General features: G+C 36.8%; 3 protein-coding genes and 1 long non-coding RNA gene across 5 annotated transcripts; 1 reads left to right on the plus strand and 3 right to left on the minus strand.

Moving 5' to 3' along the window:
* Positions 1-25,326: 25,326 nt before the first annotated feature.
* On the minus strand, positions 25,327-28,835 carry LOC148771677 (uncharacterized). The gene is made up of 2 exons (XR_016030271.1): positions 28,376-28,835; positions 25,327-25,585 (listed from the first exon to the last, which is right to left on the minus strand). It is a non-coding gene; the product is annotated as an uncharacterized LOC148771677 (long non-coding RNA).
* A 12,607-nt stretch (positions 28,836-41,442) lies between these two features.
* On the minus strand, positions 41,443-49,271 carry LOC105966869 (uncharacterized). The gene is made up of 16 exons (XM_012991444.2): positions 49,002-49,271; positions 48,816-48,871; positions 48,607-48,728; positions 48,448-48,513; positions 48,212-48,331; positions 47,991-48,116; positions 45,499-45,640; positions 45,226-45,402; positions 44,981-45,136; positions 44,765-44,871; positions 44,580-44,670; positions 43,081-43,222; positions 42,843-42,999; positions 42,143-42,259; positions 41,857-41,983; positions 41,443-41,756 (listed from the first exon to the last, which is right to left on the minus strand). The coding sequence occupies exons 2-16, from the start codon at positions 48,855-48,857 to the stop codon at positions 41,514-41,516; spliced, it is 1,935 nt and encodes a 644-aa protein (XP_012846898.1). The 5' UTR covers positions 48,858-48,871; positions 49,002-49,271; the 3' UTR covers positions 41,443-41,513.
* A 490-nt stretch (positions 49,272-49,761) lies between these two features.
* On the minus strand, positions 49,762-53,543 carry LOC105966871 (TRAF-type zinc finger-like protein). 2 transcript variants are annotated; one of them, XM_088815473.1, is made up of 7 exons: positions 53,438-53,543; positions 53,264-53,332; positions 52,998-53,081; positions 52,049-52,184; positions 50,934-51,071; positions 50,269-50,393; positions 49,762-50,172 (listed from the first exon to the last, which is right to left on the minus strand). In XM_088815473.1, exons 3-7 carry the CDS (start codon positions 53,042-53,044, stop codon positions 49,998-50,000), a joined length of 621 nt encoding a protein of 206 aa, XP_088671599.1. In that variant the 5' UTR covers positions 53,045-53,081; positions 53,264-53,332; positions 53,438-53,543; the 3' UTR covers positions 49,762-49,997. The 2 variants fall into 2 exon arrangements, with proteins under 2 accessions (XP_088671599.1, XP_012846900.2); XM_012991446.2 differs by having other exon boundaries at positions 53,264-53,342; positions 53,438-53,527.
* A 1,700-nt stretch (positions 53,544-55,243) lies between these two features.
* On the plus strand, positions 55,244-56,577 carry LOC148771678 (uncharacterized). The gene is made up of 4 exons (XM_088815174.1): positions 55,244-55,851; positions 55,931-56,010; positions 56,180-56,310; positions 56,518-56,577. Exons 1-4 carry the CDS (start codon positions 55,244-55,246, stop codon positions 56,575-56,577), a joined length of 879 nt encoding a protein of 292 aa, XP_088671300.1.
* Positions 56,578-72,089: the final 15,512 nt, after the last annotated feature.

Here is a 72,089-nt window from a genome sequence, read left to right on the forward strand (position 1 = left end):
AAACCCGGACGGCCGTCCCGGAAACAGTGAGGAACCGGTACTTCTCCGACGGCCGTCCGAGAAATACGTATAAACACGGGACGGCCGTCTCGTGAGCAGTGGTGAGGCAGAACGCTCGGACGGCCGTCCGAGAAATAGGCTTAAACTCGAGACGGCCGTCCGAGGCTATAATTGGGCGTTATAAATTTCTGAAAATCAGATTTTCTCCCCCATTATTTCCTATACCTTTCTCTTTCATTCTCTCAACCTCCCACACACAATTTTCGAATTTTTGAACTTCTCTTCCAAAAATTCTTCAATTTCACACACATAATTCACTCACGCACTCACAAATTATTATTTTGTGTTGGTATTGACAGGGAGGCTAGAGAATCGAACCAACTTCTTCAAAATCTAATCTTTCAAGGCACGCCCACAAGGTGTTCGACAAATTGCCTCAACCAAATTTGGTACCGCATCCATTCCAAAACTTCTCCCAACTATGTCGTCCAACAAACGAGGTCGCACGGATGAAGCTTCATCCTCCAAAGGCAAAGGCAAAGGCAAGAAAGGTGCCACCAAAACGACGATTCCTTTTCCCAAAAAAGAAGCTTTTAGTGTGGAAGGCGCCGCGGCTCTATTCGATAAACAAGGCAAACAGACCGTCATCACGGAACGGGCCTTGACAATCACGTTGTCACACTTAGCCAATCTTAACCAAGAAATCATAAGACGAGGATGGCAAAGGGTTTGTGAACCGGAGCCAATTTACCAATGTTTTGAAAACCGGATCGGACATCGACCCGGTCAAGCTACCGGGTCACGGTTAGACCGATCCAACCGGGGTCCAACCGGGTTTCATACAATTTTTTTTTATATAATTATTTTATTTATTTAATACCTCAAACATAATATATTATATTATTTTATTATTTGTATATTCCACTCACATCAGTTTATAAAACAAAGAATAAAAAATAATTAATTTTCTTCCACTCCTCTCTCTCTCCTCTCTTTCTCTCTCTCCCTTCTTTCTTCTTTCTTCTTTCTTCCTCCTCTGGTTTTCACGCACAGTCCCCAATCCCCATCCCCTTCTCTTCTTCCTTCCTTCTTTCCTTCTCTTCCTCCTTGTTTATTCTTCTTTCCACCCAAACATTACTTTATTTTCTCCCTTTTTTTCATTTTTTTTTTCATTTTCACTTTCATCTTTTTCGTTTTTTTTTCTTTGGTGGATAGCCATGGCAGCTATCACTTCGATTGGGTCACATACTACCAAGATCCGTTCACCAGCAACCTTTTCCGACAAGATTTAGTAACCCACGATGTAGATTCGAATCCGACGATGCCATTTTTTTTAGCCAAAAACCGGTTTTCGGGTTGGTTTCCGGGTTAACCGGTTGAACCGGATTTTTGGTGATTGACCTGGTTTTTTGAGTTTTTTGGGTTTTAACATCTAACCGGACCGGACATGGCGGCGGTTCGCGGTTGAACCGGTCGGACCGGCCGGTCCGGTCCGGTTTTCAAAACATTGCAATTTACAACATATCGATCGTACGAGAGTTTTATGCAAACACGTTGGTACTCAAGCATCCACGAGAATTCACAACTGTGGTACGAAAAATTTATGTCAGTTGGAAGACGGATGATATTAATCAATTTTACGGGCTCCCGTGGTTGGGTCAAAATTGGCGAGAGATGAGCAACGAAGTCACCAAAGAGCAAATTGGTGAAGTGTTGATTGATGGGAATCCAAGATGGATTGAATACCCGGACAAGGGGACGTACAAACTCAGTTGGAAATGCATCAATTATGAAGGAAAGGCGTGGTTGACGTTTATTTGCGCCAACATAATCCTGACTACATCGTTTAGTCGGATCAACCACGAACGGTGTGCGCTCGCTTATTACATTATCACGGGGAAGCCGGTCGACATCGGATCAATTATGTCCGATCAAATTTGGCTTTCCATGCGCGACAATACAAAGGGCATCTTCTTCCCTAGCCTCTTCACGGGATTGTGCAAAAGAGAGAAGGTCCCCAAATTTCCAAATGATATCGAGCTCAACATCCGGAAGACGATTGCCGATTTTGCGGCTTCGCTATTTAAAGAAGCCACCTATGACGAGCCGCAAGCCGCTCTTCAAGCCCGAGACGAGCCCGAAGCCTCAAGCTCCCGTTCTGATCGACGATTCCGAAAGAAGATGGAGCGAGAGATGATAATTACTAGGAACCGATTGACAACCGTTGAGCATAAAGTCAATACGGTGGAGGCACTTCAACGGTGGTCAAGCAAGATGCTACAAGCTATTGTCCAACACTTGGGATGCGGGACGCCCGATTGCATTGAGTCGGCACCTTTACCGGCCCCAATTCTTGAGCCCGTACCCGAGCTTTCCGATGAGGATGAGCATGAGAGAGCGAGGGAGGAGCACCCCGATCACATCGACTCCGACTAAATCAGGTGTTTTCTATCCTTAAACTTTGTGCTAAATTCGTTGAGGGCAACGAAAATTTTATGTTTGGGGGTGAAAAACATGTTATTTTTATGCTTATTTGTTTTAGTTTGCATGCATTAGGTTTTATTCGTTTTTATTGTTTTTCTCGTTTTTATTGTTTTTCTCGTTTTTCCGGAATATAAAAAAAAAAAAAAAAAATTGCTTGAGTCGAATGCATCGATGATTTATGATGATGAGAGATGATCAATGTTTGATGATGAGATTGCTTGTTTTTGTGTGATAAGGATTTTATTTTTGTTTAGCTTTCGATTCAACGGGACTTAGAAGCGAATTATTGCTAGGAATCATATTTTGTGCATTGCGTGGGTTGAATGTTTTGTATTTAAAGTTTGGAATTAGTTTGTGCTAGATCATGCTATGTTCGGTTTTAAGATTCACCTTAAGAAATTTATGATACGGAATATTGAGTAGTGAGTGATTTGGGATATGATTTGGGCCTTCTTTGAACCGTTTGAGCCTTTCAAGCCGACCTTTTTATCGAAATTATCCTTAGAACCTTGATTTGAGACTCGGAGAAAAGGTGTTCTTTCTTTTAGCCAATGTGTAAGGTAGAATAGGTGGAGATTCTTGAAAAATTACCCCTTGGAGTTCGGTCGAAATTTTTCATAAGGTCCTTCTTCTTCTTCGAAAAAAAAAAAAAAGAAAAGAAGACAAATATCTATGCTTCTATATATATATAATAAAAAATAAAAAAAAAAAAAAAAAAAAAAAAAAAAAGAAGAAGAAGAAGAGACTAGAAGGGAGAAATAAGGACTAGTTGTTGAATTATTTTTGAAAACTCGATCCATTGCCTCAAAAGCAAAAGTGGAGACTTTTGAACTTTTGAAAATCGAGTTTATTAAAGTCCGTAGAGGTGAATTCATTGTTTCAAACGCATATCTTTCAAATTTTGGCGTAATCACCTAAATTCAAGAAGAATAGCCACATATACCCATATTTCCTACCTCGAACCAAAGAGCCTAACATTTAAAAGACACAAAGCCCCAATGATCCCAATAGCTTAATGTTCGATATTAGTAGAGTAGAATAATTTGGTGAGTATTTGGAGTCAAGCATATGCATGTAAGTATAAATTATTTATATCTTTAATTTGCAAATATTGGATGCTTGAAGCAATTGTATGAATTGTGGTTTTTGGTAATGGTGAGTGACTAAGTGTTGTTGAATTTTGAGCTTGCGAATGCCTAAGAATTGTCATTATAATTACAAGTTCTGAAAACGTGAAGTTGATCATTGATCTTTGTGATGAGATGTAATAGTTGTGTTATTTGCTTATTGATAGATTTTGCTTGAGGACAAGCAAAAGTTCAAGTTTGGGGGTGTGTTAAGTGTATATTTTTACACTTTATCGTACCTTTATATTTGAGCTTTTGGTGTGTTTTAACAATAATTGGTGCTTAAAAAGTTGATTTATTGTATTTTAGGTACAAATTGAAGAATTGGAAAAGTATGGGGACAAAACTGCAATTTTGGCAAAAATATGGGCCAAAAGTGAAAAAATCAAAATTTTGAAGATTTAAAGCTCGGACCCCGTCCGAGATTAGTGCAAATTGTGGGACCCCCGTCCGAGACTCCGAAGTTGCGCAGTAAAGGGATTTTAATGGCACAAGGAAACTGCCTTCTTCCCCAAGTTCTTCACCCTATATAAGACCAAGCCAAGCACACAATTGAGGATCTTTTTTACGCAATTTTAAGAGCAACAAAGCAATAACGAAGACGAAGAATTCGAAGACTCTAAGAATAGATTTATCGTTTATGACTTATTTTATTTGTGTTTTTCCTTTAATCATGAGTAGCTAATTTGCTTATTTCTAGGATTTTATTTGGAACCCTATGGGGGATTTATGAACCCTTTTCTATGATTTTATGCAAGTTTTAATTCCGGATTATTTCTTCTTCTTGTTTTTTTAAGTTCATGAAACTGGCCACTTTATGCGCTTTTATGTTATTGTTAATCGCATGAATCGGAAGATCGGGTTAATAATTAGAACTGTGGTGGAAGAGCCTTTGTCGTATTAACATAGGAATATAGTTAATCTCTTAGGTAGCCATTATTGAGATTTGTGCTTAATGTTGTGTTCTAGAATTAATTGAATAGGAATATAGTAATTGAATCTAGAGTATTGGAATCGTAATATAGGCGGAAGCGGGTTATGATTATTTTAGCATCTCAGGTTAATAATCCGGTTTAATTGCTTGCATAATTGAAGGAATTGGGGGAGTAATAATCACATAGGGGGAAGAATAAAATCCTAGGCTTGCTTATCTTGATTGAATCTTCGTTTTAAATTGCTTTCTTGTTTTTGGTTGTTTTTAATTTAGTTTAATTTACTTAATTATCTCTAAAATTCGACTGTGTAGGGTGGGCTTGATAATAATTGGTAGAATTTAGCGTCTAGGATTAGATAATTAAATATTCCCTGCGGGTTCGATATCCGGACTTTTAGTCCACTATATTACTTGCGTGTAGGTTTTCGGCCAACAGTAGTCAAGAAGGAAATTCTCAAGTGGCTTGACGCATGTATTATTTATCCAATTTCTTATAGCGCATGGGTGAGCCCCGTTCAATGTGTTCCTAAGAAAGGAGGTATGACAGTTATCCGTAATGCAAATAATGAATTAATTCCAGAACAACGACGGGTTGGCGAATTTGCATGGATTATAGGAAATTAAATAAAGCCACTAAAAAGGATCACTTTCCTTTACCTTTTATTCATCAAATGCTTGATAGATTGGCAGGTAAAGAATTTTATTGTTTTTTAGATGGATATTCGGGATATAATCAAATAGCTGTTGCACCGGATGATCAACACAAAACCACATTTACATGCCCTTATGGTACTTTTGCATTTAGACGCATGCCTTTTGGTTTATGTAATGCACCTGCTACTTTTCAGCGGTGCATGATGGCTATTTTCACCGATATGGTAGAGAACGGTTTAGAAGTATTTATGGATGAGTTCTCTATTTTCGGTGAAACTTTTGACACTTGTCTTTGCATGTTGGCTAAGGTTTTGCGCAGGTGTGAAGAAACCAACTTGGTGCTAAATTGGGAGAAGTGCCACTTCATGGTGTATGAAGGAATTGTGCTTGGGCATAAAATCTTGCGAGAAGGCTTCGAAGTGGACAAACCAAAGATTTCCACAATTGAAAATCTTCCGCCACCTATTTCGGTCAAAGGAATTAGGAGTTTTCTTGGACATGCGGGCTTTTATCGGCGTTTTATCAAAGATTTTTCAAAAGTTGCCAAGCCCCTTTGTAACCTACTCGAGAAGGAGACAAAATTCAATTTTGATGGTGAGTGTCTTCAAGCTTTCAACGAACTTAAACAAAGGTTAGTATCCGCTCCTATTATTTGCGTACCGAATTGGGACGAACCGGTTGAGCTTATGTGCGATGCTAGTGATTTTGCGGTTGGCGCCGTTTTAAGTCAAATGAAAGAGAAAAAATTTCGATCAATTTATTATGCTAGTAAAACTCTTAATGTGCACAATTAAATTACACCACTACGGAAAAAGAGTTATTAGCTGTTGTTTTTGCTTTTGAAAAAATTCGCTCTTACTTGTTAGGACCCAAAGTTGTTGTTTTTACTGATCACGCTGCCCTCAAATACTTGTTTACTAAAAAGGATGCAAAACCTAGACTCATTAGGTGGATTTTAATGTTGCAAGAATTTGACATCGAAATTCGTGATCGAAAGGTTAGTAAAAATCAAAGAGCCGATCATCTATCTTGACTTGAGAAAGATGTAGACGAAAGCGATAGAATTTGCATTAACTAAAATTTTCCTGATGAACAGTTGCTTGCTTTTGATAATAAGGTACGTTGGTTTGCCGATTATGTAAATTATTTGGTTAGTCAAGCGTTTCCACCGAATCTTAAATATCATCAAAAGAGGAAATTTTTGCGTGATGTTAAATTTTATTTTTGGGAAAAGTCGTTTCTTTTTAGACAATGCAGTGATTTGTTGGTACGGAGATATGTCCCGGAACATGAGCAACAAGACATACTCTTTCATTGCCATGGTTCGGATTATGGAGGACATTATGGGGGCGAAAGAACAGCACGTAAGGTTCTTCAATTAGGTTTTTTTTGGCCCACCCTTTTTTAAAGATTCGTATAAATTCGCTATTACTTGTGATCGGTGCCCACGCACGGGCAATATTTCGGCTCGCCATGAACTCCCATTGAACACGATGATCGAAGTCGAGCCTTTTGATGTTTGGGGTATTGACTTTATGGACCTTTTGTCCCTTCATTCAATAACCAATACATCTTAGTGGCCGTCGATTACGTTACTAAGTGGGTGGAGGCAATAGCCACCCATACTAATGGTGCATCTGTAGTGTGTGCTTTAATTTCTTGAAGAAACAGATTTCACTAGGGTTGGAGCACCACAGGAAATTATTAGTGATGGTGGATCGCATTTCGTCAATAAGCAATTTGACAACTTGATGGGCATGTATGGCGTAAAGCACAAGGTTGCACTCGCGTATCATCCACAAACGAATGGGCAAGCCGAAGTTACAAACCGCGAAATCAAGAATATCTTGGAAAAAGTGGTAGCCCCAACAAGAAAGGATTGGTCGCAAAAACTTGATGATGCACTATGGGCATATCGCACAGCTTTTAAAACGCCATTGGGAATGACCCCTTGCCGTGCGGTGTTCAAAATTCTGAAGATTTAAAGCTCGGACCCCGTCCGAGTTTTAGTTCAAATTGTGGGACTCCCGTCCTAGACTCCGAAGATGCGCACTAAAGGGATTTTAATTGCACAAGGAAATTGCCTTCTTCCCCAAGTTCTTCACCCTATATAAGACCAACCCAAGCACACAATTGGGGATCTTTTTTACGCAATTTTGGAGAGAAAACGAAGACGAAGAATTCGAAGACTCTAAGCATAGATTTATCGTTCATGACTTATTTTATTTGTGTTTTTCCTTTAATCATGAGTAGCTAATTTTCTTATTTCTAGGATTTTATTTGGAACCCGATGTTGAATTTATGAACCCAAGTCTATGATTTTATGCAAGTTTTAATTTCGGATTATTTCTTCTACTTGTTTTACTAAGTTCATGAAACTGGCCACTTTATGTGCTTTTATGTTATTGTTAATCGCATGAATCGGAACATCGAGTTAATAATTAGAACTGTGGTAGAAGAGCCTTTGTGGTATTAACATAGGAATATAGCTAATCTCTTAGGTAGCCATTATTGAGATTTGTGCTTAATGTTGTGTTCTAAAATTAATTGCATAGGAATATAGTAATTGAATCTAGAGTATTAGAATCGTAATACACGCGGAAGCGGGTTATGATTATTTTAGCATCTCAGGTTAATAATCCGGGTTAATTGCTTGCATAATTGAAGGAATTGGGGGATAATAATCACATAGGGGGAAGAATAAAATCCTAGGCTTGCTTATCTTGATTGAATCTTCGTTTTATATTGCTTTCTTGTTTTTGCTTGCTTTTTAATTTAGTTTAATTTAGTTAATTCTCTCTAAAATTCGACTGTGTAGGGTGGGCTTGATAATAATTGGTAGAATTTAGCGTCTAGGATTAGATAATTAAATATTCCCTGTGGGTTCGATATCCGGACTTTTAGTCCACTATATTACTTGTACGATACGTGCACTTGCGTGTAGGTTTTCGACCAACAGTAAAGCACGCCACTTACCGTTGGAATTGGAGCATTGTTCTTATTGGGCGCTAAAAAAGATGAATTTCGATTACAAAGAATGCAAGGAAAGAAGGTTATTGCAAATCAACGAGTTGGATGAGTTACGAGAGCAAGCGTACGAGAGCAATCGGTTATACAGAGACAAAGTCTAAAGGTGGCACGACAACAACATCTTGCACCGCCAATTTCAAAAAGGGCAAGAAGTTCTCTTGTTCAATTCACGGCTTCAGTTATTTCCGGGAAAGCTTAAATCAAGATGGTCGGGGCCGTTCATAGTCCAACAAGTCTTTCCACATGGAGCTATAGAAATCAAGGACCGTGAATCGGAACGAGTATTCAAAGTAAATGGGAATCAACTCAAACACTATTCGGGAGATGGTGGCGAACGCCAAGTGGCCTTGATCACCTTTGCTTGAAGAGCAAGAAGCAACGTCCGGCTGAAGACTTTAAACTTAGCGCTTCTCGGGAGGCAACCCGAGCTTTATTGTTTTCCATAGTTTTCTTTATTTTTTTTCGTTTCGTTTTTATTGTCCTAGGCATGTATTCTAATTAATTTATTTGAATTTTACTTTTCAGAGTCGAAAACATGATCGGGGGTCCAGACGGCCGTCCGCCCGAAAAATAAAAAAATAAATTTTTGCATCGTGCATTTGAGTCGGCCTTCCGAAAAAAGGGCATAAAATCGGGACGGCCGTCCCAAAAACAGTAAAGGGACGGTAATTCATGGACGGCCGCCCGAAAATAATGCACAAAACCGGGACGGTCGTCCCCAAACCAGTGACAAAAGACTCATTCTCGGACAGCCGTCCGAAAAATAGAACAAAACGTGGGACGGCCGTCCGAACTCACAATGGGGCGCTTTAAATTTTCAAAAATCATATTTTCTCTCCCATTATTTCTTAAACCCTCCTATTTCCTTCTCTCTAACTCCCACACACAAATTTTCGATTTTTTTCGAATTTCTCTTCCAAAATTCACAAATTTCACACACAAAATTCGACCACACTTTCTTGAACTCTTTTCTTTTGCTGGTATTGACAGGGAGGCTAGAGAATCGAATTAAATCCTCCAAAATCTACTCATTCAAGGCACGCCCACAAGGTGTTCGACAATTTGCTCCAACCAAATTTGGAGTTCGATTCTCAACAAATTCTCACCGAATCTATTCCAACCTCTCTCCCAACGATGTCGTCCAACAAACGAGGCCGTACGAGCGAAGCATCATCTTCCAAAGGGCAGGCAAAGGGCAAGAAAGGAGCCACCAAAACGACAATCCCCCACCCCGCAAAGGACGCCTTTACTGTAGAAGGCGCCGCGGCTCTGTTCGATAAACAAGCACATAAAACCGTCAACACGGAACGAGCTTTGTCAATCACCTTACCACACCTCGCCGATCTTAATCAAGAAATTCTACGACGAGGATGGCAAAAGTTGAGTGAAATGGAGCCGATTTACAACATATCGATCGTATGAGAGTTTTATGCGAACACGTTGGCACTCAAGCATCCACGAGAATCCACAAGTGTGGTACAAAAAAATTATGTTAATTGGGCGACGGATGATATAAATCAATATTACGGGCTCCCGTATTTGGGTCAAAGTTGGCGAGAGATGAGCAAAGAAGTCACCAAAGAGCAAATTGGTGAAGTGTTGAGTGATGGACATCCAAGATGGATTGAATACCCGAACAAGGGGAAGTATGAGCTCAGCTGGAAAAGCATCAATTATGAAGGCAAGGCATGGTTGACGTTTATTTGCGCCAACATAATCTCGACTACCTTGTTTAGTCGGATCAACCACGAACGGTGTGCGGTCGCCTATTACAATATCACGAGGAAGCCGATCGACATCGGGTCAATTATGTACGATTAACTTTAGCTTTTCATGCGCGACAATACAAAGGGAATCTTCTTCCCTAGTCTCATCACGGGGTTGTGCAAGAGAAAGCGAGTCCCCAAGCTACCGAACGATATCGAGCTCACCATCCGAAAGCCGATTGCCGATTTTTCGGCATCACAATTCAAAGAAGCAAACCATAGAGAGCCGCAAGCCGCTCCTCCAGCCCGAGACGACCCTGAAGCCTCAAGATCCCGTGCCGATCGACGATTCCGAAAGAAGATGGAGCGAGAGATGATAATTACGAGGAACCGATTGACTACCATCGAGCATAAAGTCAATACGGTGGAGGCACTTCAACGTTGGTCGAGCAAAATGCTACAAGCTATTGTCCAACACTTGGGATGCGGGACGCCTGATTGCATCGAGTCGACACCTTTACCGGCACCCATTCTTGAACCCGTACCCGAGCTTTCCGATGAGGATGAGCGTGAGAGAGCTAGGGAGGAACACCCCGATCACATCGACTCCGACTAAATCAGGGGTTTTCTAACCTTAAACTTTGTGCTAATTTCGTTGAGGGCAACGAAAAGTTTAAGTTTAGGGGTGAAAAACTTTTTTTTGTGCTCATTTGTTTTAGTTTGCATGCATTAGGTTTTATTCGTTTTTATTTGCCTGAGTCGAATGCATCGATGATTTATGATGATGAGAGATGATCAATGTTTGATGATGAGATTGCTTGTTTTGTGGGATAAGGATTAGATGTTTGTTTAGCTTTCGATTCAACGGAACTTAGAAGCGAATTATTGCTAGGAATCACACTTTGTGCATTGCTTTGGTTGAATGTTTGGTATTTTAAATTTGGAATTAATTTGTGCTAGATCATGCTATGTTCGGTTTAATAACACCTTAGGAAATTTATGATACGAAGTATTGAGTAGTGAGTGATTTGGGATATGATTTGGGCCTTCTTTGAACCGTTTGAGCCTTTCAAGCCGACCTTTTTTATCGAAATTATCCTTAGAACCTTGATTTGAGCCTCGGAGAAAAGGTGTTCTTTCTTTTAGCCAATGTGTAAGGTAGAATAGGTAGAGATTCTTGAAAAATTACCCCTTGGAGTTCGGTCGAAAATTTTTATAAGGTCGTCCTTCTTCTTCAAAAGAAAAAAAAAAGAAAAGAAAAGAGAAGAAGAAGAAACTAATAGGAAGAAGTAAGGACTAGTTGTTGAATTGTTTTAAAAGCTCGATTCGTTGCCTCAAAAGCAAAAGTGGAGACTTTTGTACTTTTGAGAATCGATTTTATTAAAGTCCTTAGAGGTGAAATCATTGTTTCAAACGCCAATGTTTCAAATTTTGGCGTAGTCACCTCAATTCAAGAATAATAGCCACATATACCCATATTTCCTACCTCGAACCAAAGAGCCTAACAATTGGAAGCCACAAAGCCCCAATGACCCCAATAGCTTAATGTTCGATATTAGTAGAGTAGAATAATTTGGTGAGTATTTGGAGTCAAATATATGCATGTAAGTATAAATTCTTTCTATCTTTAATTTGCAAATATTGGATGCTTGAAGAAATTGTATGAAGTGCAGTTTTTGGTAATGGTGAGTGACTAAGTGTTGTTGAATTTTGAGCTTGCGAATGCCTAAGAATTGTCATTATAATTACAAGTTTTGAAAACGTGAAGTTGATCATTGATCTATGTAATGAGATGTAGTAGTTGAGTTATTTGCTTATTGGTAGATTTTGCTTGAGGACAATCAAAAGTTCAAGTTTGGGGGTGTGTTAAGTGTATATTTTTACACTTCATCATACCTTTTTATTTGAGCTTTTGGTGTGTTTTCACGATAATTGGTGCTTAAAAAGTTGATTTATTGTATTTTAGGTACAAATTGAAGAATTGGAAAAGTATGGGGTAAAAACTGCAATTTTGGAGAAAATATGGGCCAAAAGTGAAAAAACCAAAATATGAAGATTTAAAGCTCGGACGGCCGTCCGAGTTTTAGTTCAAATTGTGGGACGGCCGTCCGAGACCCCGAGGCAGCGCAGTAAAGGGATTTTAATTGCACAAGGAAACTGCCTTCTTTCCCGAAGTTTTTCACCCTATATAAGACCAAGCCAAGCACACAATTGGGGATTTTTTTTTACGCAATTTCAAGAGCAACAAAGCAATAACAAGACGAAGAATTCGTAGACTCCAAGCATAGACTTGTCGTTTATGATTAATTTTATTTGCGTTTTTCCTTTAATCATGAGTAGCTAATTTTCTTATTTCTAGGATTTTATTTTGAACCCTATGTGGGATTTATGAACCATTTTCTATGATTTTATGCAAGTTTTAATTCCGGATTATTTCTTCTACTTGTTTTATTAACTGCATGAACTTGATCAACTTATGTGCTTTTATGTTATTGTTAATCGCATGAATCGGAAGATCGGGTTAATAATTAGAACTGTGGTAGAAGAGCCTTTGTGGTATTAACATAGGAATATAGTTAATCTCTTAGGTAGCCATTATTGAGATTTGTGCTTCATGTTGTGTTCTAGAATTAATTGCATAGGAATATAGAAATTGAATCTAGAGTATTAGAATCGTAATACACGCGAAAGCGGGTTATGATTATTTTAGCATCTCAGGTTAATAATCCGGGTTAATTGCTTGCATAATTAAAGGAATTGGGGAAGTAATAATCACGTAGGGGGACTAATAAAATCCTAGGCCTCTTTACTCTGATTAAACCTTCGTTTTTAATTGCTTTCATGTTCTTGTCTTTTTAATTTGCATTTTAATTTAGTTTAATTTAGTTAATTCTCTCAAAATTCGACTGTGTAGGGTGGACTTGATAATAATTGTTAGGATTTAGCGTCTAGGAATAAATAATTAAATATTCTCTGAGGGATCGATATCCGGACTTAATTGTCCACTTTATTACTTGTACGATACGTGCACTTGCGTGTAGGTATTCCAACCAACAATCAGCCTGGCCGCTGTCGGATACTGCTTCTCGGTACATGGACTGGTACGTGCCTCGCACGCATCAGTACGTCACCAACAGGATCCAGCGCCACAGGGACCACCACCCTTCGTACGTCCGCCTCCTACTCAGACGGACTTCTATGATATTGTGTGTATCATCCACCCGTACATGCACGAGATACCCGAACATCGACATGTGCAGTTACAACCCCGTGTGGAGCTGCACACCCGTTTTCTCGGTTTACCACCATCTTAGACTGGAGATTCCGACGACGACGACATTATGGAGATGCCACAACCGCGTCGCCGACTTGGTGGGATGAGTGGTAGCCCGAGGAGGTCTAGAGGTAGACAGTAGACCATCGATCCGTTACTTTGACATTTTATCTGTTATTTGGACTCGCTATTATTTACTTTTACTATTTTCAGTTAATTTTTGGGTACCGGTTCGCTACTTTTAGACTATTATTTTCTGAAAATCTTATGTTTTGGTACACTTTTATTTTTTGTTTGACTATTATTTATGTTTTGGTTTGATTTTTAATTATGTTATTTATTTAAGTTGCGAAAAATAAAATGAAATACTACAAGGTTCAAATACATACCAACTAAAATAAAATACAAATAAAGTTAAAAATCCTATCCAAACCTAGATAAACGACGCCACATATATAGGCGTTCTTCGAACATTTCCGACAAGTGGGCAAGATTTGCGGGTCTAATAGGTTGCCACTGTGGAGTGATGGGTGGTAGAGGACAAATAACCGGTAACTGGATAAGAGCAAAATGGTTTCCTAACAATACCATATGGATCATATGAGACAATTCACCCGGACCTACTAGAGGTAAATAGGTCGTAGTTCCGCTGACAGAGTATAAGACCAAAGCCGCATTGTATTTTGTCGCTATCGACATTCCCATATCCGGAAATGACAACCATTTGTCTTGACCACACAGTCCTTCTTGCCAATTACATCTTGCAATCCATCGGATGACTTCATCTTGACCATTTTGCGATGTGTACGTACCAAAACGCTCGTACATATCATCAATTAAATCTCTCCTCACACGACTCCATCTGTGCAGATCTCAGAACACTGCTTCTGCATCACATCTGTACCCACAATTTCCATCTACAACAACATTAATATACGACACAATAGATCCTGCCACAAAACATGGGATGTACGATCTGAAATTGAGCTCCTCGCTCGATTCCTTTCGAGTCCTCGGCATAGGATTCTTACTGGCAGTAGATTCATCACTTAATCTACCACTGCCCCGAACACGCCCCCGTCCGCGATCGGGAGAGGGATCGGTTACTTTCGATGGTGGGGTTCCGGTAGACATACTTTTTCGACCCTTAGGACCTACAAACGATTTACACTTTTCTTCATCAGTAGACGACTTCGGCGGGAATGGTAGGTACTCCCAACCGAATTTATCTCTCTTCGTCGGTTTATCCTTTAGCCATCCCTTCGGTTTAATATATGCACGCTCAGCCAAGTGGATGGTGTATGGATTAATAGTGCTATTCATGTAATCACCTTTTTGATTCATGTACTCTTTCTGTAACACTTTGGTGGCTAGTCTGATTATCCGGTCTCTCATATCTGCTTCGCGGTCTACCTGTGCTTCGGGTATTTCTGGTTCTTCAACATGCATGGTACTCCAAAATGAATGTAGATCCATAGTTATAAACGTATCACGTTGCTGGATTTTCAAAGAAATTTGGCACGCATATAGAAGTCCATGAGTAACCCACAGAACGTGATCGCAAGTAGATGGGTCTTCTACCCCCGGTTTACCAAGCTACTCATCAAGCAAATTTAATGCATCATGTGTGACTTTGCATATCAAACCCTAAGATACCAGATACAATGCTTTATTCTTCTTGATTAAGCTGCATTTTGAAAACTCACCCCTGATCTTAGTAAGCTGATACTCGACCCCGGAATTCAATCAATGTGCAATAACCCAATACTAAATACTAATTAACAACATACCTATTGGTTTTGTAAGTGAAGTCCATCAATATAACGTGCGAGAATAACAACAAAAGTTTCAGTGAAATAGGAGCGGCAAACATCAAATCAGTAAGTGTATCACCAGCTTCATTACCTCGATACTGATATTCATATCAAGATTATTGAAGGTTCGACATCACGTGTTGTATCACAGTCTTCCCCACCATATTCTCTTTTTTCATCTTCTCAAGTTGGTTGTAGACATGTTTCACGCTCGTCGATGTCTGTGGATTATCCTTCCTCAATCGATCCATAATTAATGTCGGCTTCACGTGGCTCTTTCTAAGTAACTTCACTACCTCGTATTCTTCTAGTGTCAAACGACAATCCGGTCCTTGTCCGGTAAGATATGGTAGCGTCGTGTGAGTGTGGAGGCTATTTTTTAAATTCATTCGCCATAGTCCATCGTATCGATTTCTGCTACGGTATATACGAAACGGACATCCACATTTCTTTATTCCCACATTTCATTGCTTCACACCTTCGGTTTGATTTTAACGTCCCTTCCTAGACACATGACATCTAATTACTACATAAACGTTTTTTTGGCAGCCATTTTTTTTGCCCATATTACTAATTCTTTCCCAGTTTCAAACTCAACATCCACATTGAAATATTGACTGTGATCCTCAGAAGTTGTTGGTGTGTTTTGAGGTACATCATAACACATGTTGGGATCCTCGTACTCATTGTCATATTCAGTTCCAAACTCATCATCAAAATCACCTTCACTAGCCTATCAAGATATAACAAATAATAATTAGTATATTAATAACACTATGAATAAAATAAATTAAAAATCGATTGTTCGTGTTTCCCGTCCTCAAGGACACAACAAACACAAGTTTCCGTCTTCTAGGGCACCGGAACTCCAAGTTTCCTGTGCTGCACAACACGATATTACCGCTGAAAAAAAAATCACTAATTTCTTCGATTTTATCTCGTAGAGTCATCCGAATCGGTCATTATCTTATTTGTTGTTGTCGGGCAGTTTATTTATCAAACAAACAATAAATTATTTTTTTTGGACTTTTTTCTCTGTTGTATGCCCGCCGTCGGTTGCTGACGCAATACTGTGTGTGCAGCACCCATTTTCTCTCTCCTGTCTTTATTTTGTATAATTCTTTCACTTCTCTCTCCTGCATTTGTTCTCTTTCATTCAAGAAATTATTTTCATGTGGGCCCAGTTATTCTTCCCTCTTCTTTCATCCGACACAATTGTTGGTGCTCTCATATTGAAATTATTTTACATTGTTTCCATGTGGCCCCAAATATCTCAATTTTTATTTATCTTCTTATTCTTACATGTACATTAATTCTTTATTTCTTTCCCAAATTAAATATTTTTTATATTAAAAACTCACATAGCACACAAATTATTTTCATTAAATAAGCTACGTAATTACGACTCTCATAGGCACCAGTCACCGCACTTCTACATTTTTTTTTCTTTATCCAACAATTTTGTTTTTCCTTTTCTTTATATTTCTTTTATTTTATATTAGTTTAGTCACCATAAATAAAAAAGTTATATCCAATGTTTTAAAAACTGAACCGGACGTTGAACGGGCTAGCTAACTGGGTCACGGTCGAACCGGTTCAACCGGTGGGCAATCGGGTTTTTCAATATTTTTTATTTTGAATTATTTGTGAATAATTATAATATTATTATCTTTTAAAAAATATAATTCAGTAAATTTATTCATCACTAAAATTCAATTCAATAATTTGAAGTTGATTTTGAATTAATATATTGAACATGTACACAAAAAAAAAATATTGGAATTGATTTTGTACTTCAGACTATTATAAAAAAGGGGTCTTAGGATATAGGTCCTTGGTGACAAAATTAATTAGAACTAAATGACAAGTAAAACTAAACTTTTGCTTCACATCCTTTATTAAATTCATTCCAAAAATGCCCTTCCACTCATAAATTCGAAATTTGCATTAAGTAAAATACAAACTGCATTTATCATTTTTTATTATGCATTTAATATCTTATTTTTTTATCCAACATATTTTGTTTTATTTTTACGAACTTTATTATCTTTATTTTTTTATTTTTCACTCTAGCATTTTTTACATTATTATAAACAACTTAATATTTTTCCTTATTTTTAACATTTTATTGAAAATTACAAAAAAAAATTTCACGTTTTTGTTAAATTGTATAGCAGATTTTAAATATACTATAGTCTACTATAGTCTACTATGGTATACTATGGTATACTATAGTTTATTAGTATTGGAAAATAGGAATGTTTTAAAAAAAATCGATCTTAGTCATCTATAGGAACAATAGAAATTCGTAGTCACATACTCTTAAGATCCTAGCTCAGATTTTGAACCCTAGTCGCTACCCATCATAGACACTCATAGTAATCCGTAGATACCCGTAGACACCCGTAATCATAAACGCTTGTAAAAAACGAAACCCTAGATCTGTAATCACAGCCGCCAGCCATAGCCACCGTCCTACATATCCCATACCCACTATCCACCGTACCCGCAACCACAACCACAACCACTCTAACTGCCTCTATACCGGTCGACTCCATAGCCGCCGCCAGACCCGCCATCCACGATAGCCGCCTTCATACCCACCGTCGCCATAGTCGTCGTCTGCCAGGTCCACCACCCGTCACAACCATTTCTAACCAAGTAAAGATCCGTCTCAAAAGAGCATACCAGTCGTTGCCACTCCATATTCGACTTTATAATCAACCCACCGTACTGTCCACCGCCATTAACGCTCACATCTGTAAAAAACAAAAGACAAAAATAGAGAAAAGGGGAGGGGGTTGGGGCGACATTATAGAGAGAGAGAGAGAGAGAGAGAGAGAGAGAGAGAGAGAATCAAACAAAGAGAGAGAATGAACTGGTGGTTACGTGAATTCAAAGAGAGAGAAGGCGTGGGTGGGGTGGGGCGGCGCAAAGAAAAATGAGTGGGAAAAAAAAATGAGAAAAAAACCCTAATTTTTTACTAGTTATATTAAGGGTATTTTCGGGTTAAACAAAAATCAAAGGATGTGAGACAAATTTTATTTAGAATTAAGGATTTGGTTAAAATATTCTATTTAAGGTTGTCATTCATATCTAATTAAGTTTGAATTAAGGGGTGTCAAGCATATTACCCCTATAAAAAAAAAATCGAAAAACTAATTTTATCCGATCCATCCGACTTTCACCCTTAAACTAGACATTAATACTGGGCAAACTACACCTCTCAACTAGTATATGTATATATTCCATCACAAGTGTGATTAATTGTAATCAAGTATCAAAATAAGTAGGATGTTGAGGAATGTTAGTGTTTTTTACGTTGAACAATTGCATCTTCTTAAATTACCTCTCTATTTTCTTATCATTCATTCGTTTGATTCATCTCTCCGATCAAATCCAACTTTCGTGGTGTAATCTTCTTCACTATGACGAATTTTGTCGAATTTGAATCAATTCCAGTGGAAACGCCGCGGTTTCATCAAACCCTTTTTCGCCTCAGCCCCCTTTTCCCATATTTGAAGCTCGATGTTGATGGTGAGTTCTATCTTTTCGTATTTTGACGGGTTATGTTTTTATATTCTCGTACACACGTTGCCATGTTGTTGCTGTGATTTTTATGCGTGTAATCAAGTTTTGAATTGAGGGTGAATCGAGTTTTTAACTGACTAATTTACAAGAAATTTCACCTTAGCTAGTCCAGCAAGATTCCTAATCAGGGAAACAAAGATCAGAAATTTCAACTTCGGCCTCATTTGGTTAGGGAGATTAGTCGTTATTAATTAAATAATTGGACTTTGTTTGATGTTTGGTATCCCAATAACTTGTCGTGTCGACCCACAACTATTATGTCAAAAACCCATAACGACGAGACTCCGAAGTTGCGCAGTAAAGGGATTTTAATGGCACAAGGAATCTGCCTTATTCCCCAAGTTCTTCACCCTATATAAGACCAAGCCAAGCACACAATTGAGGATCTTTTTTACGCAATTTTAAGAGCAACAAAGCAATAACGAAGACGAAGAATTCGAAGACTCTAAGCATAGATTTATCGTTTATGACTTATTTTATTTGTGTTTTTTCCTTTAATCATGAGTACCTAATTTTCTTATTTCTAGGATTTTATTTGGAACCCTATGTGGGATTTATGAACCCTTTTCTATGATTTCATGCAAGTTTTAATTCCGGTTTATTTCTTCTTCTTGTTTTATTAAGTTCATGAAACTGGCCACTTTATGCGCTTTTATGTTATTGTTAATCGCATGAATCGGAAGATCGGGTTAATAATTAGAACTGTGGTGGAAGAGCCTTTGTCGTATTAACATAGGAATATAGTTAATCTCTTAGGTAGCCATTATTGAGATTTGTGCTTAATGTTGTGTTCTAGAATTAATTGCGTAGGAATATAGTAATTGAATCTAGAGTATTAGAATCGTAATACACGCGGAAGCGGGTTATGATGATTTTAGCATCTCAGGTTAATAATCCTGGTTAATTGCTTGCATAATTGAAGGAATTGGGGGAGTAATAATCACATAGGGGGAAGAATAAAATCCTAGGCTTGCTTATCTTGATTGAATCTTCGTTTTAAATTGCTTTCTTGTTTTTGCTTGTTTTAATTTAGTTAATTCTCTCTAAAATTCGACCGTGTAGGGTGGGCTTGATAATAATTGGTAGAATTTAGCGTCTAGGATTAGATAATTAAATATTCCATGTGGGTTCGATATCCTGACTTTTAGTCCACTATATTACTTATACAATACGTGCACTTGCGTGTAGGTTTTCAGCCAACAAGTTTTTGGCGCAGTTGCCAGGGAATTATTTTAATTATTTCTTTTTATTCTAGCTCTAGATTTGAACAATTTTCACGATTCACCCATTTAATTTTTGTTTTATTTTTTTTAGGTACTGTGTATGCGTAGAACACTCGATCTTGCTAGAGAACCGTTTGATCCCGAAATCGAACGTACTTTTCGAGCGGCTAGGAGACTTCAACGCGAAAACAATATAATGGAGGACGAAGAACGTAGGGCAGCGGGAAATTTAATCGAGGCCAACGGAAACCAAGTCCAAGACCCACCCCCTCAACTTCCAGTACAGCCAGCAGTTCGTCCACGAGCACTTCAAGATTACATAATCCCAACTCTAGACGGATTCCGCCCGAGCATCCAATATCCACCCATTGAGGCGCACAATTTTGAGATCAAGCAAGGCCTCTTGACGATGCTCCAAAATAACGGGCTATTTAGTGGATTGGCAGGTGAAGATCCCCATCTTCACATTGTAAATTTTGTAGATAGCTGTAATTCCCACCGTCAAAACGGCGTTTCCCAAGAGGCGCTTCAACTAATTCTCTTCAAGCACTCCCTACAAGGAAGAGCTCGCCAATGGTTGATGTCCCAATCCCCCCACTCTATCTCGTCGTGGCCTCAACTTCTCAACCTTTTCATGCAAGTTTATAGCTCACCCGAGAAGGACGAGAGAATCCGACGAGAAATCCATAATTTTGTCCAAGAGCAAGGCGAGCAATTATACGAGGAATGGGAGAGATTTAAAACTCTTTTGCGGCAGTGTCCAACACATGGAGTCGAACAATGGCGGCAAATCCACATCTTCTACCAAGGGATTAACGAAAATGCACGAACGGTCTTAGATGCATCATCCGGGGGAAATTTTATGAGTCAATCGATATCGGATGCTTTTATCATGTTGGATCAAATTGCACAAAATCGGTTTGCCAAGTCAAGCGAAAGGACGGTGAGTGGAGCCAAGAAAGTTCCCGGAGTGTTGGAGTTAGATGCAATTACGGCCCTTCAAGCTCAAGTGACCCAAATTGCTCAACAAAATCAATTTCTTCTACAGCACATCAAATCAAGTCCACCACAACAAGTCCAAGTAGTTGATTCTCCATGTTGCGGTGGAAATCACTACACGCTCCCATGCCAACAAGATGTGGAATCGCTCAACTACGTCAGTAACGCGCCTCATCAATTCCAAAATAAAGGGTGGAATCACAAGGACAATATGGAGGAAATCAACAAGGCCAAGGATATCAAAGATTTCAAGGTCAATTCCAAAATCAAGCGCCTCCTCAACAAAGCTATCAAGGCAACAATCCACCGGCCCAAAAATCAAGCACGGAGGAGATTTTGGCCCAATTCATGACCGCTACCCAAGCCTCGCTGCGGAATTCGGAGAATCAATTCGCTAAATTCGTTGTGAATTAAGAGCCATCGAATACGGAAGATCCTCGAAATGAAAAGTTCGAGACGTGCCAAGCTATCGATGTCAAGATCGAAAAAAGGGAAGAAATTCAAATAAAGCCGCAAGTCACTGTAGCTGAATGGGTGGAACCAATCCCATATCCACAACGATTGCTAACAAAAAAGATCGAGGTCGAGACGTGCCAAGCAGTCACCTTGAAGAACCGCAAGAAACTGGAGGAAGCCCCACAAAAAAGAGAAGAGAAACACGGTAATCGAGAAGCCGAAAGTGAATGAGGAAAAAGAATCAACTCATGAAGAGCCACCATCAACGGTGCCTTCACAAGTCCCTCCAATTCCTTATCCTCAAAAATTTATAAAGAAGAAGCTCGATGTCGAATATCAAAGATTTTTGGACAAGTTGAAGGAAATTCGCATAAATATTCCTTTCATTGAAGCACTTTAAAAGATGCCAAAGTGGGTGAAGTTCCTCAAGGACCTCGTGAAGAAAAGTAAGAAATTGCAAGGGAACGAGATGATCCAACTCACGGAGCAAATTAGTGCAATTCTTACTCGGCCTCTTAAACAAAAACTCGGCGATCCAGGTAAGTTTACTATTCCTTGTACTATAGGAGGTAAAAATTTTAGATCGCTCATTGATTTAGGCGCTAGCATTAATCTTATGCCTTATTCAACCTTTAAAAATCTTGGGTTAGGAGAAATTGAACCAACGGCTATAACTCTGCAATCAGCCGATAGATCTTTAGTTTACCCAAAAGGTATTTAAGAGAACGTGCTAGTGAAAGTTAATAAATTTATCTTCCATGTTGATTTTGTTATACTTGATATAGATGAGGATAGGGAGATACCTCTTATCGTAGGGAGACAGTTTTTAGCCACGTCGAAAACTCTCATTGATTGTGCTAGTGGTGATCTTACAATGACTGTGCATGATCAAACAATCAAATTCAATGTTTTTAGTGGTAATAAAAATCTATGTGATAATAATGATTGTTTTGCTATTGAGCTTATGGATTTTACAAATAATGAAAAGTTTGATGTTTCGATCATGGACAATGGGAAAGCATCTTTGAGTGCAGGAGATGATGGCGGAAACGAAAATCGAAAGGAGCAAGTTTACTTCATGGACTCAATTTCAACTCCTCCGAGAGAAAGTCATACGAGTTTGAGTCTTAACGCCGATGAGAGTGCAAGGAAGATGTTGCCACCCAAAGATTCGAGCAAGTCACGAGAGAAGGATGAGTCAAGCTATTGTGGTCGTAAGGAGAAAATCAAAAAGGAATTGCACAAAGGACAATTGGTGTTATTGTGCAAATCCCGTCTTTGGTTATTTCCAAGGAAGCGCAAATCAAAGTGGTCGCTGCCGTTTATTGTCCAAGAAATTCTTCCTCACGAGGTGGTCAAAATAAATGAGTGAGATTCAAATCGTACGTTCAACGTGAATCGGAGCCGGCTCAAACCGTATTGGGAAGCGAGTGAAGATTGCCAATTGACTTCGGTCACTTTTGCTTGAAAATAAAGAAGCAATGTCGGGCTGAACACTTTAAACTTAGCGCTTCTCTGAGGCAACCCGAGCTTTATTGTTTTTCGTAGTTTTCTTTAATTTTTCGTTTGTTTTTATTGTCATAAGCATGCATTCTAATTTACTATTTTAATTTTACTTTTCACGGTCGAAAACGTGATCGAGGGTCGAGTCGGCCGTCCGTAAATAAAAAAAAAAAAAAAAAAAAAAAAAAAAAAAGAGAAATAGGGGTTGAGACGACCGTCCCACAAAAAAAAGGCATAAAACCGGGATGGCCGTCCCCAAAACAGTAAGGACCGGTAATTTTCGGACGGCCGTCCGAAATATGGGCACAAAACCCGGACGGCCGTCCCGGAAACAGTGAGGGACCGGTACTTCTCCAACGGCCGTCCGAGAAATACGTATAAACACGGGACGGTCGTCTCGTGAGCAGTGGTGAGGCAGAACGCTCGGACGGCCGTCCGAGAAATAGGCTTAAACTCGGGACGGCCGTCCGAGGCTATAATTGGGCGTTATAAATTTCTGAAAATCAAATTTTCTCCCCCATTATTTCCTAAACCTCTCTCTTTCATTCTCTCAACCTCCCACACACAATTTTCGAATTTTTGAACTTCTCTTCCAAAAATTCTTCAATTTCACACACATAATTCACTCACGCACTTTCAAATTATTATTTTGTGTTGGTATTGACAGGGAGGCTAGAGAATCGAACCAACTTCTTCAAAATCTAATCTTTCAAGGCACGCCCACAAGGTGTTCGACAAATTGCCTCAACCAAATTTGGTACCGCATCCATTCCAAAACTTCTCCCAACTATGTCGTCCAACAAACGAGGTCGCACGGATGAAGCTTCATCCTCCAAAGGCAAAGGCAAAGGCAAGAAAGGTGCCACCAAAACGACGATTCCTTTTCCCGAAAAAGAAGCTTTTAGTGTGGAAGGCGCCGCGACTCTATTCGATAAACAAGGCAAAAAGACCGTCATCACGGAACGGGCCTTGACAATCACGTTGTCACACTTAGCCAATCTTAACCAAGAAATCATAAGACGAGGATGGCAAAGGGTTTGTGAACCGGAGCCAATTTACAACATATCGATCGTACGAGAGTTTTATGCAAACACGTTAGTACTCAAGCATCCACGAGAATTCACAAGTGTGGTACGAAAAATTTATGTCAGTTGGAAGACGGATGATATAAATCAATATTACGGGCTCCCGTGGTTGGGTCAAAATTGGCGAGAGATGAGCAACGAAGTCACCAAAGAGCAAATTGGTGAAGTGTTGAGTGATGGGCATCCAAGATGGATTGAATACCCGGACAAGGGGACGTACAAACTCCGTTGGAAAAGCATCAATTATGAAGGCAAGGCGTGGTTGACGTTTATTTGCGCCAACATAATCCCGACTACATCGTTTAGTCAGATCAACCACGAACGGTGTGCGCTTGCTTATTACATTATAACGGGGAAGCCGGTCGACATCGGGTCAATTCTGTCCGATCAAATTTGGCTTTCCATGCGCGACAATACAAAGGGCATCTTCTTCCCTAGCCTCGTCACGGGATTGTGCAAAAGAGAGAAGGTCCCCAAATTGCCAAATGATATCGAGCTCAACATCCGGAAGACGATTGCCGATTTTGCGGCTTCGCTATTTAAAGAAGCCACCTATGACGAGCCGCAAGCCGCTCTTCAAGCCCGAGACGAGCCCGAAGCCTCAAGCTCCCGTTCTGATCGACGATTCCGAAAGAAGATGGAGCAAGAGATGATAATTACTAGGAACCGATTGACTATCGTCGAGCATAAAGTCAATACGGCAGAGGCACTTATACGGTGGTCAAGCAAGATGCTACAAGCTATTGTCCAACACTTGGGATGCGGGACGCCCGATTGCATTGAGCCGGCACCTTTACCGGCACCCATTCTTGAGCCCGTACCCGAGCTTTCCGATGAGGATGAGCATGAGAGAGCGAGGGAGGAGCACCTCGATCACATCGACTCCGACTAAATCAGGTGTTTTCTATCCTTAAACTTTGTGCTAAATTCGTTGAGGGCAACGAAAATTTTATGTTTGGGGGTGAAAAACATGTTATTTTTATGCTTATTTGTTTTAGTTTGCATGCATTAGGTTTTATTCTTTTTATTGTTTTTCTCGTTTTTATTGTTTTTCTCGTTTTTCCGGAATATAAAAAAAAAATTGCTTGAGTCGAATGCATCGATGATTTATGATGATAAGAGATGATCAATGTTTGATGATGAGATTGCTTGTTTTTGTGTGATAAGGATTTTATGTTTGTTTAGCTTTCGATTCAACGGGACTTAGAAGCGAATTATTGCTAGGAATCACATTTTGTGCATTGCTTTGGTTGAATGTTTTGTATTTAAAATTTGGAATTAATGTAACACCCTCCATGAATATTAGTTAAAGAAGAAATATTTTAGTGGACTTTAAAATTTTCGTATCGATTTGAACCTTGAGAAACCCAAATTTCGAACTTCAAAAGTGTTTCTCTTTACTTAAAATATAACCACACACCCAAGTTACGATTTTCATAAAGAGTGCTACCTAAACATCATCGGGGTTTGAAAAGAAAACTTGTAAGACAGCGGAAGGAAAATAAACTTGATTTAAATACCCCCGTTTAATAGACTGGATTCCTAAATCAGAGTAAAATAAAAATCTCCATTTTTACATAAGACCCTTTTATAGACGAAAGTGAAAACATGGATCTTTTACGGAATCCGGGTAAGACGTGCAGGGCCTCAAGGTTCGTGATTCCTCGAACTCCGCTCCGCTGCGCACTCTGATTACTTCAAGAACCTGAAAGGGGAAAATTCGCATAAAGCGTGAGCCCAACCACTGGCTCAGTAAGAACTTTGGCCTGACGATACTCACGCCTCTCTCAACGTGTCACTCACGTCCTATAAGGGTCCTAAAGTCCTCGCCTCTATGTCCTTTTGTGTAGGGATAATCCTAAAGCTCCTACTATGTCCTCTATATTCAATTTATTCATTTAGACCAAGACATTCGATCACATAAGTGAAAGCACATAACATCACATACGAATACAGTACTTCTATTCTTCAAAATTAAGAACCACGAAGCATGAATATTATCATAAAACATAGTCGAACATATAGCTCTACATATAAACATATAATACTGTTTACCTCAATCTTGGTATATTGGACACACAGTCCTCTTTCATATTATACGGATATAAAATCCTCATATTACTTGCGGACATAAAGTCCCTTTAGTATCAATTTAACACTTTACGCATATAAATGCAATGCAACAAGATCCTTATCAGAATCCCAACGTGACAATCTAAACATCAGGTAATATACGACAACACACGGGTCACAAAGGCACATTATTACCCATAAGTCATAAAAGCACACTATACCCACATAATTCACGTTATTATGCAAAATAACCCAAAAGGCATGTGAATGCGATGCATGGAAAAATATTTTCACTTTATCGGATCCGCGGAAAATTAATTTATGTACTCAAGCAATAAACTATAAAGCATTTCGAGCCCGTTTCTATTGTGGAACAAACCACTCCTTTTGAACTTTTATTGGATACCGGCCCACCGTATCCGATGTTTATTCTGCCAAGTATTTCGTTAATTTTTCAAACTTTCAAGAGGATACGTGATATACTTGAGACCTTAATCAATAGTTTAAAAACTCGTTTTCGTTTACCATAAAATCATGAAAAAAATCCGTTTCTCGTTTACCATAAAAATCGTGTAAAACATATTTTCGTTTTCCCTAAAAATCGTAAAAAAACAAATCCATTTTCGGTTACCGGATCCGTGAAAAATTAATTTCCATACCTGGCCAATAAACTGTTACGAGCCCATTTCTTTAGTGGGATCAAACCACTCTTTAACAATATTTGGATACCGGCCCACCGTATCCCGTTTATTCACTCAAGCATTCCATTAATTTTCCAAACTTTCAAAAATATGTGCTATGCATGGACATGAATGCTAAGACCAAAATGCACATGAATGCAATGTGTGTTAAAATTCAAATTTCATTTTGTCGGGTCCGTGAAAGATTAATTTATGTACCTGGATAATAAACCTATTACGAGCCCGTTTTCACTAAGTGGAATCAAACCACAACACATCATCCTAGTTGGATACCGGCCCTCTATATCCGAGTTGTTTATTACCCGGTATTCCATTAATCTTCCAATTTTCAAAACACGTGTTATGCATGGACATGAACACTTAGACCATAATCCTATTACCGTTTAAACACCACAAATAAAACACAAATATGTCAAAATAAAATAACACAAAGATTTACTAACCACATATTATCACATAGACTAATTAAATCACACATATGGTACAAATACATACACGTCTGTACACACACACGACAATGATATCCAATCAAGTGTGGCACAATAAACACAAATCACGTAAAGATTATTGTTCATCCACACACACACATATAGCTGTATACACCCCCACATAATTTATAATAGTATATTTTATATTTACGTAAACCATGGATCGGAGTTTTCACTCGACGACCACGTAGGTTGCTATAGAGATAGTATACATATATAAGCCGTGGATCGGGAATTATTCCTACGACCACGCAGGCTAGGATATATAAATATATAGTCGTTTATTTAACATATATATAAAGTATGAAATATAGGATATACTATATAGCATTAACGAGTTTAATTGACCAATAATCCCACAAGTAATCTCAACAATCTTCAATACTTACACACATACGGCACACACTTAATGAATCTCAAACCAACATACTAAATCAATCGAAACACACATAATGACTTAAATGAATAATTCATGACCATAACTATAATTAAATTCAACTTATCATATTTTATTATCTTAATATAATTTTAATTCTTCTATTAACTAAGGATCAAGAATTTAAAACCATACTTCTAAACATACTTTCTAGTTCAAAATAGTTTATTTTAGAAAATCGGACAGTTTCGGTATTTCGTCTTTGAAAATTCATATCTCTTAGAAAATACATCCAAAACACCTGAACGTTTCACAAGATGTTCACCTATAAGTCTATTCTACCTTGGTAAAACAGTTCAGCAAGAAACCTAACCGTTTAAGAGAAATAATTAATTTAGTGCAGTGACACAGTCAAATTTTCCAGAACAGAGCAATCAACTTTAAAATTACCAAATAATTCATACCTTGACCCAAACACTGTGAAATTTTGCAAAGAAGAATTTTAATAAGTCTTTAATCATATCCAAGTAAATCACATAAATAAAATTAGTATAAAGTCGTATTAAACACATAGTTCATAAATGACTCAATATAAGTCCTATTTATGCATAATTTATATCAAAATGAAGCTAACCAAAATATCTAGTCTACTATGAAATTTCATAATTTTTTCTTAAGGATTACCCGATGAGACATGCAATACAAACAGATGCTGCGAAACTGAAATTCAATTAGTGTTCATCAAGAACTTTATCTTCTAAAGCCCAAAATTAAAACCACAATCATATAATTCATTTAAACACATAAAATTGATATTAATTAGGTTATTATTTCAGTAAAGACCAAGAGGTCCTTACCCATGAAAATCAAAGGCTAAGTAGGAGAAGAAACCAAGGATCCATGGAGTTTTGGCTTGGAAGTCTTTGGGCTTGACATGGGTGGTATTGGATTGCTTTGGCTTGGAAGTTTTGAGAGATTATATGGTTGTTTCTTGGAGTGTATTTGGGGAATCTCGAATTTAGGGAGAGAGAGGCATTTTGAGAGGATTTTAGAAGAGGAAAAGAGAAACTTTTATGAAGAATCTTGAAGGTCTGGAAGTGGAAGATGAATTCTTCCTTTTGGGGCTGTATTTGGACGAGAAATAGAGGAGAAAATGAGTGATTTTTGGCTGATGTTTTTATGCTGAAAATAGTGAAGATGAAGGGCCAATTTATAGGGGAGTAGAGGGACTTACTTGCAATAAAGAAGGCAAGAGGGTGTAGATTACAATTAGGGGAATTAGGACACTTGTAAACACTCCACAAATCCAACACACACAGCCCATACACACGGCAATTTTACAACACTCAAGCACATGCACACACAAAATCTATAGATATATATGTATCTATATATATAATATTAAAATAATGGAAAGAACAATTTGGGAGGAAATTACTATGTATTTACCGAGAGAGACAGTTATGGGCATGTATGTCACATACATGTACATTAAATAAACATGCACATAGAACATACATACATATATACACATAATTAAACCCTCACATATATAATCAAGCACATATATGATAGTATACATATTCATAAATATCATAATTTATAAAATTCACTTAAACACTTAGAATGCATTGAAATTACTAATTAATCCATGATTGCATATTCATCATTTATTCAAAATAATCTCATATAATGCATATAAGCAATTAAGGTGCATAGCATTTACTAATTAAGTTATGAAAGGTAATGTATGTATAGAAATGTGTATATCGATAATTTATTCAATAAATCCCTATAATATGCTTATGAAAATGTGGGGTGTTACAATTAATTTGTGCTAGATCATGCTATGTTCGGTTTTAAGATTCACCTTAGGAAATTTATGATACGAAATATTGAGTAGTGAGTGATTTGGGATATGATTTGGGCCTTCTTTGAACTGTTTGACCCTTTCAAGCAGACCTTTTTATCGAAATTATCCTTAGAACCTTGATTTGAGACTCGGAGAAAAGGTGTTCTTTCTTTTAGCCAATGTGTAAGGTAGAATAGGTGGAGATTCTTGAAAAATTACCCCTTGGAGTTCGGTCGAAATTTTTTATAAGGTCCTTCTTCTTCTTCGAAAAAAAAAAAGAAAAGAAGACAAATATCTATGCTTCTATATATATATAATATAAAAATAAAAAAATAAAAAAATAAGAAGAAGAAGAGACTAGAAGGGAGAAATAAGGGCTAGTTGTTGAATTATATTTGAAAACTCGATCCATTGCCTCAAAAGCAAAAGTGGAGACTTTTGAACTTTTGAAAATCGAGTTTATTAAAGTCCGTAGAGGTGAATTCATTGTTTCAAACGCATATCTTTCAAATTTTGGCGTAATCACCTAAATTCAAGAAGAATAGCCACATATACCCATATTTCCTACCTCGAACCAAAGAGCCTAACAATTGAAAGCCACAAAGCCCCAATGATCCCAATAGCTTAATGTTCGATATTAGTAGAGTAGAATAATTTGGTGAGTATTTGGAGTCAAGCATATGCATGTAAGTATAAATTATTTCTATCTTTAATTTGCAAATATTGGATGCTTGAAGCAATTGTGTATTGTGGTTTTTGGTAATGGTGAGTGACTAAGTGTTGTTGAATTTTGAGCTTGCGAATGCCTAAGAATTGTCATTATAATTACAAGTTCTGAAAACGTGAAGTTGATCATTGATCTTTGTGATGAGATGTAATAGTTCTGTTATTTGCTTATTGGTAGATTTTGCTTGAGGACAGGCAAAAGTTCAAGTTTGGGGGTGTGTTAAGTGTATATTTTTACACTTTATCGTACCTTTATATTTGAGCTTTTGGTGTGTTTTAACAATAATTGGTGCTTAAAAAGTTGATTTATTGTATTTTAGGTACAAATTGAAGAATTGGAAAAGTATGGGGACAAAACTGCAATTTTGGCAAAAATATGGGCCAAAAGTGAAAAAATCAAAATTTTGAAGATTTAAAGCTCGGACCCCCGTCCGAGTTTTAGTGCAAATTGTGGGACCCCCGTCCGAGACTCCGAAGTTGCGCAGTAAAGAGATTTTAATGGCACAAGGAAACTGCCTTCTTCCCCTATTTCTTCACCCTATATAAGACCAAGCCAAGCACACAATTGAGGATCTTTTTTACGCAATTGTAAGAGCAACAAAGCAATAACGAAGACGAAGAATTCGAAGACTCTAAGAATAGATTTATCGGTTATGACTTATTTTATTTGTATTTTCCTTTAATCATGAGTAGTTAATTTTCTTATTTCTAGGATTTTATTTGGAACCCTATGTGGGATTTATGAACCCTTTCCTATGATTTTATGCAAGTTTTAATTCCGGATTATTTCTTCTTCTTGTTTTATTAAGTTCATGAAAATGGCCACTTTATGCGCTTTTATGTTATTGTTAATCGCATATTCGGAAGATCGGGTTAATAATTAGAACTGTGGTGGAAGAGCCTTTGTCGTATTAACATAGGAATATAGTTAATCTCTTAGGTAGCCATTATTGAGATTTGTGCTTAATGTTGTGTTCTAGAATTAATTGCATAGGAATATAGTAATTGAATCTAGAGTATTGGAATCGTAATACAGGCGGAAGCGGGTTATGATTATTTTAGCATCTCAGGTTAATAATCCGGGTTAATTGCTTGCATAATTGAAGGAATTGGGGGAGTAATAATCACATAGGGGGGAGAATAAAATCCTAGGCTTGCTTATCTTGATTGAATCTTCGTTTTAAATTGCTTTCTTGTTTTTGGTTGTTTTTAATTTAGTTTAATTTAGTTAATTCTCTCTAAAATTCGACTGTGTAGGGTGGGCTTGATAATAATTTGTAGAATTTAGCGTCTAGGATTAGATAATTAAATATTCCCTGCGGGTTCGATATCCGGACTTTTAGTCCACTATATTACTTGCGTGTAGGTTTTCGGCCAACAATAGAATAATTTGGTGAGTATTTGGAGTCAAATATATGCATGTAAGTATAAATTCTTTCTATCTTTAATTTGCAAATATTGGATACTTGAAGCAATTGTATGATTTGTGGTTTTTGGTGATAGTAAGTGACTAAGTGCCGTTGAATGTTAAGCTTACGAATACCTAGGAATTGTCATCATAATTGCAAGTTCTGAAAACGCGAAGTTGATCAATCGATCTATGTAATGAGATGTATAGTCGAGTTTTGTGCGCATAATTTGATTTTAGTTGAGGACAAGCAAAAATTCAAGTTTGGAGGTGTGTTAAGTGTATATTTTTACACTTAATTGTACCTTTTAATTGGAGCTTTTGGTGTGTTTTAACGATAATTGGTGCTTAAAATGGTTATTATTTGTATTTTAGGTACAAATCGAAGAATTGACAACTTATGGGGTAAAAACTGCAAATTCGGAGAAAAAGTGGGCCAAAAGTAAAAAAATCAAAACTCTGAAGAATTAAAGACCGGATGACCGTTCGGTTTTCAGAGTTATTTCTCGCACGGGCGTCCAGGTTCACGAAGTGGCGCAGTGAAGGAAGTTTAATTACACAAGGAAACCGCCCTCTTATATTTTTGCACCCTATTTAAAGGCCAAAAAGCACACAATTAGGAATCTATCTTTTTTACACGCAATCTAGGAGCAAGAGAACAGAGCAACGAAGACGAAGACTTGACGAATATTCATCATAGTTCTCCCTTTTTACTTTTATTTCTCGATTTTTATGAATTTTCGTATTTTTATTATGCTTTCCGTAGAGAACATGAGTAGCTAAGTTTTTAAATTTAGGATTTTGTTGGAACCCTATGTGGTAATTCGAACCTATTTTTCTACTATTATGCAAGTTTAAATTCTTCGATTATTTCTTCTATATTGATCTTATTTAGCGCATGAACGTAGCTAATTTATGTTGCTATGTGTTATTGTTGGAATTGAATCGACGGATCGTTTTAATAAATAGAACAGGGATAGAAGAGCCTTCGAGTAGTTCTCACCGGATGAGTGTGTTAATTGCATGTATTATCGTAGACATACAGATAATATCTTAGGTAGCCGTTTTCGAGACTTGTTATTTAATGCTTTATTCATACTAGGTTTGCATAGACATGAGTGAATCGTTTATGAATAATAGACTCATAATACCCGCGACAGCGGGTTATGAGTAATTTCGTGTCTTGGGTTAATAATCGAGAATCGTAACTTGCATGATAGAGGTTAATTGGGTGATAAATTATCGCATAGGGGGGAGATAAAATCCTAGATCCGTTTTTATATTGATATTCTCTTTTGTTATTTACTTTTATAATTAGTTTAATTTATTTAGTTGATTAATTTGACAACCTTGCGTAGGCTGGATAAAAATCATAATTGTTAGAATTTGGTACTTAGGATTAGATAATTTGAGTATTCCCTGTCGAATCGACATCCGACTCTCACGAGTCCACTTTTACTACTTGTTTGCGATACGTGCACTTGCGTGTTAGGTATTTAGCCCCAACAAAGCTCAACAAAGGGATGGCCGCGTTGAAGACCGTATACAGTAGGCGGGTAATGAAGTGACAGCTTGAGGTTGACAACCTCGTTTTGCGATGAGCGGATGCCCTTAAACTAACTAGAAAACTCGAGGCATACTAGGTAGGGCCCTATAAAATCGTACAGAAACTCACGGGGGGGCTTACTGGATCGAAGACCAGCTCGGTAAGAGAATACCGCGGCCATGGAATGTGTGTCATTTGAAAAGATTTAGGCAGCTTTTTGAAGGGCGAGGTAAATACACCCGCCCTCTTCTTCCCAGTTACGACTGTTATTTTTACTTAACCTTTTTGTAGCAACAATATGACGGAAAAAAATTTTGCAACAAAAAACAAATAAATTTAAGCGAAAACAAAAGCCAGGGTCGGAGGTGACCCCACATAAAAATACAAGCCGAGGTCGGAGATGCAAACCGAGGTCGGAGGCGACCCCCCACAAACACAAAATCCGGGGTAAGAGGTGACCCCGCACGAAAACAAATGACGGGGTCGTTGGCGACCCCACATAAAAAAAAGCAAGCTGGGGTCGGAGGTGACCCCGTATGTAAACAAAAGCCGGGGTCGGAGGTGACCCTACACAAAAACACAAGTCGAGGTCGGAGCTGACCCCGCACCAAATCGCAAGCCAGGGTCGGAGGTGACCTCGCACAATAATTGCTAGTCGGATCATATGTTGAAGGGAAAGGAAAGATACGAGATGGGATATAAAACAATGAGACGTAAAGTTCACACTCACATTTGTAGAAGATAATTGAAGTCAAAACCTCAAAAGGCGAGATGGGCAAACAAAGTCCATTAAAAAAAAAAAAAACACAAACAACTTAAATGTTCCTTACAAAAGAAAAATGCATAACACACGAAAATAAGGAAATTCTCTATTGGCTACCCTCTGTATCTTCGAGACTCGGACGTCATCAGCAGCAGTTGTCCACCAAGAAAGCCCATCCTTCCATCGTTTCAAGGTTTGCCAGGAGGATAGCATCTCGTCCGCAGGTACCCTTGCAATCACGGAAGACGATTGCAGCATGAGGTTAGATCCTGACCCCGCCACATCAGATTGAGCAATATTGATGGTATGCGTCACGGCGAAGTCCGTGTAAGGCATTAGGACCATCATCAAGTCGGGGGAATTTAGGAACATGCGCCGCAACTCCGGGGAGTCTCTCTCTAACAACGCTTTCTTCTTAAACAGGAAAAGAGCAAAAATCTTCACTCTTAGCGCGAGCTTTTGCTCTCTTTGGCAAAATCCTCCTTCTCACGATCTAGCTCATCTCCTAACTCGAGTATTCGCCGATGAGCAGCCGAGATATATGACCTCCTTAAACTTCTCCTCCTTTGTCGCCAGATCGGCTTTCTCCTTTTTCAATTTCTCCATGTGGAGGGATACCTCTTGGTGTACCCCTGTTAGCAAATGCTCCAAGTAAGTGGGAGAGGGCGGCACAGCTTATTCGGCTCAGCTCCTCCTCGCTGAGTTTGGTCATAATGGCTTGGTCATTGACGAATTGGAAGCTCCGAATAAAATCCACCATCTCGTTGGTGCCTTGTTGGGGTAAATGTAAAGATGGAAGCAACGTGATGGTCTTCCGAGCTGGCCGAGGTATCAGAATTGTTGACGAGGACGGAGCCAAAGTGAGGGGTGGTGTCAGTCCATTTTTCTTTGATGGCGTGTGGGAAGATTTTTTTCTTGGGCAGCGGCGGCGCATTGCCCTCATGAACAAGAAGCTTGTTGCGCGTTGAGGTCGAGATCAAATCCCTTGGCGGCTCGACCACGGCCGGTGCCCTGGTTGGAACAGATGGAGGGCGCGCGTCTCGGCTTCGGCATGAACATTTTTGCTTATGCGCACAAAACAATACGATTCAGAGTTAATAAGACACACATATTAAAACCGAAATAAAGTATCACATTACCACGTTCTTCGAAGCTTAAAGGGGCCCTAGAGAACGGAGAAAACCGAACGAAGCTAGGAGCCCCGGCTATTTTATGGCGGCCTTGACGTCTAGATATTGCTGGTCGAAGTATTTCTTAATGTAGGTGACGTCAACGAGCACATCTTCAGAAGGATCTGGAAGCACGAGGTGAACTTGGGAGGCTTCGAGGACAAAAGGCCAGGGTGTGCAGGAAGCAACGGAGAAATATTTACGATCCCAGTGTCGGACTTTATTAGGGATGTTATGGAATATTTTCTCTGGGCGGTTGAAGCGTTAATAGCTCCCGCCACTACGGTGGGTGAAGAAAAAATAGCAAAATAGATCGGCGCATATATGTTTTTGATGCCGAGAAAAACACACACCATATAAAAACAGTTCATGATCCTGAAAGAACTGGGAGATAAGTGATTGAGGGGTATTTCGAATTTTTGGGAGATATCAACAAGAAAAGGGTTTAGAGGTAACGATAGTCCTCGTACCATGGGATGTAGTTCCATCTGTTGGAGTAGGGGAGGTCGGCAGGCCCAGATAGGACGTAGTGATAGTCTGTGCCAAGCTCAATTATCTCGGTCATTAAGAGACAATGGTGCAGAATGGTTTACCGCGCAGATCTCGGACGGCAGTAACATAGGTGGCGGCCACAGTGTTGGTTGTGTCACCTCGCCCAACCGCCACCACTTTTGTGGCGGCAGCGTCCAATGAATCAGCCGGTGAAGCCATGGACCCTAATAGTTCTTCGAAGGAATTGCCCAGGGGGTTGTACTCACTGGACATCAAGGGTGGCGAGGCCATTTTTATGAGAACTAAAGGAAAGAAAATGACAAGATTGGTGCAAACTAATGGAAAAGTAAGGAAGCAAGGAATCACGTAGATAAAAGGTCACCGGAAACCCACTGAACGGTTGTGTGCGTGTTGTCGGATGAACGGAGAGGGGTCGGGAGTTGTATCGGGCAAAGCGCAAGTTGTAGAGGATGATAGGGCGAAAGGAAGAAGATGAAAAAAGAATTTGAATCTCAACTGGGGATATTTTTAGGAACTTTGTTTGGGTCTAGGACAGCCGCACGATAAGAGGAGCACATCCTACAACCACCATTGCGTCACTAATGTCAGGGTGACACGTCGTCGCCACTCGAACCGTCTGCAGCAGAGCCGTGTGTAGCATGCTTGTCTGCATACATGCACGCCTCCCAAGGCAATTAACATCATTATGATGACTCGGTTCTCGGGCCAGCCCATTTGGGTAGAATGATTTCAAAGGACGCATTTAATTATCTTCCGGCTGTCAAGCTCACCCGGATTACTTATAAGCACTTAGTTCTTCGCGACTATTCGTTTCGATCTCATCCCGACAAACTAGGGGGAGTAAGCTGGATCGATTTTTCTCAAAGACCCAATGATAATAGAGGTCAGTTCCCCACGACTATTTGCCTCGATCTTGTCCCGACAATCTAGGGCGAGTAGGTAGGTTTGATTTTATCAGCTTAGGTGCATTTAGCAGTTAGTTCGCCATGACTATTTGTTTCGATCTCGTCCTGACGAACTGGGGGAGTAGGTGCATCTGATTTTTTCATAGCCTCGGTGCTTTTATTGATTATTCGTTCCGATCTCGTCGCAACGGACTAGAGGGATAAGGCACGATCGAATTTTCCCACCAATTCCTAATGAAACCCAGGGTTTAGTTCGCCACGACAATTCGCTTCGGCCTTGTCGCACCGACCTAGGGGTAGTAGAGAGGCTGAGATGCAAAACGTTACAACAACATACCTTTTGTCCTTTATTGGACCAAACTACACATTGTCTTTGCCAAGGTGTACTAGTGGGAGTAGGTGATCTGGGCTGGTTTGCCTCTAGTAACACAAGGCCCAAGTGATTTGGGTTAGTCTGCCTCCACATAAACGCATTGCCCAAATAATAAAAGAAGCCCGCTTGTACCGCTCATGTGAGGAGCAGACCTAACAACAGGGCGAAGGGTGTTACGAACAAAGCGGAAAGCCTGTAGACTTGACAACTTGGGAGAAAGGTCTCAGGAATTATAACCTCGCGCAACGAATGTCAACTAACATGATCAGCCCACTCCGGTACGAGGAAATAGCAAAGGACCTCGCCCTAGGAAGGGTGTGCGCGGGTTGATCTCGCCTGAGAGTATTAACCTCGTCTAAAGATAATGAGGAGACGGAGGACTGACGTGAAAGGACGTTTGGTAGGACATGATAGGGGAGCGGCGATGGTTTCCCACGTGGAATTGTAGGGTAGGTAGGAAGCAATAGTCCAGGCTACTACAAGCCTCCCACGTGGCTAGATGGAACCCTTGGAGCTCGTAAGGTATAAGTATAAATGGAATATCTTAGATTAATCTCTAGGTTTACCTTTTTTGGGTAATTACATATACATTCTTATATAATTACATGTTATTTTCCACTAATGATTGTACTCCGATTAACTTAACCTTTGAAGTGCTAATGTCCCGGAGAACACCCTCTGGCACTCGTGTTTTGCAGATTAAGCAGGTCTCAGGAACTGGATCCGTCAAGGGAAGATATTATTCTTGCCCGTTAGACCTCGAAAGCCCATATATGTAGAGCCTATATTGATATAACCCATATCCCTATTTATTCTATTTATTGTATGGCCAATCACGTTTCATCAATTATTGTGGTTGACAGTAAAATTACCGTAAACACAATAATGTCACTGTCAACCACATCAGTATTTGTTTTTTTTTTGGCTCTTTTATTTTCTTTGATTCGTTAACCGGTCAACGTAATAATATTACTATCTACTATTGAAATATCAATGTGGTTGACAGTAAAATTATTGTTAACACAATAATATTATTGTGGTTGACAGTAATATTACTGTCGTTACAATAATATTCCAGTCAACGACAGTAATATTACTAGGGACCACAATAGTATTATTCTTTTTGGATTTTTATTATGTTTGCATTTGTTAACTGGTCAACATAATAATATTATTGTATTACACAATAATTTATTATGGAACATAGTCGTTGTGTTAATATTACTATGCTAGATAGTAATATAGGAATATGACTATGTTAAACAGTAATACAGTTAATATTACTGTCAACCACTGTAAATATTACTGTATTTTACGGGGCCAAAAAAATTTCAGAAAAAAAAAAGTTATAAAAAAAAGTTTATCTTTAATTTTAGTCTTATACACACATCTGGACTTTTATCTAGATTTTTTTGTAAAAGAGTTTTTGGTCTGGTCCTCTTTATGAGTAAGTAATCCATAACGAGCTTATTTATAATAGCCCTTAAATATAAAGGCATATGTTTAAATGTAGTTGAGGTGGATAAATATATTTTTAAAGTACAATGGCTCAGTGTTACATATTTCATTAAATTAATTATATAGCAATGGTTAAGTTGTGAAAATTAGTTGTGAGCTGTAAAATAAAATTATATATATGCTTGGATTAGAGGTGTAGATAAAATATTCGTACATTGAGTCTACTAAATCTTTTATAACTCGTTTGTTTTAGAAATAATTACATTTTTGTCCTTATACTTTACCACTAATTCATTTTTCATCCCTACACAAGTTGAATTGACATTATTCGTCCATAAACATGTCATCTTTTTGAATTTTCCGTTCTGCCGTTAATCCTTGTTACTTTGGACGGAAATCTTACGTGGACATGAAAATCTTAATATATGCTGTTGATATGGATGATTGATCACATGTATCTTGCTATTGATCGTCGACAACTGTATCGTCGATACAATTGTCGGCTGTATAATATATATTTCGACTTTGCATGAATTAATTAATAAGGAAGACATGGAGATCTATATTTTTTTTAAGTTGTTTCTGAACTGATATTTTGTTCTATTCAACATTATTAGAGACGATTGAAGATTGCATCAATTAAAAACAACTTAGAATTAAATATGGATTAATATCCCTACACCGGTCAGGAATTTTGTTTTTTTAAATGAGTAGTTAACATCAATTAGGTTTTCTTCCAATATGAAGATAATGACTTGTAAGGGCAGGAAATTTAAATTAAAGTTTATAGAATTGCAAATCGTGCAAATCTTCATTATGTAACAAAACAAAGAATTCTTGTTGAGTAGCTTAACATGTTATAAATTTCATTAAACATACCGAAATATATTAATTAACATCTTCTCTTCAAAGAAACATATCATGCAAAGTACAAATTGCATTGCATCATATGTGTATGATAGAAAAAAAATGTGTTTAGGGGATTATATCAAGGCAATTTACGAGTTCAAAGAGGTGTATTATAGAAAACATAAGTGATTTGGAAAATAAGGCTTACTTTATAATCAAGATGCAACCTGAAGTTGAAGAGGGGGGTTGACTCTTGCGTATCATGTGTGAAGCACATGTTATTTTCCATCCAAACTAACCAGCTAAATGGACGAGGGGCAAAAGTAGCATAAAATTTGGCATGTCTAGGGATGGATAATATCACTCCAACTTATTTAGAAATGAAAAGCGAATAAGTGGACGGAAAAAAGTATAGGACAAAAAGTGTAATTATCCCTTTTCTTATTTTATTATATTTTATAATCATTTCTATTGATATGATTTCTTTTCAAATAAATGTAAATCTCATAATAAGTTATATTTTGAAGCTTAAAAAATTGATTCAATTTCAAAATACGTATAAAATTACACTAAATCGTAAACAAATGATAGAATTATGTCAAATTGAATTTCTTTTAGGCGGCGGTTATATGCAAGCCTATGTTTTTATTAGTTCAAGACCTCCAACATAAAAATACTAATTTACCCTTAATGAAATTTAAAATCAAATAAAAAACACAAAACATTAAAAAATAAAAAAAAAAATTATTTCCTTTGTGCAAGACCAAATAAAATACATAAATCCAGAAACTCATCTTCCTTATTTTACGACTTAAAACTCTCCTTCTTCTTCTCCTTCTTCTTCACAAACCCACCAAGAAATCCTACACACCAAAATTATCAAATACATACCAAACATTCACGATGGAACCAGAAAACAATGATATGGTGGTTTACGAGGGTGGAGAACACAATGAAATATGTTTTAACCGTTTATTTTTGCTTTTGGGTCGTTTTTTTTTTTTTGTTGGGGAAAAAAATCGACGATACCAAAAATCGGTCTGCAAATACCGATTTTTGTTACTAAAGTCGGTAACCACATTCCGATTATTTTAACAAAAATCGGTACTTAAAAACCGATTTTTGTAGTAAAAATCGGCATGACAACACCGATTTGTTTTTGTATTATCGGTATTGTCATGCCGACTTGTACTACAAAAATCGGTTTTTAGATACCGATTTTATTATATGTGTCTTTTTAAGACCGTTTTCTCATACTTTCATGCATCAACCTAGGGGATTGATTGAGGATTATTCAAATGAATTATCTAACGAATAAATATTTGAGATACGGAAACCTCTACTCGGTTGGGTTAAAGGAGTGGTAGACGCCACCGAATGGGGATAAACATTTTCGTTTCAAATATTTAAAAAATATCAATTAACCAAATATATAATGTATTATTTAAAAAAAATCAAAAAATATCGGTATTCGAAAACCGATTTTGTACTCAATAATCGACATTAGAACGCCGATTTTGACTTGTAAAGTCGACGTTGTGTCGCCGATTTGGTTAACAAAAATCGGCATTATGACGCCGATTTTCGTGTACAAAATCGGTCTGGATAAACCGATTTGGGAAACCAACGAAAAAAAAACCCAATTTCAATCTCAATTTTTTTTCCAAAATCGGCCAAATCATTGCAACCCAACAAGAAATAAGCATAGATTAATGTTCATTCATACATATTTATCTAGAATTGATGTTCGATTAATGTTTTCGAATTTACAAATAAAAATTTAGTCAAAAGGACATCGATGCTCGATTAATGTTTTCGAATTTACAAACAAAAGTTTAGTAAAATGGACTTACTTGTTGGTGGTGGTGCGGTGGTGGTAATGGTGCGGTGGGTGGGTCGCTGGTCATCGCCGGTGCGGTGGAAGTCTCGTTGGTTGGCGTCGGTGGTTGGCAGTCGTGATATTTTTTTTTTTTTTTGTTTTTTTTTTGATTTTTGGTCTTGAACAAATTAAAAATAAGATTTTTTTTGTATTTGAGTATTATTTGTGGATAAGGGTATATTTGTCATCTTTGGTCTTGATGTAATAAAATTAGATTAATTTACGGGCTTGAACTAATAAACTTCTTTATGTGGTTTTGAACTAATAAAAAAATGGGCTTACATATAACCCGGCACCTTTCTTTTAATATTTGAATCGAAAAGTTAGAAACTAGAAATAAACCGTTCAATTTCTTTTAATATTCTTTTAATAATTAACTAGTCATATTTATAAACAACTAATCACTTGTGCATGACAAAACGTATATGTAATGATTTGTTAAGGATATGAATATGAGTGGAGAAGAGGTCATCATGAAAACTATTTTCCACAAAATAAAATATTGATTAATTAACCCCAAGCAATTTTTCTTATTTTATTATTGGCACACCTTATTAATTAAAATCTCCGGGTGCTTCAAGTCGAATGTAATCATACATGAGCCCTTGGAAAGGACTTTGACTCCTTGGTTGACTTAAATATATGGTGTTATCACCTTCGACAAGCAAATCACCATTTATTTCTATATTGTAAAGCCAATGTAGGCCATGAATGCCATGCCTTGCAATTGAGTTATCCCTCCCTATCAATCCACTTGAAAACAACGGTCGATTCGCCTTTGGATTATTAACACGGACCTAGAAAATGTACGTCGTCCGTTACGGTTTTGGATATATAAATGTGAAAATTGAACATGCAAAGAAAAAGTGATTATGTGGTGCTTTTTTTTTTCTTTACCTGCAATTCTGCTAGAGATGCAGATGCAAGCGCCACACGCAGTTTATAAATTCCATTTCGATTGAGATTTTCGAGTGTGAATTTGATTTGCCAAGTTGTCCCTTGATATGTGTTGTCCTCTTTTTTCCTTTAATTATGAGTAACAAAAAATGTGATACATTCAAAGACATGCAAGAGAGAGAGAGAGAGAGAGAGAGAGAGAGAGAGAGAGAGAGAGAGAGAGAGAGAGAGAGAGAGAGAGAGAGAGAGAGAGAGAGAGAGAGAGAGAGAGAGAATATATGAGGACCTGTTAACCTGAGCAAAGAACCAATCTTTGGTGTAGTCACTCTTGCCAACTGTGTAAACTAAGTCTTCATGAGGATATAACTCTGCGTATCTATCCCATAGTCCATACTGCCTAAATCTGTTCATGAAATTAAATAGGCTTACTCAATAATATTAATTATTGGGTAAATTACAATCACCCCTGAGGTATGGTCAAATTATAAAATACTTATGTTAGGATAATTACAACCACCCCCTCAACTATAAATCTTTGTACACGTCCACCCTTGCGGTTTCAAATTTAGTGGAATTTTCGAGATTATATGAATAATTATCACTTTTGTACCCGTTTTATCATATTCGAACTCCACATTTTGGAGCAAGATGATCATAATATATGTTTTTAAGTTTGTATACATCAGATTGTGGTGCATCAGAAACTATATTTTTACATAAAACGAGTACAAACTAGAGCAGATTTCACAAAATCTAGATGATTATGTTGAATTTGACACCATAATGGTGGAGGTGTAAGAAAAAATCATAGCTGAGGGGTAGATGTAATTATCCAAACAAGAGGGATTTTTTCGTAAATTAACCAAAGCTCAGGAAGGTGGTTGTAATTACGCTTAATTATTCAACAAATCTACGCAAATGAAACATAAAACAAGAAAAAGGAACATAATATATAATCGGCATGAATACACGCATGTACTAACTACCTGTCCGGGTGATTTAAGTAAAGCTTGTTAATATATTTAGGGTCGGGATCAGGAACATAGTACTCGGCAGCAGAGCGGTCGGGGATGCCGATCTCCCAAAGTGTGGGGCCATCTCTTGGAGGCTCATACACAATTTCACCCATGTAAATTCCACAACCTAATCAATATTTGGTCATATATATATATTCGAATGTGTAAGTAGAATATATAACATATTCAAAATTATTATAATCAAGACCTGAGGTTATGGTAATGGCAACTTCGTTTTGATAGTCTCCGATGAAGCCGGGTACCCATGCATTAAGGTTGTAGTTACCGCTTCGGACATTGTTGATGGTAAAATACCCCATCTCATCTGCTCTTGTCCAAAATTGGTAACCCTAATCATATATAGTATGGTTAATTATTTCATTCGCTCGTTTAAGTAATTTCATAGAGAAGCATGGGATCAACGAACATGCATCACTACCAAAGAACAGGGCTTTTGTGACGGGCATTTTCGTGACAAAATTGAACAAAATCAGTCACAAATAAGCTTTTGTGACGGAATTGTAACCGAATAGGTCTGTCAGAAAAACCCGATCGTCACTAATGACATTGGTGACGGATAATTTAATTCCGTCACATCTGTTATCACGGATAGCATCGTCACGAAACACAATTAATTCCATCACCAATACCATATACAAGGTCTCTAACTTTTTGACGGATGCCGTCACAACAAATTATTGTTGTCATCCATCCGTCAATTTTTAGCCCAAAATTCCGTCACAAACAATTTTTTTCCGTCCATACTCCGTCATTCATGGTTGTGACTAGGGGTGGGAACGAGCCGAGCTCGAGCCGAGCTCGGCTCTTTTGGCCAGCTCGAGCTCGAGCTCGAGTCCATGTTGCCGAGCTCGAGCTCGAGCTCGAGCTCATCGAGCCAATTATTTTTGGCTCGAGCTTATAATTAATTTTTTTTTTTTTATTATTATTATTATTTAATTTTTTATTAAAATCATTTTATTTTTTATTAAAAAATATTCATAGGAAAATAAAAAAAAATTATAAAATAAATAATGAACTCTAGTTATATATATTTTTTATTTTTTCTATTATTATTATTATTATTATTATTATTATATTTTATATTATTATGAATTATTTAAGTAATATAGATTTGTTTCTATTTAAATACTAGATATATTTATTATTATAGACTATTTACTATTTAGTTAATAATAATAATAATAATAATAATAATAATAATAATAATAATAATAATAATAATAATAATAATAATAATAATAATAATAATAATAATAATAATAATAATATATATATAAATATATATATATATATATATATATATATATATATATATATATATATATATATATATATATATATATATATATATATAAATGTAAAAAGAAAAAAAGAAAAAAAAAAAAAAAAAAAATTAAGAAGGCAGCTCGCGAGCCGGCTCGCGAGCTGCCGAACAACTAATTTTGGGCTCGAGCTCGAGCTCGTCCGAAGCTCGAGCTCGAGCTCGAAAAACCCGAGCTCGAGTTCGAGCTTTTTTCGAGCCGGCTCGTCGAGTTCGCGAGCCGGCTCGGCTCGTTTACCACCCCTAGTTGTGACAGATGCCATCACAAACAATTACCTCGGTGCATTTTATTTTATTTTTTTTGTAGATAAAATAAACTCATGGCATTGAGAGAAGTTTTGACGGGAATATTCCAAGACAAATACCTTGCATTCTCTTTGCCAGGATCCAACATCCCCGGGGGGCGCCAATCCTACATATGCGCCGCTTGCTGGTATATAATCACCACTAACATATCTATAAATACAATTAAATTAGTAAGCACACAAGTAGTGTATGTATTCGTCTTTCCTATAAACCAAATTATAAATGGAGTAGAAAATGTCGTCACCTGTCTGAGACCAATAGTTTGCCGCTGAGATTACCCCTTTCGTTTGCCGATTGGAAATCCTCTGATGCTAGAAAACTATAAGGCCAACTTTCGACTTGAACCAACATCTGATGAATGATATTTTTTGATAGTATAATGTTGGTAATTAACATGTGTAACGAGTTAATTAAGAGATGCAATATGCCGTTTATATATAATGTAGTGTTAAACGTAAACCTGTCGTTTGGCATCATCCCATAAGGTAAGTGGATCCTCTCCATCCATGGCAGAGTTAAGATAGATAAAAACAGGGCCAAAAACTTTCTTCCATGCCTCTCCTTTCCCAAATTTTGGAACCAAATCATCTCCGGCGTAGTGAGCACTCAGAAAAACCTGCATGCATATGCACGAGAAATTACAACTAGTAATATTGTTTATGCGTCCGTTCTACATATTGTCTCTATATAGAGTTAACTGCTTACTGAAAGTGATGTAGGTCCCACATGGGAGGTCAGATTTTGTTTGAGGGGTCCGCCCGAGCGGAACTCATCACTCGGTGTGATTTGCCAGAATCCAACTGCCGGTTGAGGGTTCATAGAAATCCACCCGTGGACCTTAATATCTTTGTTATCACACGAATATTGGTACTTGTCATCGACCTATATATAATCATAATTATTATTATTTACAACATTAATGGAAAAAAAAATGAACGATATATACGTATATATACGAAACTCATGACGAGTACGTACTTCTCCTCTAAGACGAGGGTCGACAGGATTGACTAGGAGAACAGCCTCAGGGTATGCAAGAGGCTGGCCTCTTCCAGGTAATCTGTCATCTGGTAGGGGCATATATCTTTGTCTATTATCTGCCACAGCCATATACTGAAACCTACAAAACACTTACATTGCATTATATATGATCCATCGTATCATATCAATATATTTATATTGTTGAATGACCATCTTGACCAAAAGATTAAGTTGTTAGTAAAATGTATCTTTTAATATTAATATAATCCAATACTGCCCCATCAAATGCATACGAATTAAATTTGAACTAGGGATGGCAATTTGGCCCGCCCCAATGGATCCCCACCCCGACCCGCCTCGAAATTTTCAGGTATTACCCGCCCCGAAAAAAAATGAGGCGGGTATTGGGATTGATATTTTTTCTTATCGGCTATAAAATAATTAATTATTATATTAAATATAAATAATAAATAGTTGAAATATATTAAATATTAGCTACAAACGGGGATTTTTAGGTTTCGGTGTTATAATTAAATAGTAGTACTATAATTAAATTGGTTTGTTTGTTGATATAAGTCCTTAAATTATAAGTAGATTGCATATTTATTAAAAAAAATAGATTGTAAGTAGATTGCATATTTATTTATTAAAAAGAAAAAGAAAAAAAAAATAGATGGGGATTTTATGGGACGGGTATGGGAATTATTTTTATAAAGTTCGGGGATTTTGCACTTGAAATATTTGAAATAGGTGACTGTGTATTTGAACTCATGACCTTTTTATTTAGTCTGGCTCTAATACCATGTTGAATGACCATCTCAACCAAAAGTTTAAACTGTTAGTGAAATGTATCATTTAATATTAGGGTTAATGAGGCATAACCCCCTCATTAGCAAAAATATTAGAACTAGGTACCAAGCATTTTTTTAATATGGTGCAACCCCCTCCACTTTACGTATTCCAATACTATCCCTACATTTTTCTTTTGAACTAGACCCCCCTCCCATTAAATAGGATCGGTCAACTAACTTATGCACTCTCTCTCTCTCTCCCTCTCTCTCTCTTCTTTAATTATTTTAATCATTTTAATTACCCATCCATTTAAATAGGATCGGTCAACTAACTTGTGCTCTCTCTCTCTTCTTTAATTATTTTAATCCTTTTAATTGTATTTTGATTATTTTTTACTTTTACCTTTTTTTTTGTTTGGAAAGATCTACGAAATATTAGTGAACAACTAAATTAATGAATTTAACTACTGACTTTAGTAGTCAACTATAATATTCTACTGGTTTGCTATAAAATTGTGTTGGTCAACTACAAAATAGTGAAAGTTAACTACAAAATTTTAATAGTTAGCTATAAATTGTGATAGTTAACTACTAAAATATAGTAGTCAATAATCATTTATATACCATAATTTTGAGACCAAAACTCACCACCCTCAAATTATTCAACTATCGACAAGTAATTCCAACACTTTCACAATTACGCCCAGAGTCCCAAAACGATCTCAACTATAATATTCTATTAGTTTGCTATAAAATTGTGTTAGTCAACTACAAAATAGTGAAAGTTAACTATGAAATTTTAATAGTTAGCTATAAATTGTGATAGTTAACTACTAATTTATAGTAGTCAATGATCATTTATGTACCATAATTTTATAACCAAAATTCACCATTGTTAAATTATTTATCCGTCGGTAAGTAATTACAACACTTTCACAATTACGCCCAAAGTCTCAAATAATCTCAATAGTCCAGAGCATATGGATATCTTCCCTGTAAATTCAATTTCTCTAAAAAATGAATTTCCACAATACAACTATCACTAGCCGTAACTTTCCTTGAAGAATTAGATTTGAACCAATGAAATGAGCATGAGGCTCCGAGACAATAATGTAAGACTCTAGCGGCGGAGATTTTTGAGTTAGAAAATCAGCGATGGAGGGTACATTAAGAGAGAGCGACGGCGGATGCTGCTTCGTCAGAAAATAAATCTGAACGTTTCATTGTTACTAGACCGGGTGAACCAATGGTAGCCATGAAGATGCAGCGGCTATGGATCCGTTAATTTTGGTAAAAAAAAAAGAGAAATAGAATAGACGTATTAGGGAAAAGAGAGAAGGGGAGAGAGAGAAAATGAATGTATCATAGAAGAGAGAGAGAGAGGGGGAGAGAGAAAGTGAATGAGAGAAAATAGGAAATAAAAAGATACGTAATAAATATAAAAGAGGGGAGGAGAGAGAAAGAAATGGACGGTTGAGAAGAGAGAGGGGGGAAGAGAGAGAAAAAGTGGGAGAAGAAAGGACAAAATTGGAATAATAAACACGTGAGGGGGGTCTCACAATTCATAATATTAATTTTAGATTTCTTTATAAATGGTGAATATTAAAATGGGCCTGGACTCTATTATTTTGTGTATTGAGGGGGTTATCCCTCATTTTCCCTTAATATTAATATCTCCAATACATATGAGGCATGTACCTGTCTTTTCGAAGTTTGAATGCAATCCTTGTCTCACCGAGGTTGAAAGCTGGCCACTCCGGTGAACCAACATGTTCATATACTGCATACGAATACAATCCCGAGCAACCCCGTACCACAACGAACCTACACCAATATAAACTAACATCATTACACGCGGACTATTTATATATTATGTCAATATATCAGCGTTTGTTGTGAAACAACGAAGAAATGAGAACCTTTTGTCTATATTTAAGGGAACGAGCTTATTCTCGAGAGAGGGATCCCACGGTCTTGAGAACGACACCTCTACTTTTTCCTCGCTTTCTGTTATAACCTCAAACTTTGTTGCTTTGATCCTATATTTGATTACACGTACGTACGGTGAAACAATCAATGCGTTGTTTCTAAATAATTATCATATAAACATTAAAAAAATCAAAACCGCATTATAAATACAGAGACAAGAACATACACTTCAAAGACTCCCCCTGCTACTTTCCCACTTCCATCTATCGCATTCCACACAACATCCCAGTACCTGCGGCATATTTCTTCATATAGTTATTTTTATTTGTTCACCTAATTAATAATATATAGTCTAAAATTCAAAATATAATGTTTACGTACGAACCCTCTATTAGTCTCGTCGTTGAGAACTTCTAGCAAATTGTCGACACCGTTGTAACGTATTCCAGTGACGATTCCCTCTGGATTTGATAATGCGACTTCGACTATGCCATTATCTATCACCACCTGAAATGTGACATCAATTAATGCGCGATTTATATAGTTTCAAATATTGACGTACGGAGAATATATGGATATATATATATGATTTACATGATGTTCTTGGACGTTCAAACGGACCCCGATAGGCGGCATGTTTCCAACGATTCCTGAACAACAAAATTACGACCACGGTTTACACCATAAATAATGCCACACTTTGTTAAGGCAAATTCTCAAGCCCTGTAATTATGCAAGGGATAATTTTATTTTATCTTATTTTTTTCATACATTTCTTACCTATATGCAGTCAATCTCCACGGTGAAAAAAAAAAGCAAATTTGAAAGGTTTTTCTATATTACCAACCATACAAACATATAAAGGAAATACACATACATATATTTATAGAGAGAGTTTTTTTATTTTTCCTTCCCTTAACAAGAAAGAAAGAAAACCACTTTTCAATTAATTAAAAAAATTATAATTTAAGTTTTAGCAATATCCACTACTAGTAGTGTTTGGTGGATTTGGTATTAGCTTTTAAGAGTGGCAAAGTTGATTGTAAAGATAAAAACTTCAGATTCTGCTGCAACACTTTTAATAAAGTAAGTCAACAAGTAGTTAAATTACAATATTACAAGGTCAAAAGTTTGTTAAGATCTGAGTAAATTTTGCGGATGAGGTATCTTAATTATGGAAATCAAATTGTTAAGGAAAAACAAATAGAGATTATTGATTGTTTATTTTACAATATTATATTTTATTTTATGGTAAAATGAATGTAAAAGGATGGACTGGAGATAGAAAACAGATATGTTGAAAATATTCTTATTAAAAAACAATGGAGTGCAAATTAGAATAAGTGATATTAATCAAAAGTAAAAAAAAAAAAGTATTAGGTGGTAAAAATCTTTGTTAAAAGAAAAGTTAATACTGTAAACCGAACGTACAAGTATTGAAATATAGGGTTAATTACCTTTCATTCTAATCGGCGTGGTAATTTGACCAAGTTCACAAGATGATCTTTTATAGATTAGGTTGGATGATTACTGTTATCTACCGCGGGATTGCAAAATAAATAAAATTAATTGTTTTTGTTGAATAATGTGGTAATAATACATGTCATCTGGTAAAATTATGGGTTAATGTCAAAGAGGCCCCTGACAAAGGACTTAATTATGGGTTCATATTTACCAAAATGAACATCAATTCATGGCGCGATGATTTTTCCATCCAAACAAGATGACAAGTATAAACATGGCAGGAAAAAGAAAATGTATGTATGATGATATGAGTCAGTTGGGTTGAGTAGGTTCTGGTTTCCTCTGGAAGAAAAGAGAACCTAAGAGAACAGCAATCCCCGTAATCGCAATAGTAAACAGCAGTCGTCTTTGTGACACATCCCGCCGTCTTCGACCACCTCCGCCGCCGCCAGCAGCCGCCGCCCTTTCAGGTGGTGCCCTCGCATTCCTTCAAATTTATCATTTTAAAACCACTTTTTATATATCGGTAAGGAAAGATACGTAAAGCTGACTGACTACAATAAAAGTTGTGAGTTGCACTCACCTTGAGGATTCTGCAATGTTATTTACGGAGGAGGCAGTGCATCTACTTTCATGGCCATAACTCTCTCGAAGTCTAATATATTTATTGCATGCATGACATAATTCCGTCCGGTTCCCGCATACTTCCTGGAATAACCAACGAAATTACATGCCACAAACAAGCTATACTATCATAATAATAAATACTGCAGTTTCTTCAGGTTTGGTCTAATTACACACCACTTCCTCTAGTACCACAGAGACTATGTATTTGTTTTACAAATTCATACTAGAGGTGTGCAGAATATGATAAACAGACGTGTAACGCCGCCGTAAATTTGGCATCGACCGAATACCAAACTGAAAATTGAATTTGGTAATTAGCTTGAGCTTTTCCATAAATTCAGATACGTATTTTGAACTGCTGATGGATATTTGAGACATAAGAACTAGAATTTGAGAATAATGTGGACAATTCGGTTCACATTGGTTCAACAAAATTTTCGGAAAATGGTTCGGTATAGTTTTAGCCATGAAAGATGCATAATTGGTTCAATTTGCAAAATAGAAACAAACATAAGAAAAAATAAATAAATAAATAAAATAAAATATAAAAAAGAAAAAAAAAATCGTAATACACAACTAAACCTTGGGGTAATCCTAACAAATTACCAGAGGAAATTTTACCTGATGCTCCAATAAATCAACAGCAGGCAATGGAAACTCGCAGTATTCACATGTCACAATCCTCTGCGGGCAATTTTCTCCTTTGTGGACATCTAATATCTCACGATCCATCGTCTCGCTGCACAAGGAACAAGACACCTGCCAAATATTGGAGTCACAAAACATAAAGATCAACTTACAAAAAGTGAAACGAAGAATTGATCGATACCTAAGAATAGGTGGATAAAAAAAAATGTATTATGTCTGCATTACCAAATAAAAATTGGTGAATAAGATGACGCAAACAATAAAAGAATGTAGAAGTGTAGCGAGAAGATTACGTATGCTAGTTGTAAACATATGTGATTTGAGTTTTTTGCTAATTCAAGTGACGTACGTTATTACTAATTACGAGCTGGTGATAATGAGAGCATCAAATTCTATGAATTACATAATGCTGCATTACGACTAGTTTTGCCAATTCAAATGACGACTTGGATTGGCAGATATTCTCAATAAACCTATCATCATAAAGCTCTGAAGAGACTCAAATTATATATATATATATATATATATATATATATATATATATATATATATATATATATATATATATGTAACAAGCTAGGACCATATTATATGATATGAATTACCACATAGAATATGGCTGAAAAAATTAGCAATATTTTAATTATATACATCTTCTTTTATTTTCATTTGTCATAATGTATAAATCCCCATTTAGCTTGAGGCAACAATTAATTAAGCTGAAACATAGGAATTACATGGTTCTCGTATTTTCGTTCTTCTAATTTAACAAAATTCAAATGACGTATTGGAACCACCTAGGGTTTTTCTTTCTATGCCTAAACTTCTGCGATGCTACACTGAATCGAGCTTATGTATTGTATAAATTCACTAATCAAGTCAAACGTGCATATAGAAACCCATTACACGCACCAAAAGTCAAGTCTAGGTTTGTGTAAAATAAAGCCATATTTTGTAGCAACTGATGCACAAACAAGAATATATGAAAACAGGACTTCCGAGAATTAAATCACACAATGCTATTACAAGTCAATAGTTATTCTTATAAGCAAGTTTTGTAGTTTAGCAGCAGACATAAAATTTGTTACCGGAGCATGTGTGCTTAGAAAATGTTCCTCCACGAATTGTTTCGGAACCATATCACCACATATTTTACATTTTTCCAGATTCCGATAGCAATGAACGGAATGTAAGTCAATATTCGAAGAAGGAATTGCTCTGTCACTGCAAACAACAAGTAGACAAGAAAAACAGTAGACAAATCACGTAAAGTTTTACATCAATCAAAAACATGAAACGTATAAATGAAACACATAAGAAGCATTCACCTTCAATCGGCCCTCAGACAGTTTGGCATAACTAAAAATCTTTCGTTAACTGAATCATCTGAACATCGTAATTTAATGTTATAACTTCACTTATTATCATTATTATTATCTTTTTCCTACAACACAAGAATCACACAGATTAAATCATATTTTTCCTAACCCAATATGTTTTTTTTAAGTTACAGTGTACGGACTGGGATGCGAAGGTAGCTACTTCTTTAGTAAGCTTTGTCAGCTATTAACCATCAGACCCTACCTAACCCAACCACCCCCCCCCCCCCCCCCCCCCAAACACACACACACACACACACCAAACAAACAAAAAAGAAGTCCATATTGACACTATTATCAGATATGATATATATCATCTGCATAAATCAGTATATGATAATACAAACTGATTCACCGTATGCACAAATTAAACTCATAAGTAGTTTAATAATCTCTTAATTTTGCTTTTAGGAGGTTTCTAGCTACATCAAGTTTTGTTACTGCTAGCACGATAATTAAAGGCATAAAATAGATGATACAGAGATTTACGCGGAAATACTTTCGGGAGAAACCAACTACAACACAAAAATCGAACTAGGCAAACTAACAAGCCCCTTTACTAGACAAAACCCTCACTAATTATAACAAGTTTTCAGAAAAAAAGCATTACTCCTTAAATTAAAAACAAAAACAAAACCCCCAATATTTTATAACTCACCAGTGGCTGCAGATGCTCGTAGCGTGATCATCGGAAGAACCAGCCATTTTTTTCGCACTTTCAAATAATTTCGATACAGAAACCCTTTGCCCACAAGAAAATGCACCAAAATTCAGAGACAAATAGTAGCAAAGGTAAGGAAAAAAAAACATAAACAAATATAAACGAATTAGGTCAAAATTACGAATTAGGTAAATCAATTATACTCGAAAGAAAAAGGAAATTAAAGAATAACTACATCAATAATCAAAGAAAAGGGAGGCAACCTGCGATTCAAAGCCTTTGGGAAAGATCGGATCGAGCTGGGTTTGATCAGAAAATACAATTGCGAAAAACTGCGAAGAACTGAAAGGAAATTAATTGAAGTAAGCTATTCACTAACACGGTACTATTGGGAACAAAATCACAAGACTCGGTGAAAATAGAGAGGGGAGAGTTACTTGACGACGATTTCTGATTGCAACGATTAGGCGTCCCTATTGAGGTGGAGTTTTTTGTAAATAGATTACGAGCTTCTTTTTCCTCATAGTATAAATATAAATGGGTGGTTCTATTTTGGCCTATTATTATAACTTTTAAACTTTTTACTTTAAATTTTTATTATTTTACATTTTTTTACCAAATCTATAATCCTTTAAAAATTGAATTTGAACATTCAATTCAAAAAAAATTAGATATTCAACAATTTCTGAAATGAATCCAACGAATATAGATTCGGAGGTAATATTTTCGTTTTGGCTGCGGCTATATGCAAGACTAATTCCACTTGTGCAAGACCAAATTAAAATTTTCAATGTATAAATACTATAATACCCTTACTTGTTAAAAAAAATAGAAAATTCCAAATGTGCAATACCAAAAATTCAAAAACAAAAAAAAAACCTATCACAAAACTATAAGACCAACTCTCATCTTCTCCATCAAAACCTTTCTTCTTCCTCATCTATAAACCCACAAAACCTAAACATTCAAAATCATCAAAACTCAACAAATCTTACAAAGATGGCAATTATGGAGTCATAAGACATCAAAATAGAAGAATCTACGGTGGAATAATCCAAGAAATTATGCATTTATGTGTTTTTTTAGCTAGAATATCGTTTTTCCAAAAAAAATTCGCGCAGACGCAGTCGACATGTACATGTCGAATTTTATAGGCAAAAATCGACATTGAGATGTCGATTTTTTAGTACAAAATCGACACCTTAGTGTCGAAATTTAATTGTTAGTAAATTAGTCCAAATATACTAAATTTCGACATTAAGGTGTCGAATTTATGGACATATATTCGACACCTTAATGTCGAAATTTAGTTGTTTCATATTTCGACATGTACATGTCGAATTGTGTAGGTAAAAATCGACATTGAGATGTCGATTTTGGAGTACAAAATTCGACACCTTAGTGTCGAAATTTAACTGTTAGCAAATTAGTCCAAAATTTACTAAATTTCGACATTAAGGTGTCGAATTTATGGACATATATTCGACACCTTAATGTCGAAATTTAGTTGTTTCATATTTTTTTATTATTTGTTATTTGGTCTTGCATGAGCAAACAAAAGCCAATTTAATTTATGGGTATATTTGTCATTTCATCTTAATAAAATGGAATCTTTTGGAATCTTTCTTTAATTTGGTCTTGCACAAGTGGAATTAGTATTGCATATAGCCCCAGCCTTTCGTTTTTTCTCGAATCTTCAAGTACTCGTCTGATATTACGCGAGCACATGTGCTCGCGTAATATCACATGAGTACTTGAATTTTTTTTTCTTGTGGTCGTGTGATTTGGCTTGGCCACATGTCATGTGTTCCCGCAAAATCAAAAGAGGAGATGAATAATTTTTTTTTCCTTTTTGTTCGTGTTATTTTACGCGAGCACATTCTCCGTGGTCGTGTGAATATACGCGAGACCTGAGTCGGTGCTCGTGTAAAATCACGCGAGCACGTTATTTTTTTTATTTTTAATTTTAATTATAATTTTATTTTTATTTTTAATTTTAATTTTATTTTTAATTTTAATTTTATTTTTAATTTTATTTTTAATTTTATCTTTTTAATTTTTTTTAATTTTTTTTTTAATTTTTTTCTTTTTTTAAATAATATATATTTTGCTTACTTTATTTATTTGAAAACAGGTAGTATACATAAATGTTGATGAAGATACGGAAACATGATTTCTGTCAATTTTTCATAATTTCTTCTGCATTCGAGAATAAAGATGCACTGGTTGAGTGGGCGATGAACATGGCCGTTCGTCATGGTCATGAGATTAGACGTCAGTCTTTCCACGAAGGCAGACAATATCTCACGTGTAAAAGGGCCTATAATGGACGAGGAAAAGATGTCGGTGTCGTAACAAGTCGGAAGTCTGGTTCAATGAAGTGCATGTGTCCTTTGGCGCTATGGGGTAAAGAGGGTCGTGATGGATTATGGGGTCTTACCATAAAAAAAAAAGACAATCATAATCATAATCCTCATAAATATCCTCAAGGAATACGTTCCTTAAGTCGCTTGACTCAAGAGCAACGAGAAGTTACAAAGTTACTGAAAAATAGTCACGTGAAGCTGAAGGAAATTTTACATCACTTGAGACAGACTAATCCGAATACGTCTACGGCTTTGAGGGATGTGTACAATAAATCTGCAAAAATTAAACGAGAGGAAATGAAAGGAAAAACAGTTGTGCAACATCTATGGCACAAACTTAGTGAAAGTAGATACAACAAATGGCATCGAACAAACTCAGCTGGCGATACAGTGCAAGACGTTATGTTCGCGCACCCCCATTCAATCGACCTTCTGCAATTATTTCCATACGTTATACTGATGGTTTGCACTTACAAGACTAACAGGTGATATTTATTTAAATGTGAATTTTAATTTATTATATTATATATACGAGTTGATAAAATTATAATTACCTTCATGTAGATATGAAATGCCTCTTTTGGAAATTATTGGGGTTACTTCGGTGGGAAGGAACTTCACTACTGTTGTTGCTTTTATGTCACGTGAAGATGAGGACACTTATGCATGAACTTTGAGATGTTTGCGAGATATATTACTGTCGGAACCATAACCGAAAGTAATACTGACAGATCGTGAGTTGGGCCTATTGAAAGCATTGCGTAACGTGTTTCCACAGCCGAATCACATGTTATGTTTATATCATATAAATAGAAAACGTTGAGGCAAATGAGACGATGTTCTTGGGCAGTAAAAATCACGGTGTGTTGTTCCGGAGGACGGTCTGGGAAGCGTTGGTCAATTCAGATACTGAGGACGAGTATGGATTCAATTATAGCGAGATGGTGAGTTTGTACGTGGAATATCCCAAGCTGATAACATACGTCAATCACACGTGGTTGATTTACAAGGAGAAATTTGTAAAGTGTTGAACTAACAACTTCGTCCATTTTGGTAACACGACGACAAACAGATATACAACATGTTTTTTTTTTTAAATATTTGTTATGTAAAATGTTACTTGTATGTATAATTGATTGTTTTTGAAACAGGGTGGAGAGTGCACGTCGTGCATCGAAGAGTTGGTTGCAATCATCGACTGGAGCTATTGATACTGTGCAAAATCAACTTGATGCGCAAGTTCACCTTCAAATTAATGAACTGAAGGTAAAAAAAGAAAGAAGCAGAAACAGTCAGAATGTACGGTACTTCATACCCATGTTTTGGTTCATTGATATGCAACGTATCACATAATGCATTGGACCTTTTGGATGAAGAGTTGGAGAAACTGCAACAGCATCCGGACATATGTAACTGCTACCTAAGTAGAACACATGGTCTCCCGTGTGCGTGTCAAAATGCAGTTAAAATTGCGGAAGGAGATACTTTTTACCCCCAACAGATACATCCATTCTAGAGAACATTGACCATTCTTTTTGAAGAGTTCGATAAATTATGGAAGCTGGATTACATGTCCTGAAAAAATGCAGCCAACTATTTAGGAGACATAAATAATCCTGCCTCAACACATTTGGGAGAGGCGTCATTTGTGAAGGCTAAGCGACGACCCAAGAACAACGTGATGAAGCGTGATTTGTCCGGATATGAACACATCATGAATCGAAAAACGGAAGTTAAATCATCTTCGGGGTCAAGGGGGCGCAATATCCCGACTGAAGAACCGATTGAAGGAACGCCAAAATCGAAGCTCAAAGGTCGTGGCCGCGGACGTACTAAATTTACGGACGAATCGATTGTAACTGCCGGAAAAGGGGTCAATTTGTTTTCCTTTCTTCCTTCGTTTCCCGCACAATCTATAGCCTCATATGTTAATGTGAGGGCCGATGGTAATTGTGGGTACCGATGCATTGCCGAAATTATTTATGGAAGTCAAGAAAGATGGCCACAAGTAAGAACATACTTGGTTGCGGAGTTTATGGAGTGTCACCATTTATATGTTGATATGTTTGGTGGAGATGAAGAGGGTCGTAATAGTCGCTGATCATATTCTGACATGCAGTCATGAAAGCGGACCTGCGCCACAGACGAAATGGATGTTAACAGATATGAGACTGGCAATTGCTACGATATACAACACAATGGTGCTAATATTCACTGAGTTCGGTAGTTTTACTTATCTACCTCTAGTTGGGAATCCCGCGTTATCAAATATTATTCCTATGTTGTTACATTACTATCATTTCATGATCCTTCGAGTACCGGTTTACTGCCCTCTACCTCGTCTCCATCCTCAGTGGAGGTATTATGCAGCTCCCAATTTACTCGCCTTACAAGATTTTTACGCTGATCGACTAGCTTTGTGGACGACGTTAAGTACTAGTCATAGGTAGATTTGGCGTATTTTTTTTATGTTTTTGTATGTTGAACTTTGTTATTGTATTTGGATGTTGAACTTATCTATGGTATTTGGATGTTGAACTTTGTTATTGTATTTGGATGTTGAAGTTGAAATTATCTATAGTATTTGGATGTTGAACTTTGTTATTTGATTTTTTTTTTATATATATATATTTTGTAACATTATAAAAAGAAAAAAAAAAAAAATATATATATATATATATATATATATATATATATATATATATATATATATATATATATATATATATATATATATATATATATATATATATATATATATATATATATATATATATCACGCGAACAGAGACAGTTTGCTCGGGTGATGTTATAAATAGGGATTATTTGAGAAAATCCCCTCTCATGCATTGTATTTTATTCTTTATTTTTGAGATATATCCAATTGTATTTTATTCAGCAAATTATATTATTAATAACCTGTAGATTTATATGCTAATGAAAATCTGTTAACTTAAGTTTTAACAGTTGTTGTGGGAACAGTGTTAAGTTACAACTACAATTTTTGTGTTAACACGGTTATAAACTACTGAAAGCGAGTAAACAAACACAATAATTTAATGTGATTCAAACACAAATGTGCCCTACATCCACGTGGACCTGCAAACACGATTTCACTAGTTCAGATTTATAGTGTACATTAATAGGACTTATTAAAATAATTAAGAGTCCCTCTTTAATTCTTTATGCCGTTCTTGTACACAACTTGAACTCCGTGTCTCTTCCAACAGCAACTCCACACTGCGTGCCTCGAACTCCCTTCAGGCGTGAACATCTTCAGAAACGCGGTTGATCTCTCTTGAGATCTATACAGCAGATCTGTATATGTTGGCACACACAACGATGGCACAGTCCTGCTCCGCATAACGCCTTAGCAAACCTTCGATGCTATGAAATGGTTTTTCTTCCAAATAATGCGCGCGGTTCTTGTATGTCTTGGAGGCTTATATAGCCATGAAAATAAGCCCTAAGACCTAACTTGAACCCCAACAAATCTATTTAACTAGGTAATAGACTCCTCGTTGATTTCTTCTTCTATTCTGGATAAGTACAAAAGATACCTAACTAGAATAAAATACATGGAAATAAATATAAGTCCTAATAGAAGTATTATAAGAATAGGACTCTAATAAATTCCAAAATAAACATGGAAAACAAATATTTGCCAATCTTTTAATTCCAAAAAAACTCGGCGGATTTCCTCGATCTTCAACACTCAGAAATCTGGCGCCAACTATCTCCCCCTTTGGCATAGATTGGTCAGAATACATGTTTAACAAGAACTCTCCCTGCAAAATAGAACTACTCCCCCTGCAAAAGAGATATACTCCCCCTGTAACACACACTGTTAGGACAGTAAATGTTTTGACATAAAAATGTCGTAACCAAGTAAATGTTCCTGCAATGTCAAAATATAAATTTAAACGCATGATATATCAAATAAAAATATTCAAAGCGCAGGAAATCACAACGCAAGTTGTTACGGCAGATGTTGTTACTATTTCTGTCACAACGCAAGTTGTTACGGCAGAGGTTGTTACTACTCCCCCTTTCTAATCAGTTTGTGCCAAAGATAGACCTAGAGTCCTAGTTAGAACAAAGATTGTTAAGACACGCAGTCACCAAATAAGGTAAGCCGCAAAAAATACAAAATATCTAGATCCCCTTAATTCGAAAATCCTCATAAATCTGGAATTTAAAATATTGTCGAAAAACTAAAGAACATCAGCCCAAGTATGAACCAAGTTTGAAAAATGAAGGAAATAAAGTAGACCAAGTTAGCCAAATAGGAAGATTCTTTCCAAGGATTAATTAAAAGAACATTGAAAGAAACTAGATAAAATGCTATCAACAAGCTCTTGGATGCACAATATACCTATAGCCTCATGACCATACTCAAGAAATCATAAATTAGGTATTTTAATGGGGTTATGAATGCATATGCGATTAGCACAGCAATTCGATCGTGAACTTCAAGAAGAATTTCACTAATAAATACCTGGACAACATCCCAAGAAATCACACCCTTGTTTTATTCTGGCCGTTTTTTTTTGTAATATCATATCAATCCGTAGATTTGGCAGATACATCCCTCCTCCTCCTCCTTTTTTTTTTTTTAATTTTATTTTTGGTGATTCTTGATATGTAGTTCAACCAAATATTAGGAGGGCAACCTTCTTAAGAATTCACATAGCTTTTAATTAGAAGTCGGGAATGCATATGCAAATGGCATAATTATTCCTATAGAAGTATGATCTTTGAGATGAATGAGGTCATAGGCATTGATCACTCCCGATAGCGGGTGAGCTCTCTTCTATCTAGAGTCCTTGCAGGAACAAAAAATTAATCCACAAAAATTATCGACCCAAATTCAGATAACAAGAATAAACAATCAAACATTTCAAAGTAAAACAAGGATCAACAAAGGCTGAAACATGTTACTACAAGATATGTGTGGTAACTCAGTATGTCCTATCAAACTTTCAAGTGTAACCCGGACATAGCAGAAGGATGGTTACACTATCATTTCATTGTTCATTTATGAACACAGCAAGTTCCAAGCGATCTACGCAAGGAATCAAATCGAGGGGAATCTAAAGGTTTTGTAAAAGAATCAGCAAACTGATTATCTGTTGACACACAGTCTATTGACACAACAGTTTGTTCAACTAGATCTCTACCAAGATTAATAGTTCTTTTACCTCTTACCTGTTTCTTAGTTCCATCACCAAGAGTTGCATGTCCACTTGCACATTTCTGATAGTCCTTCAAGTGCTTCGAATTACCTGTTATATACTTAGAACAACCACTATCACAGTACCACAAGTTACTAGCACAAGCATTAAGAGTAGTTGCAGCGAAAAAACAATTAATGTCATATTTTTTCACCCAATTTTGTTTTATATCAGAGTGTCCCATCTTAGGAGCATGTTGCAACACAGTTGAATTGGGTAATTGTTGTGACAAACTCTTATTTATCAACTTCCATCTTAAAAAGCATTTTGGTCTGATGTGACCCAATTTATGGTAGAAGTGACAAGTTGGAACAAACCTTTTTCCATTAGTTTTACGAGAAAACTTTTGGTTTGTTAAGACATGCGAGTTGTTAGGAGAATCAGTTTTCTTCACAAAAGTGTTTTTAGGGTCAACATTTTTTTCAAACTTACACACATGTTTTTTCTTACTCGTAGGAGGTTGAGATTTTTTTAAATTTAACTGTTGTTTTAGTTTCTCAACATCTTTTGTAGCTGTATTCAATTTGAACAAAAGTACCTCTTTATCTTTCTCGAGCTCAGCAACTTGTGTCTTCAAGGCCTTATTCATTTCATCTACAACAAGACATGTTTTGAGCAATTCATCTTGTTGTTGCTGAATCATTTCTGCAGTAATCTACTCTTCATCATTTGAGTTGGTTTATCATGTATTAAAAGAAGAGTTTAGACTAACAAGGTGATTAGACAGGGAATGTTCATACCTGACGGATGTCTGCACATGCACTGTAGCTTCAGCTATTGGTTGAACAATCGTGCTAGTCCCACAGAAAAGATTTCCATCCTTTTTTATCTTCCTCCTCATTGGAGTCTTTCGTGTCATCACTCTTGGCAGTAGTAACAGATTTTCCCCACTTATTTAGTCTATTGGTACACTCGTAATGAGTATGACCAAATCCTTGACATTCTTTGCACTGAATTCTTCTTTTCTTGAGGCGTGTGTCAGCCTTTGAGGGATTCTCATTTAATTTGACCATCTTATCAAAAATTTTAGCAATACGTGCCATTAATTTGATAAGTTCTACTTCAACAGCAGACACTGTTGGGACAACATGAGTGGAAACAAGAGTAGTCGGAACAACAGAAGTTGGAACATTGGTTGACTGTAGAGCTAAATTTCTTTCTTTGTCCATTCTACTCCTACTCAGCTTGTTATCAAATGACTGCAAGTTTCCTATGAGCTCGTCAAGATGGAGTTCATCAATATTATTAGACTCTTCAATTGCAGTTATCTTGTATGAAATCGATCTGGAAGAGATCTTAGAAATTTGCGCACAAGTTTCTCTTCAGGGTATGTTTCTCCAAGGCCATGAGCTTCATTAGCAATGTCGCACAATTTCCAATTGAAGTCAGCTACGGTCTCATCTTCGTTCATTCTAAGATCTTCGAAGCGAGTGGCAAGCATCTGGAGTTTTGACAGTCTTATTGATGCTGTTCCTTCATACGCAGTCTGAAGAATATCCCATGCCCTTTTGGCACATTCACAACCAGATATTAATTTAAATTGGTTGGCATCAACCGCATTAAATATAGCATTTAAAGCCTTTGAATTGGTATTTGCCACTGTCTGTTCTTTCTTGCTCCAGTTTCTTCGTGTTTTTCATACTCAACACGTTCTCTAGTTTTGGCCACTGGTCCCGTCCACCCTGTTAGAACTGTACGCCATGAATCTTCATCCATTGATTTGATGAACATCTCCATCTTGGTTTTCCAATACGTATAGTTTGTTTCATCTAGCAATGGGGGACGTGTAGTTGAACTGCCTTCCTTGTGAATACTCATCCTACAACAAGTAAAGCAAATAAATCAGATTCCCAAAATTAGACACTAAGTATATCTAGTGACCGGCTCTTGATGCCAATTGTAGATTTATATGCCTATGAAAATCTGTTAACCTAAGTTGTAACAGTTGCTGTGGGAACAGTGTTCAGTTACAACTACAATTTTTGTGTTAACAAGGTTATAAACTACTGAAAGCGAGTAAACAAGCACAAGAATTTAATGGAGTTCAGACACAAATGTGCCCTACATCCACGTGGACCTGCAAACACGATTTCACTAGTTCAGATTTCCAGTGTACATTAGTAGGACTTATTAAAATAATTAAGACTCCCTCTTTAATTCTTTATGTCGTCCTTGTACACAACTTGAACTCTGTGTCTCTTCCAACAGCAGCTCCACACCGCGTGCCTCGAATTCCCTTCAGAAACGCGGTTGATCTCCCTTGAGATCTATACAGCAAATCTGTATATGTTGGCACACACAACGATGGCACAGTGCAACGATGGCACAGTCCTGCTCTGCAGAACGCCTTAGCAAACCTTCGATTCTATGAAGTGGTTTTTCTTCCAAATAATGCGCGCGGTTCTTGTATGTCTTGGAGGCTTATATAGCCACGAAAATAAACCCTAAGACCTAACTTGAACCCCAAGAAATTTATTTAACTAGGTAATAGAATCCTAGTTGATTTCTTCTTCTATTCTAGATAAGTACAAAAGATACCTAACTAGAATAAAATACATGGAAATAAATCTAAGTCCTAACAAAAGTATTATAAGAATAGGACTCTAATAAATTCCAAAATAAACATGGAAAAAAAATCTTTGCCAATATTTTAATTCCAAAAAAACTCGGCGGATTTCCTCGATCTTCAACACTCGGAAATCTGGCGCCAACATAACCTATTTTGCCCTTTCTCAATTTCGTTTAACTTAGCCAAACTCTCCTTACAACCGTCTCTCTCGTTTTTTTTTTTTTTTTTTTTTTTTTTTTTCTTTATCTCAAATTCTAATTTCTCCATAATCACTGCAGCCTCTCTTCTCCTTCTACTGTCGGCGCCCCTTCTTTTCCATCTCCATCACCGCCGCGCCCTTTCCTCTGCCTCCACTGCTCACTGCGCGATCTTTGTGCGGTGGTAAAAAACTCAAGCGGCAGATGAGGTCTTCTTCTTGCAGGCAATGCTTCAAATCATGTGGCAATTAGGCTTTTTGTGATTTGGATACAGAGATTTGTGACTCCATTAATAATGACATGCCGTCGTCGTTGGTGGTAAAGGTCATCATTTTATTTGTTCTTTTTTAAAATGATGTCTATTTATTTTTTGGTATTGGAAATTGGGGGTTGAAGTTAAGTCAAATGCTACAGAAGTATATCTAATTCGTCTTCAATTAAAATTGAAGTAATTAATTAATGATGAGTTTCAATATTCCTATTGTATGCTGCACATTTGGTCTTCATATAAAATTGTTGAAATTCGTCTTCGTTTTCTAATATATTTCAATATTCTATGATCTACAGATTTATAGAGGATATGGCACCATCTCTTCAAGAAGGCTTTCTTTTAACGAAACTCAAGGTAACTAACTTTTCTTGAGGCTGCTTTCGACAAAATCTCTTTTTGCAATTGTTAGCTCTTTCTTCAAGCGATTTCTTCCTGATAAATGAAATTTAATGTTTATTTTAGTTATATTTGTTGGTTTCGTAGTTTTTTTTCGTTATTTTTGTAATTGGTTTTGTAGTGGATTAGGATGATTTTATAGTGAATGACGTTAACTTCCTGGACTTCTATAATTTTGTAGTGGATTTTGTCGAGATTATAGTAGGTTTTCAAATTCTTGCTTTTGGAAAAGAAAACTTTTTAATGAATTGAACTGATATTTTGTTGCCTTCTTTTTCTTCATTTCATGTCCTTAGCAGGTGGAGGGGGTGACTAAGTCGGGTGATGCTTGGGTAACTCTACTACTTTGGTGGTGGCAACGACGTTGTTTTGGTGTCCATTTTCTTGCCATTATTTGAAAATAAATAAAGAGATAGTAGTAGTTTTATTAGAATTGTTAAAGTCGTTCTTTATTTCTCCTTGCAAAGCAAATTGTATTGTTTTTAGTACCGATGATTTGTTTGTCTATCTATATTTGTTGAAGTTGGCTACTAAAGTTTGTAGCCAAATTATATTAATTTAGTGGATTACGTTAATATCACCGCCCTTGCCGACAAATGTACCTGACGCAGGCCCGAGTAATAGAGGAGTGGAGAACAACGACGTTTACAGTGAGTAGTGGATTTTGAATTCAGTGAATAGTGGATTTCGAATTCTCATGCGCAATATATAGCGGATTATGTTAGAATGGTGGGTCGGTGATAGTGCTTACGGTGCATTTTCGGTGAAAATGGATTTTGAATAGTGGATTACGTTTAGTGAATGTCGATAAATTTTGACGAGTGTGTAGTCGATTTCAATTTTTGGTACACCGAGGGAAAAAAAACAAGAAATTAAAAAAAAATACATAGTGGATTATGTAAATTAAATAGTGTTTTTTCTTAATTAAGTATGTAGTAGAATTCGATTTGCTAAATCTGTTGGAAAAAAAATATATATTTGAAAAAAACTATTTAAAACAAAAAAAAAAATTAAAAAATAAAAAAAAATTAAAAAGTTAAATAAATCAAAATTAAAAAAGAAAACACAAATATTTTTTTGCAAATCAGAGGAGTATATTTAAAGATTTTTTCTAATTGAGTTTCCATATTTATCCAATTGATGATTAACTTTAACATTTTTATGAATATAATAGGGGTAAAGAGGGTTATTCCTAATAGTGGATAAAAAGTGGATTTATGCCTCTAAGAAAATTGTATGAGGGGGTTATCTTATATAACCTCTGATAAATAAGTCCATCCTACTTATTCATAAAGGGGCAAAAATAAAAAATTACAAAAAAATTCAGAAAATGTCAAAGATATGTAAAAAACTAAAATACCTCCAAAATTTAATATGTTCTAATTTTATCCTTTAATCCAATTTAACATTAATTTGACCATAAATTTCATAAATTATTCAATTTTGACCCATAACCCGATTTTCACTACAATTTCGTCTGTCGCCACCGTTGACTGACAATCTCCTACGTTGACGTTTTTTTATTTTCCTCTTCCCTTTTTTCTGCCGGCGGCGTTGATTTTTTTTTTATTTTTTTATTCTTTTTTGAATTTTTTTCTTCAACATTTTTGGCCCGTTTAAACAGTAATATTGTTGTGATTGAAATAATATTAACTATACTACTGTATCACACAATAATATAAACTATATTACTGTTAACACAATAATATTGATATATTGTTCTCTAGCACAATAATATTAACACAACAAAAATCATTATTGTTGTGTAATAGAGTAATATTAATATGCTGACTATTCAACAAACACAATATAATAGAAAGCCAAACGAATTAATATGGATATGGTTGACAGTAATATTACTGTCAACCACAGTAATATTACTGTCACGACAGTTATATTACCGTCAACCACAGTAATATTATTGTTTTTACAGTAATATTACAATAGTAGACATTGATTTTCAAAGCCAAGAGTTCAGCTTCCTCCTGCCGAGCTTTGGCTTGAATCTCCTTCCTTCGAATTTGTTCCATAGCCTTTGCCTCACGTGCTGCACTCGATGCTTTTTGTTCTTCTTCCCATCTCATTTGAGTCTCTTCTTTTTCTTCTATGAGTCTCTGCGAGGCACTGCAACTTCTCCGCTTCAATGAGCCTTTTACTTTCCAAAACAGCCTCTTAGCAATGTCCTCCTTCTGTTTAATTTTTATAACTTGAAGTTTCTCCGATCTTCTCAATTCAGAATCCTAATGCTTCTTACGCAATATATGCTTCTTGTTCTCTTCATTCAACGAAGTGATAAAACGTACCTCGTTAACTTTATTGCTCTCATCACCAGCTCTTCTTACAACCTGTTCTAAATGAGCTTCGGGCCTAGATTCACCACGCTAATGTCGAGCAAACAAAAACTCACGCAACTTATTGCTTCGAACACTTTGCCATTCATTAACACGGTTCAGTTTCTCTGGTGTTCGTTAAAGCTTTTGAACTCTCTCGTGCTCGAGTTGAGTTCTGATTCTTGTGGCCCGAGCATGTTTTTCTTCTGCTTCTTTTTAACATCAAAAACAGATTATTCATGTAAAACATGTACTCCCTTGGCACTCTTCATGTTCATGCCAAGTGATATTCCGATTCTCTTTTCTGTTTCTCTTCCGGAAAAAGAATATTCCTTGTCGAGGATTCAACTGATTTCGCATTTTTCTCAGTAGTGGCTTCTGCTAAGATTTTGTTTCTCTTATGAATTAACTCGACTAGAAAGCAGAACCCTCTTTCTGGGGTAATTTAAATGCCAAAGAACGTGAATTATCCATGTTACGGACTCTTTCATTCATTTGATCAATATCACATTCAAGTTTACAGAGAAGATGAAGTTCATCTACAGTCCTATCAAGGTTTTCAAAATATTGATCAAGAAAAACTTAATGTGTAGGAGAAATTCATAAGTCCATTACATCCTCAAAATAAATACCCTCGGTCTTGGCTTTATGCTCTTTATGAATAGTAAACATATCAATGATAGACTAGTCACTGATAATTACTCTAAATTCATCATCTAATGTTCTATTAGGCATCTTGTATTTAATCATACTATTGAGCACCCTAGTTGCCAACCAATATGCATTACATAAAAATAGCATATTAGATCACAATCGACATCATACTTCGATATTTTATGACCGACATATTTTAAACCACCACTAACATTCAAACAACGTCCACCATAATGTAGTTCAAGGGTAAAGTGACAATCCATTTGCACCTGTAATATAAACATTTTGTTGTGAAATTCAACAATATCCACTCGTTTAGGAAACCGTATATTTGATAATTCCATTAATTGATTGTGTATTATTTTATTTCCTTTGTATTATGTTTGTATGAAGATTTATCTTAGAATCAATTATGATAATCTCTTTTATATATATATATATATATATATATATATATATATATATATATATATATATATATATATATATATATATATATATATATATATATATATATATATATATATATATATATATATATATAAAGACGTTCAGTGAAAATATATCAATTCTACGAAAGCAAACAACACAAAAATTAAGAGGAATTACAAAGTTTACCATCATAATGATGGAATTATGATTGTAATCAGTTGCCGACAGTTTATCCATACTACAGACCCATCGTTCAAAAAATCCCGGAGCCATTATCAGCCTCTATCCACGTCAGCTCTGCCTCTCTCCTCACCAGCTCTGCCTTTCTTCTTCTGATATTTTCCTCACGCATCCTGATCTCTGCATCACTCATCCCCTTGTTCCTAAGAAGTCCCATTAAAACCCTAAATGCCCTTATGAAAGATACTGAAAGGCCTTTCTATATCTGATACTCGGGTTATGCATTTACCAGGGTACCCAAAGCTACTGCTATTGTTGAGTCGAGGAAGCCCTATATCATTTAGATATAGTAAATATTAATCAAAGAAAGAAGTCCAAGAGCAAAGCATGTAAACATGGCCATAGATGCGGAATCGCTAAATTCCCGGCTGAGGAGTATTGCCCGACCGGTAAGAATGCAGCAAGTGAAACTTTAAAAAATAAGATAAAAGTTGTTGGTAGTACCAAATGGTAACTTCTACGGACCAAAAAAATAAGGCCACCTACAACATTGTAGGACCAAAAAGATCCATCAAGAACTACCAGAAATTTATCTAACACACCACTGTCGTAACAATTAGATGCATTCGACGTCTCAAGAAAATCAATGCTAGTTTCACAAGTTCACACTTATCTTATTAAAACCATCACACATTTACTTGTAGACTAAACAATACGTTTCCAAACTTCAAAAACAATTCTTCGAAAGAAAACAACACAAAAATTAAGATGAATTACAAAGTTTACCATCATAATGATGGAATTATGATTGTAATCAGTTGACGACGGTTTATCCATACTACAAACCCATTGTTCAAAATGTCCCGGAGCCATTATCAACCTCTCTCCACGTCAGCTCTGCCTCTCTCCTCATCAGCTCTGCCTCTCTTCTCCTAAGATTTGCCTCACGCATCCTGATCTCTGCATCACTCATCCTCTTGTTCCTAAGAAGTCCCATTAAATCCCTAAATGCCCTTATGAAAGATACTGAGAGGCCTTTCCATGTCTGATCCTCGGGTACTGCATTTACCAGGGTACCAAAAGCTACTGCTATTGTTGAGTCGAGCAAGCCGTAAATCATTTAGAATTGGTAATTATTAATCAAAGAAAGAAGTCCAAGAGCAAAGCATGCAAACATGGCGATAGATGTGGAATTGCTAAATTCCCAGCTAAGGAGTACTACCCCGACCGGTAAGAAGGCAACAAGTGAAACTTTAAAAAATATGTTAAAAATTGTAGGCAGAAACAAATGGTAACTTCTACAGACCAAAAAAATATGGCCACCTACAACGTTGTAGGACCAAAAAGATCCATCAAGAACCACTAGAAATTTCTCAAACACACCACGTTCATAAGAATTAGGTGCATTCGACGTCTCAAGAATATCGGTGCTAGTTTCACAAGTGCACACTTATCTTACTAAAACCCTCACACATTTACTTGTAGACTAGACAATACGTTTCCAAACTTCAAAAACAATTCTACGAAAGCAAACTTTACAAAAATTAAGAGGAATTACAAACTTTACCATCATAATGATGGAATTATGATTGTAATCAGTTGACGACAGTTTATCCATACTACAGACCCATCGTTCAAACAATCCCAGAGCCATTATCAGCTTCTCTCCACGTCAGCCATGTCTGTCTCCTCATCAGCTCTGCCTCTCTTCTCCTACGATTTGCCTCATGCATCCTGATCTCTGCATCACACATCCTCTTGTTCCTAAGAAGTCCCCATTAAAACCCTAAATGCCCTTATGAAAGATAATGAGAGGCCTTTCCATGTCTGATCCTCGGGTTCTGCATTTACCAGGGTACCCAAAGCTACTGCTATTGTTGAGTCGACTAAGCCGTAAATCATTTAGATATGGTAAATATTAATCAAAGAAAAAAGTCCAAGAGCAAAGCATGTAAACATGGCCATAGATGCGGAATTGCTAAATTCCCGGCTGAGGAGTACTACCCCGACCGGTAAGAAGGCAACAAGTGAAACTTTAAAAAATATGATAAAAATTGTTGGCAGTAACAAATGGTAACTTCTAAGGACCAAAAAACTAAGGCCACCTCCAACGAAGTAGGACCAACAAGATCCATCAAGAACCACCAGAAATTTCTCAAACACACCACGGTCGTAACAATTACGTACATTCGACGTCTCAAGAATATCGGTGCTAGTTTCACAAGTTCACACTTATCTTACTAAAACCCTCACACATTTACTTGTAGACTAAACAATACGTTTCCATACTTCAAAAAAATTCTACGAAAGCAAACAACACCAAAATTAAGAGGAATTACAAAGTTTACCATGATGATGATGGAATTATGATTGTAATCAATTGCCGATAGTTTATCCATACTACAGACCCATCGTTCAAAAAATCTCGGAGCCATTATCAGCCTCTCTCCACGTCAGCTCTGCCTCTCTCCTCATCAGCTCTGCCTTTCTTCTCCTGATATTTGCCTCACGCATCCTGATCTCTGCACCACTCATCCTCGTGTTCCTAAAAAGTCCCATTGAAACCCTAAATGCCCTAATTAAAGATACAGAGAGGTCTTTCCATGTCTGATACTCGGGTTTTGTATTTACCAGGGTACCCAAAGCTACTGCTATTGTTGAGTCGAGTAAGCCGTAATCATTTAGATATAGTAAATATTAATCAAAGAAAGAAGTTGAAGAGCAAAGGATGTAAACATGGCCATAGATTCGGAATCGCTAAATTCCCGGCAAAGGAGTACTGCCCCGACCGGTAAGAAGGCAACAAGTGAAACTTTAAAAAATATGATAAAAATTGTCGGCAGTAACAAATCGTAACTTCTACGGACCAAAAAATAAGGCCACCTACAACGTTGTAGGACCAAAAGAAAACCACCATAAATTTCTCAAACACACCACGGTCGTAACAATTAGGTGCATTCGACGTCTCAAGAAAATCGGTGCTAGTTTCACATGTTCACACTTATCTTACTAAAACTCTCACACATTTACTTGTAGACTAAACAATACGTTTCCAATCTTCAAAAATAATTCTACGAAAGCAAACAATACAAAAATAAAAAGGAATTAAAAAGTTTACCATCATAATGATGGAATTATGATTGTAATCAGTTGACGACAGTTTATCCATACTCAGACACATCGTTCAAACAATCCCGGAGCCATTATCAGCCTCTCTCAACCTAGCTCATAGGCTCATGTTCAAGTAACATACATGATGGCCAGTTGTGTTTCAGTACAATTGATATCGCAAGCAACTGGAATCAGGCCTCTCTCATCATCAGCTCTGCCTCTCTTCTCCTGAGATTTGCCTCACGCATCCTGATCTCTGCATCACTCATCCTCTTGTTCCTAAATGCCCTTATGAAAGATACTGAGAGGCCTTTCCATGTCTGATCCTCGGGTTGTGCATTTACAAGGGTACCCAAAGCTACTGCTATTGTTGAGTCGAGCAAGCCGTAAATCACTTAGATATGGGAAATATTAATCAAAGATAGAAGTCGAAGAGCAGAGCATGTAAACATGGCCATAGATGCCGAATTGCTAAATTCCCGGCTAAGGAGTACTACCCCGACCGGTAAGAAGGCAACAAGTGAAACTTTAAAAAATATGATGAAAATTGTTGGCAGTAACAAATAGTAACTTCTACGGACCAAAAAAATAAGGCCACCTACAACGTTGTAGGACGAAAAAGATCCATCAAGAAGCACCAGAAATTTCTCAAATACACCCAGTCGTAAGAATAAGGTGCATTCGATGTCTCAAGAATATTGGATGGGCACGGTTGTGCCATTGGTTCGCGCGTGCGCGTCAGACCCTTTTTTCTGTTTTTTGAAGTAGGGACGTGAAACACTTGATGGGATGTGAAACCCCTTGGGGTTGAAAGGAAAGTGGATGTACCACCCTTGAGATGAGATACCCAACTTTAGGATGGGATAGCCCCCCATTTAGGATGAGGCGATCACGAACCACTGGGGTGAGATGCCCAACCTTGGCGATATATGGTGCCATGATTCAGTGGCAGCACGAGTTGAATCTTCCGTGATCATACGCTGAAGATCTTCTTCGGTTATTTGAACCGTTCGAGAAGTAAGTAGAAATTGATCATGTTGAGGACCCAGTGGGGCCTCACGACGAGGAGCGTTGGCTCCTGCTATGACGATGCATGGTGCCACTGCTTCAGTGGTAGCACAAGTTGAAGCTTCCGCGATTATACGCTGAAGGTCCTCATCGGTTATGTGAACCGTTAGAGGAGCAAGTAGAAGTTGATCTTGTTGAAGGTTCGGCGATCATATGCTGAAGGTCCTCTTCGGTTATCGGAACCGTTTGAGGGGGGCGGAAGTAGACCCCCAGAGAGTCGATGACCCATGGCGAATGAAATATTTCGGGGGCACTGTGAACCCCAGGGAGTCGATAACCCT

The sequence above is a fragment of the Erythranthe guttata genome, chromosome 3 (assembly GCF_056151865.1).
Source record: "Erythranthe guttata isolate IM_541 chromosome 3, IM_541, whole genome shotgun sequence".
NCBI lineage: Eukaryota > Viridiplantae > Streptophyta > Magnoliopsida > Lamiales > Phrymaceae > Erythranthe > Erythranthe guttata.

Bases quoted from the DNA above. Each gene is read 5' to 3' on its own strand.
- LOC105966869 (XM_012991444.2), bottom strand. From the start codon at position 48,857: ATGCCGCCTATCGGGGTCCGTTTGAACGTCCAAGAACATCAT. The intron at 48,729-48,815 runs GTAAATCATATA...GTCACATTTCAG, and splicing joins TGAACGTCCAAGAACATCAT to GTGGTGATAGATAATGGCAT. The intron at 48,332-48,447 runs GTATGTTCTTGT...AATCAAATATAG, and splicing joins GCAGGGGGAGTCTTTGAAGT to GATCAAAGCAACAAAGTTTG.
- LOC105966871 (XM_088815473.1), bottom strand. From the start codon at position 53,044: ATGGCTGGTTCTTCCGATGATCACGCTACGAGCATCTGCAGCCACTG. The intron at 51,072-52,048 runs GTAACAAATTTT...AATATTTGGCAG, and splicing joins TTCTAAGCACACATGCTCCG to GTGTCTTGTTCCTTGTGCAG. The intron at 50,394-50,933 runs GTAAAATTTCCT...TGGTTATTCCAG, and splicing joins TTGATTTATTGGAGCATCAG to GAAGTATGCGGGAACCGGAC.
- LOC148771678 (XM_088815174.1), top strand. From the start codon at position 55,244: ATGGCCGTTCGTCATGGTCATGAGATTAGACGTCAGTCTTTCCACGAA. The intron at 55,852-55,930 runs GTGATATTTATT...ACCTTCATGTAG, and splicing joins TGCACTTACAAGACTAACAG to ATATGAAATGCCTCTTTTGG. The intron at 56,311-56,517 runs GTGAGTTTGTAC...TTTTTGAAACAG, and splicing joins GATTCAATTATAGCGAGATG to GGTGGAGAGTGCACGTCGTG.